This window comes from Carcharodon carcharias, chromosome 10 (genome assembly GCF_017639515.1).
Source record: "Carcharodon carcharias isolate sCarCar2 chromosome 10, sCarCar2.pri, whole genome shotgun sequence".
Classification (NCBI taxonomy): Eukaryota; Metazoa; Chordata; class Chondrichthyes; order Lamniformes; family Lamnidae; genus Carcharodon; species Carcharodon carcharias.
Genome location: NC_054476.1, coordinates 148,830,481 through 148,896,225, shown reverse-complemented (window position 1 = coordinate 148,896,225; position 65,745 = coordinate 148,830,481). Strand labels below are relative to the sequence as shown.

The window sequence follows — 65,745 nt, the reverse complement described above, 5'->3', positions numbered from 1 at the left end:
TCACAAGGCTGTTTATTGTGGCTCCTGATGCCCCGTTACAGATCGTACTCATGCCACAGGTAAGATTCCAGCTCCAAAAATATTTGTGTCCTCCAGGCTTGTCAAGACAGCGATCTCAACCTGTAACCTAGACAGTAATAAAAACAAAGAGTGATTTAAAAGTGTAAATTCAATTGACGAGCTTGAGATGAGCTAATGAGTCATGAAAATGGAACTTGATTTGTTTATAATTTAATGTTAAGGGTTAGATCAACTTAAACCACTCCTGATCTATTTAAATCTATGCTTGTTTCAGTTCCATTCAGTTTTTACGCAAGACCAGTTGTCAGTGCAGAGACTGGTTGCCTTTGTGTCCTTGATAAATTTATATTGCTTCTGATAAGTAACATAATAAATTTCAGACATTGTCATCATTAGTTGCTAAGGTTTCAAAAAAGCAATCATGTGAGTGTGTAAAGTTTGCATATTTATGTGCATTTGAGCTGTAAAATACACCCAGCCGTAGTTATCAGATGCGCTCTTCCAAACCTGTGTTTTGCCTGTAGAGAGGAATTTGAGTGAAATACAACTGTAAAGCCGTAGGGGTAGCACATCTGCTACAAGCAATGAGGGAACAATTTGAGTTGATGTTTTAGACCGCCACAAGAAATATATTAGCATAATATTAGGATATTGACTTAAGTGACATGGTTAAGGCACTATCAAACTGCCAACTGTAAGTTGATGAATATAATTGTTTTTAAATGCATATGATGTTAGAATTGGTAGAGGAATTTGAGTCACGCTGCAGAGGCAACTAGTGGCCTGAGATTACAACTGCATTGTGACAGTTGACATGACATAATTAAATGGAAATATTAAAATAGCAATTTCCAATGTTTGTGTTGGCACAAAAGCATAACCAAAAATTGTGATAACAGCAGGTTGTGCATGTACTGCATTAGATTTTTAATAACATATTGTGATGACCTGTGACCCCGAAACAGTATAGTAAGAAAAAGTTGTTATTTATTTAAAAGGGCTAAGGATTCTTTATTTTTAAAAATGTTTGGAAAGGACTTTAAAGAGCTGTAAAGGGATCAATTGTAATTTTCTTGGATAAGAAATACTGGTCCATGTGACCTGGCGGCCCTTGACCTTGAAGCAGTACCAGCAGGAAGGAAATTGAGACTAATAGTTGTGTGACCAGACACACAGGAAAGCTGCAACAGAGGAGAGAACAGAGAAGGCACATTTACAAGTGTGTGTGTAATACAGTTGAAGAGGGCAAAAAGCCGAAGATCGAGTTAGATCAGGAACTGTGAACTGGACAATTTTACTGCTGCCGAGCTTTGCCAGAGCCAACCAGACCACTTAACAGGTTTTATTAAAGGGGTTGGATAAAGGAGCTTCTGGGGAATCTGAGCCATCAAAACTGTTGTGAACCTAGCTCAAGAGGTTTTGCAGCAGTGTGTTGTTTAGGGGATGACAATCTCTGGAGACCTCTGATAGAATGTGGCTGCCAGCGAACATAACTCGAGGACCGAATCATTTGACTGGGAAGGTGAGCGATCCTACGTACTGGTGGCCAAGGTAGAGAACTTTAGAACTGTATGTGGTGCCACATGTCTGCAACGAGTAATGCAGGTTCCTGTGGGTGTGTAAGACATATCTTTGTTGTATCAACTATTTAAAGTGAAATTTACCTCTTTCGTTTGAAGTATTATTTGCCTGTTATTCATGTTTACTTTGCACTGGTCTGATTCATGTTAAGGTAAATGCTACAAAAAGTAGAATCTTGTTTGTAATTTCTACATTTGGGGGCTGTTCAGTAAATTTTGATTTTAAGATTTCCCCTTCGGGATCATCATAAAATATTTGTAAGACGTGTAAAATGCATTTGAGGTACATTATGAAGAAATATGGATGAGTGAAATTTGTAAAATATTTGGAAGTAATGGCCAGAGTTACTTTAAAATCACAGCTAGGGTTTTAATATTATAACAAGTCAGTAGAAATTAGAGCTGTGTGTATAATTGTTAATTCTTCTGCCAAAAGGGATTAATAGTTGTGAAGTAGTTGCAACTTGTTTATGGTGAAATAATCTGCGGTTGATTAAGTGAACCACATTTTAATGGAACCCTAAATTAATATTATTTGAAGCATATAAAATTCTTACAGTGCCCAGGAGGGTAAATGCAGGAAAGACATCCCTGCTGGCTTGGGGGGTGGGGGGGCATTCTCAGAATAAGAGGTAGGCCATTTGGGGGTGAGATGAGGAGGAATTTTTTCATTTAGAGTGTGGTGACTCTTTGGAATTCTCTACCGGGGTGGGGGGAGTGTGTGTGGAAGTTCCATCATTAAATGTTCAAGACAAAGATTGATAGATTTCTAGATATTAAAGGTATCAAGGAATACGCAGATAGTGTGGGAAATGGCATTGAGGTAGATGATCTAGTTGAATGGCAGAGCAGACTTGAGGGGCCAAATGGCCTACTCCTGATCATATTTCCTATATTCCTATTTGCACCTCCTGTAAAGTTGTCTGTGGAAAAACCTTACCTGAATTAGACAGTTTCCTATTTAAGGAAGCGTTTCCTTTCTTTGTTCATTCGCTATATCTTTTATAGTGTATACTAGGTTTGCTTAGAATTGCCACCTCTTTAGGCTCAGTTCTCTGTTTCTTCTCCTCTAACTCAGATAGGAGAGAGTTGTCACTGAGCTATGGGGTCAGCCGTGGTTCAGTGGTAGCACTTTCGCATCTGAGTCAGAGCGCCATGCATTCCAGGCCCACTCCCAAGACTTGAGCCCATAACCTGGGCTGATGCTCCAGTGCAGTACTGAGGGAGATCTGCATTCAGAAGTGCTGTCTTTTGGATGAGATGTTTGATCCAGAGGCCCCACCTGCCCTCTCAGGTGGCTAAAAGATCCCACAGCATTATTCGAAGGGGAGTTGTGGAGTTTTGCCAGTGTCCTGGTCCATTATTTATCCATGCAGCAATACTGATAAAGATTGTCTGGTCATTTATCTCATTGCTGGTTGTGGGACCTTGCTGTGTGCAAATTGGCTGAAGGATGAATGCTGGTCGTAATGGTGGCATCAAAGTGAAAGCTTGCAGGGGGTTGAGGAGGCTTCGACAAGATATATAATGTTGGTGGTGTCTAAGGAAACATTTTTGAATTAAAGCACATTTTTGTGATGAGCAGAGGGTGGTGGCTGACTTGGATGAAGAAAAATAAGTTTGGAGGAAAGGAAATGTCCTATGGAACGTGGTTGAGATTTCACTTAGAAAAGCTGAGGCCCCCCTCCTCCTCCCTTGCCCCGAGACCTGGAATGGGCTGCCTGAAAGGGCATTGGAAGTAGATTCAATAGCACCGCTTAAAAGGGAGCTGGATATACATACTTGATGCACTTGAAAAGTAAAAGGTTTGCAGGAGAGTGAGGAACAGGCACAGGCATGATGGGTCAAATGGCCACCTCCTCTGTTGCACAAAGCTTCTCGCGTCCACCTGAGAGGGCAGATAGGGGTCCCATGTTTATTGCCTCGTCCAAAAAACTGCAGCACTGGAACTCCCTAGGTACTGGAGTGGGAGTGTCAGTCTGAATTGTGTGCTCAAGCCTCTACAGAGGGATTTGAAATCCACCCCTTTCTGAGCGAGAAGCAAGGGTGTTTGCCCACTCAGCTGTGGGTAGCACCTTACGTTCATTGTTGCAGGAGGTCTAGAGAATCCCCATTCTAGGAAACATTTGCAATGTGTTCTTCTTTAATTTGCAAGTGTAAGAACATAGTTTTTTTTGTGTAAAAATAAATTTCTCTTTACCTTGCAGGTTCAGCCTGGACCCCCGCCCTGCCCTGTCTTTTACCCCGAGAAGCAGGAAATACCTGTACCACCGGATGGACTCTGGGTGCTTCGTTTCCCCTATGCCTATGTTACAGACCGTGGACCCTGCTTCCCCCCAAAAGAAAACCAACCACTGATGAGTTACCGGGTTCTACGGGGGGTCCTTAAGGCTATCCCACAGTGATGATGCTTTCCTAACTACGCAATGTTCTTTTTCTCTTTGAGAAGAAAAATCCTCTTTCCCCTCACCTCCATCTTTAAAGCCAGAAAGAGGTGGGAAGGATCGAATGTCAGATTGACCCAAACCAAAATTTAGGGTTGAACCGGAAGTCCTTGTGATGTGAATCGTCTCCTTGCTCTAACAGGCTAGGAGTGCCGAGAGAATCGGTTAGCAAAAAGCAGATTTACCTTTTCTGACTGAAAGGATTAAGGACTCCAACAGACTCCAAGCCCAGAGGCACTTCCCATTACAATATTCCTCATACTCTTTGACTGTGCACACCCTGGTAAAATGTGATGCAATCGATTTCATACAAACTTCCCCACAAATTGCATGAGGGAAAATCCACACTTTGCTTTTCCAGTAATGTGCTGCCTTTCTGTCATGTGATATAAAATCATGTGAACCTTCGGGAGCCCCATTGTGACAGTCAGTGGTTGGTGATGCAGCGATTGGGTTGGTGTCAAGTACAAACTCACAAGAGATACCTCAATGATTTAAAAGAAGGCTCATGGTTTTAATTAAGGGTTCAAATGCCTACACACCAGTACTACTACTGAGTAACATTATCCAAACCCTCAGCTGCATTGTAAACTCCAGTGACAGCTGCCCTTCATCTTTTAGATTCTTGGTAGCCTTTACCTGGGTAGGTAAGTCTATTGTGGTGTTGTGAGTTATGAAAAGCAGTTTTGTCAGCTCACAGCCTCCTGCAGTCTGGCCTGGTGTACTCTAACTGGATAAGTAGTGATGTGTAGGAAAGGGTTAACTGTTGTCATGGCTTTGTATTAAGTTTGGACCTGAGCCCAAGCAGATATTAGCTCAGATTGGTAAACAGCATTTAGTGGTAGCTGTTAGTTACATAGTCCAGCAGGAGTTTTGTGTATCTTCACTTTCAGCTGTTGCTGGTTGAGTCTAATGCAGTGTTGAGAGTTCTTTCTTGTAAAAATAAAGTGATTGAGCTGTCTTGATGGGCTGATAGATAATGGTGCAGTCCAGTATAGTGCCAAATTAGACAGAGCAAGAGGTCCCAGGTTTAACCATCCTGGTCTCTGCTAAGTTGATACAATTCAGCAAAATGCCCACTGCCCTCCTGAGTGAGGCAAGTGTGGGAGGGGAGGTGATAGGCAGAGTTCCTGTTTTTGACTGGTGTCTGGCAACTGTACTGGAAAATTCCCTTCTGCAGGCATTGAGAATAGGATTGGGCTTGATTGTGGTACTCCCCAGGGATGAATAGCCTCACTGTCTGGCCTGACACAAGAAGAGTGACTACTTGAGCAAGCCCCAAGAGCAATTCTGTAGGTGGAGCAGTATCCTAGCACAAGGCAGCAGGTTGGGAAAGGAAGGGATAAAATTGGGAGAGGGGAATGGAGTTGGAATTAGTCCCAGCAGGGGACTGAATACAAAATTTTAATTAAATATTGTCTTTTTCTTTCAATTGTATGTTTTCCTAAAATATAATGCTTTCTCCTCCATGAACAGTTGCTTGAAATCTGAGTATCTCAGGGCAGATTTCCTCAGGTTGACGGTTACTGCTTCAACAGCAAAGCTGAGCCCAGTAGAGCTCTGACAGGTAATAGCTGCAGAGCAACAACTCAAAATGTTTGAACTGGGATTTTTGATTTGTGAAATTAACTGGAGCCTGTGTCAGACAGGAAATGTTGAGGTGCTTGCTTCAGTCACAACCGAATCGATAACGGGTGACGCTAATTTGTTTTTACTAACGGCTGCCATGAGTCGCAGTGATGGCCTTCTCTAGGCAAGTGGATGCAAGTTGGTTGTAGAAAAAGTGTCCCTAATTTAACAAGCCCTACTTTGGTGGGCTAGCGCTTGAAATGATAAAAAATGGCCAATCTGGGATTGTAGTGATCATGATATTCCACTCACCGACGACCACCCCCCCCCCCCCCGCCCAAGGAGTGTGGAGCTAGTGTCTTACACTCAAGTTTGTCAGTGATATTTTGTGATGTGGTTCATCTTTTATCTCTCAAAGGACCTTTGCTGTCTTATATCTTGGAGTGAGTTTCACCCTTGAGATTATGGTGGGGAGTTCAGTCTAGTAATTTGCTTTTGAGGCCAAAAGAGAAGGTCTGAATTTGGAAGCAGTTACATGGAAGGAGGTTAGTCTGTTGGGGGGTGCAGGCGGTGTTGCGAGGAAGTTTGGTGTTGAGGTTGATGGGAGTGTTGAGCACTGTCTGAGATCATTTTAGATGTGCAAAGTTCTTGGTGTTAAAAATTTAATGTTAACACAACCTCCTAATGGATGTAAGGTGCACCTCATGGCTTAAGGTACCAATTCTCACTTTACAAATCCCAAATTAAAATATAATTGCAAAAACCTACAAGTACAGTGTCTTTTATTCAATTTAATACCTGTTCTTCCTCCAGATTCTTTCACTGTCGCTGGATCAAAATCCTGGGACTCCTTAACAGCACTGTGGGTGCAGCTACCACATGGACTGCGGCAGTTCAAGAAGGCAGTTCACCACCACCTTCTCGAGAGCAATTAGGGATGGGCAATAAATGCTGGCCCAGTGGGCGATGTCCAAATCCCATGAATGAATAAAAAAAATAATCTGACAAACCTGTTGCTGAGCCTCTTCAAAGGAGATCGGGTTAAGAATGTTTTATTTTTATTTGTTCATGGGATGCAGGCATCATTGGATAGGCTAGCTGTTATTGCCCATCCCCAATTGCCCTTGAGAAGGTGGTGGTGAGCCATCTTCTTGTACCACAGCAGTTCATCTGATGTAAGAGCACCCACAGTGCTGTTTGGGAGGGAGTGCCAGAATTTTGATGAAGCAACACTGAAGGAACGGCGATATAGTCCAAAGTCCAGGTGTTGTGTGACTTGGAAGGGAACTCCACAGCAGGTCACTGGTGCTCCTGTGCAGTGCAACACATAGTGATGGAACCTGGGATTGCCCCTTGAGAAATGCCCTGCAGGGTGAGGTGCTAAGTCCATAAAAATCAGAAAATCTTACATTTATTGCCCGTATTAGCTAACCCTGTGTGGGCGAGCAGTAGTGAACCTTGAAGAATACGTGAATATAATCCTAACTATGGAATGGACTGTTGAGCATTTTTTATTCAATATAGTTCATAATCAATATAGACTTTAATTAATTGGAGTAGGATTGTCTGCGCCAACCTCGGTAATATCACTCATGTCTGCCCTTCAGCCCATGTGTTGCTGAAATTTTCATTTGTGCTTTGTTTTACTTAACAGATTCATCAGTCCCATTGTTCTGCTTGCTAATCTCCCATTTTCTATTCCCCAAGAACTTCACCTCATCCACAACTGCACCACTTGTATCCTAACTAGTACCAATCAGCCCTGGCTTACGTTCGTTCTCGTTCTGGGAAGAAACCTACATTTTTAAAATTGTTATCAAAAATTGTTTTCAAATCCTTCCCTCCCTATCGCTGTAACCTACAGCCCTCCGTGAACTATGTGTTCCTCAAACTCTGGCCTCTTGTGCATTCCTGAATTCCATTGCCCCACCATTGGTTGGAGGCTGTGCCTTCAGCTGTACAGGCCCCCACCTGAGGAATTCCCTCTCTAAACCTCATCGTCCCCCCTCTAACCACTTTTTACGATGTTTCTTAAAACCTATCTCTTTGATCAGGTTTTGTCACCTGCCCTAATATCTTCTCCTTTGACTCGCTGTCAATTTTTCTGCTTGAATTTCACTCCTGTGAAACACTTTGGGGCTTTTTAAATACAAATGATTGGTGTCTTTTTTAATTGTTAATTTCAAGAGATATCTCTGCAATCCTTAACTTTCACCATCTACTTCAGTGCAGTATTCATAGTGTACTGCCCTGTTGGAAGTGCTGCCTTTAAGTTGAAGTGTTTAAACCGAGGCCCCATGTGCCTGTTGGATAGATATAAAAAATCTCATGGCACTATTTTGAAGAACAGATGAGTTATCCTTAGTGTCCTGGCCAATATTTATCTCCCAATCAATCAATGTCACAAAAAACAGATTAACTGGTTATTATCGCATTGCTGTTATGTGGGAACTTGCTGTGCACAAAGTTGGCTGCCATGATTCGTACATTACAATAGTGACTGCACTCAAAATTTCTTTTTCCCAAAATATACTTTATTCATAAAGTTTGTAGAAGTACGTTACAAAATCTTTCAACTTGAAAATTGCAAAGTGCCATAAAACTTGACTTGTCTCCATACAGTATGTTCCACTCTTAGGTGCCTTTGTGCAATTGTAATTCTTTTGATATTTTCAATATACATTTCCTGTCAGGCACAGCGCCTCAGGACAAAACACTTCAAATTGAAAAATTACGGAAAGTGCAATAGATTTCAACTTTCCCTCATATGTATTTCTCTCCAAAGTGCCTTGATACAATGTCAACACTTTTGTATTCATAGTCAATGATAGCATACAGCCCAAGGGGTTCTACAAATTTTCCTGTTCCTCAATGTACAATGCCTGAAAGGCCTCGAGGCAATGACCATTCCCCATTGTGCTTTTGGCAGCAGCCCCAAGCTTTAGCCCATCTCTCAGCACATTGTCCTGGACCTGGGAATGTGCCAGTCTGCAACACAGTCAAGGACAGCTCTTTGCACTGGAAGACCAGCAAGGTTCAGGCAGACCAAAGAGTGTCTTTCACTGAGCTGATGATCTGCCAGCAGCAGTTGATGTTTACCTGGGTGTGTGCTCCTGAGAACAGCCTGTAGAGCATAGAGTCCTGCATCACGGAGCCTGATCAGGATGGACCTCAACAAAAAAACACTGCATCTCTCTCCAGACCTGTTTTGCATAGGCACGTTCTGGAAGAAGGAGAACAACGGTCTCGTCCCCACCAGAGCCACCTTGAGAGCATCATGCAGAGGAGGTGAGGCTCAGGGTGTTTCGGAAGGATCAGATGGGGAGGGCCTTTCTCACCACCAGCCAAGCTCTGACTTGGTGTTTGTTAGAAAGTTCTGGCGATGGGAAGTTCTGCCAAATGACTGACAGTCTGCTCAGGGAACCATTCAGTAAGATTTTTTTAAAAATTCATTTATAGGATGTGGGCAGTAGTAGCCTGGCCAGCATTTATTGCCCTTGAGAAGGTGGTGGTGAGCTGCCTTCTTGAGCCGCTGCAGTCCATGTGGTGTAGGTACACTCAGTGCTGTTAGGGAGCGAGTTGCAGGACTTTGACCCAGTGACAGTGAAGGAACGGCGATATATTTCCAAGTGAGGTTGAGTGGCTTGGAGGGGAACTTCCAGCTGGTGGTGTTCCCATGTGTCTGCTGCCCTTGTCCTTCTTGATGATAGCAGTCATGGGCTTGGAAGATACTGTCTGAGGAGCTTTGGTGAGTTTCTGCTGTGCATCTTATAAATTGTACTCACTGCTGCCACTGTGTGTCAGTGGTGGAGGGAGTGAATGTTTGTGGAAGGGGTGTCAATGGGCTGCTTTGTCCTGGATGGTGTCAAGCTTCTTGAGTGTTGTGGGAGCTGCACTCATCATGGTAAATGGAGAGTATTCTATCACACTCCTGACTTGTGCCTTGTAGATGGTGAACAGGCTTTGGGGAGTCAGGAGGTGTGTTACTCATTGCAGGATTCCTAGCCTCTGACCTGCTCTTGTAGCCACAGTATTTATTTCGCTAATCCAGTTCAGTTTCTGGTTAATGGTAACCTCCAAGATGTTGATTGTGGCGGATTCAGCAATGGTAATGTCATTGAATGTCAAGGGGTGATGCCTGGATTCTCTCTTGCTGGAGATGGTCATTGCCTGGCACTTGTGTGGTACAAATGTTACTTGCCAGTTGTCAGCCCAAGCCTGGATTTTGTCCAGGTCTTGCTGCATTTGGACATGGAGTGCTTCAATACCTGAGAAGTCGTGAGTGGTGCTGAACATTGTGCAATCATCAGTGAACATCCCCACTTCTAACCTTATAATGGAAGGAAGGTCATTGATGAAGCAGCTGAAGATGGTTGGGCCTAGGACACTACCCTGAGGAACTCCTGCACTGATGTCCTGGAACTGAGATTATTGACCTCCAACGACCACAACCATCTTCCTTAGTAATAGGTATGACTCCAACCCAGTGGACAGTTTTCCCCCTACTTCCCATTGACTCCAGATTTGCTAATGCTCTTTGATGCCACACTTGGTCCAATGCGGCCTTGATGTCAAGGACAGTCACTCTGACCTCACCTCTGGAGTTCAGCTCTTTTGTCCATGTTTGAACCAAGGCTGCATTGAGGTCAGAAGCTGAGTGACCCTGGTGGAACCCAAACTGAGCATCAGTGAGCAGGTTATTGCTAACAATTTCCCTCAGGGCCTCAAGGACTTAATATGTGCAGCCTGATGGTCTTCTAATCAAAGGTGTATTTCTGCTTAAACTTTTCCATGAGGGATAGGTGGTATGGCACAATCCAACTGATTGGAGTGTTCCACGGCAATGTGATCAGGCCAATCCTTCAACACCGGAGACAGGTATAGCCTTAGCACATGGTGACCCTTGGTGTTTGTGTACCAAGGGTCTATGCGCAGCTTGATACAGCCACACACAAAGGTGGCCATCTGGATGAGGGTGATGTTGGGCATGCTTTTTCCCCCTTTAGAGGTTTATGCATTGGGTCCCTGCAAACACAGTCTATTTCCACTCCAGGTAGATTGGAGGAGAGCTTGGATGACCGCCACAGCACAGGAGTGAGGAATGGGCCAGACCTGTGACACCTACAGCAACACCGAGAGACCAGTTTGAACTGGTCGCAGATGCTTATCAGTCTGTAAGCCAACAGCGGATCAAAGCAGAAGATGGTGACATTGTCCATGTACAGGGAGATTTTTGACCTAAGTCACTCCACTGCCTGGATCGTGCCCTGGTCCCTCCGAACCATTTCTCCAGCACCTTCAGGCAGTCTGACCTGACGGTGAAGGGGTCAAAGGATCGGTCAGTCCAGTTCCCAAAGAACATGGCTTCACTGTTGCCACGATTTACATTGGCTCCTGAGGCCAGTTTGAACTGGTCGCAGATGTTGATCAGTCTGCTCACCGACAGCGGATCCGAGCGGAAGACAGCGCCATCATCCATGTACAGGGAGGCTTTAACCTGAGTGCCTCCACTGCCTGGGATCGTCACTCTTCCTATGCCCTGATCCTTCCTGATGGACTCAGTAAAGGGTTCTATGCAACACACAAACAGGACAGAGGAGAGAGGGCAGCCCTGCCTGACTCCAGATTTAATTGGAAAGCTTTCTGATTTCCCCCCATTGATTGAAACTGCACAACAGATGTTTGTGTACAGCTGTTGGATCCAGTTGCAGATTCCCTCCCCAAACCCCATTTTGGAGAGCACGTTCACCATGTAGGTGTGCAATGCCGCCTTCTGGTCCAGGCTGATTTTTTTTTTTGAAAAATATACTTTATACATAAAATATCTGAAAGAACATTCCAAACCAAACCATTTCAAAATCACCACCACATTCAACAGTGAAATGGGTCGCCAATTTCTAATTTCCCCCCTTTTCTCCCTTCCACTTGTAGATGAGGGTGATGATGCCTTTCCTCATGGATTCTGACATGCTGCCGGCCAGGAACATACTCTCATACACTTCTAGCAGGCCTGGGCTGATCCAGTCCCACAGAGCCGAATACAACTCCGCCAATACGCTATTGTTCCCGGGAGTTTTACTCTTCTCGAAGGACTCAAGGCCCTTAGCCTGTTCGTCAGGAGTTAGCGGTTTGCCCAGGCTCTCCTGTTTACTGTCTTCTAAGACGCCCGTGATAGAGGACAGGCAGGACTGGGAGGCCATGCTGTCTGTGGGCTTCACATCATGCAATCCGGCTTAAAAGGATTTGCTGATCCATAAAATGTCGGACTGCAATGACTTTACTTTTCTTCCTTCAGGCTGCTGATCACAGAGCTCTCTTTTGGAAAAAGAAATGTGAGCATGTCTTATCCTGCTCCACGGAGCGGACTCTGGACCGGAAGATGGTCTTGTTGGCTCCGAGGCAAAGAGCGAGGCTTGCTGGCTCTTCACCTCCTGGAGCTCTTCCTTGACATCGACCCCATCGACTGCAGCTAGAGCAGGTTCTGCATGTTTTTCTGGAGTCTCTGTTCCTTTCTAGCTTTCTTTACATCTTTGAGGATGAAAAACCTTTTGATGTTCTCCTTGATCGTTTCCCACCAGTGTGTCAGGGACCCGAAGAGGGGTTTCACGGTTCTCCAACCTTTGTAATCCGTCTTGAGTTTCTCAGTGTTCTCTGGGATCAGCAGTTGCACATTTAGCTTCCATATCCCCCTGCCAACCCTCTGGTCTTCCTGTAAGTGACAGTCAGCCAGTAGGAGGCAGTGGTCAGAGAAGAACACCGGCTTGGTGTCGGTGGATCTGACTGCGAACGCTCGGGACACAAACAGGAAGTCTATCCTGGAACAGCTGCACCTGTCCGACTGTGACCAGGTGTATCTACACTGTGCTCCGTCTGCAGGGTTGCTGAAGACATTGTGCAACTTGGCATCCTTTTGTGTTTCTGTCAGGAGTCTGGGCATGGTGTCCGGTCTGCTGTTGGCCTTGCCGGATTGTCCAGTTTTGTTGATGATGCAGTTGAAGTCACTGCCCAGAATGACTGGCCTGGAAGGTCGCTAGCAGCAATGGGACCTGCTGAAGGACCGCCAGCTGCTTGTTGTTTTGAGCCGGGGCATACACATTAATTAACCCAAGCAGAGCGTTCTTATCTAATATGTATGCTACGAGGAGGCGCCCGCCCACCACCTCCTTAACCTCGGAGATGGTGAAGTTGCCTCCCAGCAGCAGAATACCCAGACCAGAGGAACGTGAGGCTTTTCCTCCTGACCAGATCGATGGCCCATGGGACCACCATCGTGACCATTGCCTGTAGGAGCTGAGGTGCGGTATCGCACACTCCTGCAGAAACAACAGGTCAGCTTTGACCTGGGCAAGGTAGTCCAAGGTCGCAACACATTATGTAGTAGATTTAATGCTACGCACGTGAATGAGTACAATATTTATCCCCATTTTTAAAGCATTTTGTCACTTGCCAAACCTGTTGTCTCTGAGAGTTCCAGACCTTTGGTCTGCTCCTGCATACCCTTCGTGTTTGCAAATTGTCTCACTTTGGATGGGCTGAGGAAACTGTTCTGAACCTCCCCATTGGAGATGTTCCGCTCAAGTGGCATCTGGGGTTTCGTGCCAGGAACGAGATTTGAATTGTTCTCTGTTGTAGAAGTCCCTCTGATCCATTCCCTCTCCGGACCGTTGCTGCTCCCAGCTTCCCGGAGCTGGGGTGCGCTGAGCCCTTCACTGCTCCCAGCTTCCTGGGCTGGGGTGCACTGGCCTCTTTAAGTTGAGGGTGAAGTTGGGGTGCGCTGCTCTCCTCATTGTCTCCAATGTTCTGGAGCTCAGGTGTCTTGTCCTCCAACTCCCTAGAGCTTTGCCGCTTCTGTAGGTGCCGCCCTTGCCCTTCTTCATCCAAAGAGCAGCTGCCCTTGTCATCTGTGTTGGATGGGAGACGCCTTTTGCCACTTGTCTGGGAAGTGGCTTGATCCCTTCTTAGCCCCTTCTTCCTTTTGGTCCTCTTCATCAGCTGCCGCTCCCCCAGGTGATTGTCTGGTGGTTCCTCTTCCATTGATTCGCTCTCCTGGGGAGTGGGAGGTTCAGGGGGCAGTGCAGTTGTTTGGCCATCTGCTGCCTCAATGTTTCCCCTTGTCTTGTCTCTCTCTGTGTCCTCCTTTGTCCCATTGTGCTCACTGGAGACCTTGAGAGGTGGAGGTTTGGAAGTGTCCTTGGCAGTAGTGACACTCACCATTTCATCTGCTTGCCCCTTGTTGGTTTTGTGCATAAGTGAGGCAGCGTTTGGGGCGGGTCTTGTCAAGGTGGCCTTCCTTGCCCCACAGGTTGCAGCACCTACTCTGTTTGCAGCCCTTTGTCTGGTGCCCTTCCTGCTTGCAATTCTTGCAGAAGACGGTGCTGTAGTTGGACACCATATGACCAGATTTGCCACATGAGCGACAAACTTTGTGCTGCCCAGCGTAGATAAGGTAGCCACGGCTTCCCCCGATAGTGCAGCTGGAAGGAGGGTGGAGGACTGATCCCTTTACCATCCATCTTGAGCGTGATCTTGATCTGGCGTTTGCTGGTCCAAATCCCAAAGGCGTCTTTGACCTCGGTGCAGTTCCCAACCTTGTCTATGTACCTGGCGAGGAAGGTGCGCACATCGGCGATAGGAAGATGGTGTTTGTAGAGTTGCCACACGGTCCCGTTGCAACGGCAAAGCAAAGACTGGCTCCACCGTCAGGATCCTCAACTGCGGCTGGTCTCTCCTCCTCAAACACCTTCAGGAACTTGGACGCAGCCAGCAACAAAGACAGCAGGTTTGGCAAGTGCGTACATTCATTTTGAGCTGTACAGCCCGAGGGGCTCTCAACAGTTCCCAGCCCCTTGGTGCACTATGGCAGAAAGGTTTTAGACAGTGATCTTTCCCCATTGCGCCTTTGCGGTGGCTGCCCCAAGCTTTAGTGCGTCCCTCAGCATGTAGTCCTGGACCTTGGAATGTGCCAATCTGCAACACTCGGTTGGGGACAACTCTTTGCGCTGGAAGACCAACAAGTTTCGGGCAGACCGAAGAGCGTCTTTCACTGAGTTGATGATCCTCCAGCTGCAGTTGATGTTTGTCTTGGTGTGTGTCTCTACAGCCTGTAGAGCACAGAGTCTTGAATGACAGAACTGCTCAGGATGAACCTCGACAGAAACCACTGCATCTCTCTCCAGACCTTCTTTGCAAAGGCACAATCCACAAGGAGGTGAACAACGGTCTCATCCCCACCACAGCTACCTTGAGGGCAATGTGCCGAGGGGGTGAGACTCCTGGCGTGTTGGAAGGATCTGACAGGAAGGGCCTTTCTCACCACCAGCCAAGCTATGTCTTGATGCTTGTTGGAAAGTTCTGGCAATGAGGCATTCTGCCAAATGACTTTGACAGTCTGGTCGGGGAACCATCCCACAGGATCCACCCTCTCCTTTTCCCACAGGGCCTCTAAGATGTTACATGCCAACCACTGCCTGAAGGACTTGTGGTCAAACGTGTTTCTCAGCATAAATTTTTCCACGAGGGACAGGTCCAACTACTTGGAGCGTTCCGCAGCAGCGTGGCCAGACCCATCCTTCGCAACATCGGGGACAGGTAGAACCTCAGCACATAGTGACACTTGGTGTTTGCGTACCGAGGGTCTACGCACAGCTTGATGCAGCCATATACAAAGGTGGCCATCAGTATGAGGGCGATGTTGGGGTCATTTTTTCCCCCTTTATCTAGAGGCTTGTACATCGCGTCCCTGAGGACACGATCCATTTTTGACCTCCAGATAAACCGAAAGATGGCTCGGGTGATCGCCATCGTGCAGGAGTCTGGAATGGGCCAGACCAGCGCCACGTGCAGCAACAACGAGAGTGCCTCACACCTGATGACCAGGTTCTTACCCTCAATGGAGAGGGAGCGTCGCTCCCACATGCCCAGTTTTCTTTTCACCATAGACACTCGCTCCTTCCAGTTTCCAACACATGCCCCGGTCCCTCCGAACCATATCCCCAGCACCTTCAGGCCATTAGCCCTGACAGTGAAGGGGACAAAGGATCGGTCAGCCCAGTTCCCAAAGAACATGGCCTCGCTCTTCCCACGATTTACCTTGGCTCTGGAGGCCAGTTCGAACTGGTCGCAGATGTGGATCAGTCTGCGCACCGACAGCAGATCCGAGCAGAAGACGGCGACATCATCCATGGACAGGGAGGCTTTGACCTGAGTGCCTCCACTGTCTGGGATCGTCACTCCTCTTATGCCCTAATCCTTCCTGATGGACTCAGCAAAGGGTTCTATGCAACACACAAAAAGGACAGGGGGAGAGAGGACAGCCCTGCCTGACTCCAGATTTAATAGGAAAGCTATCTGATTCCCACCCATTGATTGAGACTGCGCTACTGATGTTAGTGTAGAGCAGTTGGATCGAATTGCGAATTCCCTCCCCAAACCCCATTTTGGAGAGCACATCCACCATGTAGGTGAGCGATATTCTGTCAAAGGCCTTCTCCTGATCTAGGCTGATGAGGCAGGTGTCCACACCCCTGCCCTGCACATTGGCAATCGTATCCCTGTGCTTGTAGATGAGGGTGATGATGCCTTTCCTCGTTCTTCCATGGCAATTTTTTTTTGAAAAATATGCTTTATTCATAAAATATCTGGAAGAACATTCCAAAACATTTCAAAATCCCCATCACAAAAGTACAATCGGATTCAATTTTTACACAAGTACCACAAGGTGCATTAATATAATAAATGAATATTACAATCATTTCAGAATGGTCAATGCAGACACCACTGGCAATGAGGCTCTTTGAGACATTTGGTGGTTGCAAAAAGCTTTATATAAATGCAAGTCTTTCTTTCTGTATCACTTTAAGGTAAGAGGTTGGATGACTTTTTACATGTCAGTGGCCAGAAAAGCCATTGATTTTTTTTTCTCCCTCCACTGTGAAGAGGAGACATTTTGCTACAGTTGCATCTCTGAGGTTTTCAGTTCAGTGACCTCCGGGTCATTGAATGTGGAAACTGCGCCTGGAAACAGTCTGGGGACAGCAAGAGTTGCCTGATTGGCTGCTAATCCTACTGGAGTATTAATAACAGGTCCGTTCACACCTGGGTATTAAATGCTCCCAATTTGCAGTAAAAACAGAAAAATGCTGGAAATGCACAGTGGGGCGAGTCAGCATCTGAAAAGGGATAATTTAATGGCAAGTGGCTTATGATGTTTTCATGGGTCCAAGGAGATTATTGCACACATATCTCGGAATATTTACTGCAGAAAATGCTGAGCAGGTCAGGCAGCATCTGTGGAGAGTTAACGTTTCAGGTCTGTGACCTTTCAGCAGAGTTCAGCTGCGTATTCCCAGCTTTTTCTGCTTTTATTTCGGACTTCCATAGCCGCAGTATTTTGCTTTTGTATTTTTACTTAAGGTGGAGTCTGAGTTCATGCCAGTCATTCACATGGGAAGAATGTTGAAGTCGTTACCTCACATTTTGTTTTTTTTTCTGGATGAGCGGGGGATCCATGGCCTGTTTTCAAAATAATTAACATACGTATGAATCTCCTTGGAATTCCTCACATTAAGGTTGGAGGAAAGGCATTTTGTAATGTTACACTATGTAATACACTGCTGCTGATCTGGAGCAATTTTTAAACCTTAGTATTTTTGTAAAGGCACAGGGTTTACTTGCTGTAAGTAATTAGAAACTTGTGATCAAACAATTTAATTCATGTTTGCAGAAGGAAATTAGTATATTGCAAAGTGCTTGCATTGTTTTGTCTCGGGGTCAGAGGAGCCCAGCATTAAATTTCTGCCTTTAGATTTTTACTAAAGATGTGCTTAAATGTTCGACTTGGTCAGTTTTTTTTGGTTATTTTCCATTGTTTAAATTTAAAGTACAATCTAATAAATTCATTATAAACATAATACAATGCACAAAATCATAGTATCAAACAAAAAAAAGTGCAAATGTTGGAAATGTGAAATAAAGGAAACAAAAATCACTGGAATACTTGGAAGATGTGCCACAGCCCGTAAATCAGCTGCCGGGCGACCTGTTTAATCTAGTTTTATACAAATTGCATTTTATTTTTGTTGCTGAGGTTGTAGGCAACACTTTTTCTTTAAACAGTACTTCTATTGAAGTATTACCACATGTAACTGGTATTTTTGATATTGCCTGCGTGGTATAAGATTATTTTCCTGCGAACAATGTGTGGTAAACTAATCTCAACTACTTTTGTCGGTGACGATTGGAAATACACTCCAGGACACTTTCTCCTCTCAAGCATTCGCTGAAAGCGGAGTCACACTTTTGTTTATTTTCCATTCTGCATAGACTATTTTGGGAATTATGTAAGATTTCCTCCCCTTCAGCTCCAGATAAATTGTCAGTTGAGACAAAAATAAGGCATCCCTCTCAACAATAACTGACAGCAGACGGATTGTGTATGAGGTTGGTGCGCACGCGTAGATTGTCCTTTTTGTTGCAACATTCGGGAGGGGGGGCGGGACCACACAGGCTGCGGGCGGGACCACACAGGCTGCGCGCGCAGATCACTGGCTGCGCAACAATCAGAGATTGTAACAAAAACAACCGACCAATGGGAACGCACTTGTGGCTTACCTGTGCGCAGGCGCGGGTGCCGGCGCTTGTCCTGACCGGCACTAGCCCGGGGAGGCAGAAACACAGAAAAGCTGAGAGGCGCAGTTAAGTGTCCTCCTCCCCTCATTCATTAAGGACTCCCACTTACAACTGTCTATCGTTTTTAGAATTATTTATATAAATCTATTTAGGGGGAGGTGAGTGGAAAGGCTGTCACTGAGGCAGAAATGTCAGCTGCGATGTATATTCTCTCCACTCTGGGTGGCTTCGTGCTCTCCTCGGTTTTGCTGCTCAAGTGCCCGAGCCTGCTGCATAGCAAGAAGAAACAGAGCTTCAGGAGTCGGCATATCTCACACCGCGGGGGTGAGTGAAGCTGCCTCTCTTTCTCTCTCACCTGAGTATTTATTGGTAAAGAAGGGAGGTTACTGTGGCGCTTTTTTTAACGGTAGATTCATTTCTGCGGGGAAGGTCTTCACTTACAAGGGTTTATTCAATCATTTGTTATTGCTCCTCAGTTTATACGGTGTGACTTTTAAATGACAAGCCTTGTTTTTTTTTGTAGTGTGAGGCTGGTGAAAGCCTTTTCCAAAAGGCTCTGGTGGCCCCTACAGCTCCCCCCCCCCCCCCCCCCCACACACACACACACACACACACGCATATAACATGTACTCTCAGACACACACACTGCTCCTACTGGGAATGAGGAGCCCCTTCTTCCCTCCCCCTGTAGGCTGCAAACTGAGACTATCAGTCACCTGGCGGCTCTCCTGAGGCTGCAGCTCTTTGCTGTCTCTCTCCCCAGCACTCAAGACTTTTAAAACAATCACCCCTCACCTCTTTATGGAAATTGGAATATTGTTTGATCGCTTTGTTTCTTTTACCCCCATTCCACTCCAGGACACAGTCAGCGGTTGACGCCGCGGTGTCTACAGAGGAGAACATGATAAGAGGCGGTAAAACCATTCAACCTGTCACCACACCGTGCGCACAGTTTGCACCGTCATGATCTGCATCCAAATATAATCCGAGGATGATGAGTCAGTCATCAGAGACAGTACTTCCCATGAGAGAGGACTTGTGAGATTTCTCTCAGGTCCCTGCATCCAGGAAAACTTCAGAATAATCTGAGATTGTAGTTTACATATTTAATGCTGCTATCCTCCTGATGGCTTCCGGTCAGATTAGCCAGGAAGCAGCGGAGCCACAGACTGCGACTGTCCCAGGTTTGTGCTCCATTAGACGCTCTCACCTGGTTTGGCTGTACTGGTGTCTTAGTTAGCCTCAGTACCCCTTGGCTAGGCTGGGGTCGTTGGTTGGGAAGAATTGGCCAGAAAAGAGCATCAAAGACTCTCCACCACCCTGCCCCAATCTCAACGGAGCACATTCAGAAAGGATAAGGCTTGACAATGATGTCCCATGTGTTTAATGCTCTGGCTGTTCTTGCTGTATGGAATGAGGGGCACTCTGGGCAGAGCAGGGAGTCAGCAACAGTAAATTGCAAACGCGTAATCAGGAATACATAGATGCCGAGTTAAAGTAAGAAATATTAAAAGGGGTAATGAAAGGCTTTGTCAAAGAAGGTCTTGCAGGCAAAGAGAGGTTTGGAAGGCATTGGGGTCCAGGCATGAAATTCCAGAGTGAGGACCTAAGCCAATGGATATGACTGCCAGGAGTTAGGGTTGGGGGGAACGCACGAAAGACCAGCAGAGAGTTTGGAAGAGTACAAACATATGAATTAGGAGCAGGAGGAGCCACTCGCCTCTCGAGCCTGCTCCGCCATTCAACAAGATCATGGCTGATCTAATTTTATGCTCTAATCCACATCCCTGCCTACCCCCAATAACCTTTCATCCCCTTATCAAGAATCTATCTACTTCTGCCTTAAAGATATTCAAAGACTCTGCCTCAACCACCTTTTGAGGAAGAGAATTCCAAAGTCTCTGGACCCTCAGAGAATTTTTCCTCATCTCTGTTATAAATGAGCGACCTCTTATTTTTAAACAGTGACTCCTGGTTCTCGATTCTCCCACAAGAGGAAATATTTTCTCCACATCCACCCTGTCAAGTCCCCTCAGGACCTTATGTTTCACTCAAGTCACCTCTTATTCTTCTACGCTCATACAAGCCTAGCCAGTCCAACCTTTCCTCATAAGATAACCCGCCCATTCCGAGTATTAATCTAGTAAACCCTCTCTGCACTTCATGGGTGAGATTTAGAGATTGTGAGGAGTGGGACAGTGAAGGGTTTTTTTGACATGAGGATTACCATTTTGATTTGGAGGTTGGCGAGCTGAGAGCCAAGGTCAGTCAGCAGGATAGAATCACAGAATAGTTATGATGCAGGAGGAGACCATTCAGCCTATCGTGTCTGCACCAGCTCTCCAAATGAGCATTATGACTTAGTACCATTCCTCCTGCCTTTTCCCTGTATCCCTGCACATTGTTTCTATTTAAATAATCATCTAATGCCCTCTTGAATGCCTCAATTGAACCTGCCTCCACCACACTTCCAAGCAGTGCATTCCAGACTCGAGCCGCTCACTGTGCAAAAAAGTTTTTTCTCAATCACATTTGCTTCTTTTGAAAATTACTTTAAATCTGTGCCCTATCATTCTTGATCCTTTTACGAGCAAGAACCATTTCTCCCTATCCACCACCTCCAGCCTCCTTGTGATTTTTAAACACCTCTATCAAATCTCCTCTTAGTCTTCTCCTCTCCAAGGAGAACAGTCCCAACCTTTCCAATCTCTCTTCATAACTGAAGTTTCTCATCCCTGGAACCATTCTTGTAAACATCGTCTGCACTCTCTCCAATGTGTTCACAGTTTTCCTATAGTGTGGCGCCCAGAATTGTGTACACTACTCCAGCTGAGGTCTAACTAGTGCCTTATATAAACTCAGCATAACCACCTTGCTTTTGTACTCTATGCCCTGATTAATAAAGCATAGGATACTGTATACTTTAACTGATCTTTCCACCTGTCCGGCCACCTTGAATGATCTATGCACATATACACCCAGGGCCCTCTGCTCCTGCACCTCCTTAAGAATTGTACCCCAAATTTTATATTGTCTCTCCGTGTTCTTCCTACCAAAGTGCAACACCTCACACTTCTCCGCATTAAACTTCATCTACCATCTATCTACCCACTCCAACTTATCTATGTCTTTTTGAAATTCTACACTGTCCTTACAGTTTACAGTGCTGTCAAGTTTCGTATCATCCGCAAACTTTGAAATTGTCCTCTGCACGCCAAGATCTAGATCATTAATATATATCCCAGAAAAGCAAGGGTCTCAATACTGACCCCTGGGGGACTCCACCATAAACCCTCCTCCAGCCTGAAAAATATCCATTGACCAGTATTTTCCTATTACTCAGCCAATTTCATATCCACATTGCTACTGTCCCTTTTATTCCATGAGCTATAACTTTTCTCACAAGTCTGTTGTGTGACACCATACTGAATACCTTTTGAAAGTCCATGTACACTACTGCATCAACAGCATTACCCATATCAACCCTCTCTTCGAAAAAACTCCAAGTTAGTTGAACACGATTTCCCTTTTAGAAATCGATGCTGGCTCTTCCTAATCAATCCTTATTTTTCCGTGTGACTACTAATTCCATCCCAAATAATTGTTTCTAGAAGCTTCCCCACCACTGAAGGGAAGTGAGCAGGACTTGGTGTGCAATAAGGTCATGAGCTGAAATTTGAGGATGGGAGACCAGCCAGGATCACATTGTCATCTCCAAGCCCAGCTGTTCCAGTGGCCTCTCCCACCTCATCTGCCAACAAGTCACTGCCCAAGTGGCTGCAGTCAAGTCAGTACTTACATTAGAAGATGAAGAATATGGGGGAGAAAATCAAGCATTGCCCTAGCTCTGGTTTAACTGCTGACGGAGTGTGTGCAATTTATCCCTTTGAAATATATCCAGTTTCTTGGGGAGAATATAGCTTTGTTCTGTTGGGAGCTTAGCTGTAATCCATATCTTGCTGAGTGGGGAGCAGTGAAGTCTCAGCCTACTAAATATCGTGGGTCAAGATGGTAGCCAGTCTTAATTATCATGAGGCCATCTTCCCTCACAAACCCATAGTGATCCCTCATCAGTTGCAGTCAAATAATGAACCTGGGACATGATTATCTGCACTCTGCTTGCAATGATAGCTCTGCTGTATAAACTTCCCTGTATAATCATCAGTATCTTGGAGGATTATTTGCTGATTCCATATTCCTGCCAGCCTCAGCTGTGAGGTGCAAGATACGATTGCAGTGGCCTAATCAGCAACTCAGCTGAATGACATGCAGTGAGTGAAGTTGTGCGTTTCTGTGTGGGTGATACCAGATGGAAGGGATAGATGTAGCAGGGACAGAAAATAATTAAAATACTAGAATTAGTAACTGGTTGATTTATACAATGAATTAGCTGGCAATAGATTGTGGTATCTTGTTTGTATCTCCAGTTGTGGGTAGCATAGTGGTTAGGTTGTTGGACTAGTCAATATGAGATTTAGATGAATAGTCCAGAGATGAGAGTTCAAATCCCACCATGGTAGTTGGTGGAATTTAAATTTAATTAATTAAATAAATCTAGAATAAAAAGCTGGTCTCCATAACCTGTTCTGGTCTGTTTGTGACTCTCGATCCGCAGAATTGTGGTTAACTCTTAACTGCCCTCTGAAATGGCCGCTCAGTGGTATGAAAACCACGGTGAACCATTGCTGTTCAACATAAAGCTAGTTAATCGCCACCCTTTCAAGGGCAATTAGGGATGGGTAATAAATACTGGCTCAGACAGTGATGCCTACACCCTGTGAATTAATACATTTTTAAAAACCTGTTAGCTTGCAAGGTGGGAAGTATCTGAACAGCTTTTCCCCATGCATACATGGATTTAATGCACAAGATGGGACAGGTGAGTTAGTTACAGATGAAGGAAGTCCATTTACTCCACCTTGTCCATTCATCCACAGAAGTCCCAGCACCCACCTTCCCCCTGCCATTGTAGCATCCATTTATCTCAAATGATTCCTTTTTTTTTGCTGCGATACTCCAATGGAGTATCTTCACACTCACACTCTTCATGTGAAGAATAATTTTTTAATCAGTCCTAATAGAACCTAGGGGTGCTGTTGGACTTGGGCAAGGTTAAAAAATCAACCATTTCACCCTTGTCGCCAGTTATGCAGCCTGTCTGATAATCAGTTCCGTGGAAGACAATGGGACTGAATATTGTGTGGGACATATCACAGGCATTGGGTCCAAGATTATTCATTTTACAGCCTCGCCAACTTCTTGTTTGAACTTGTATCCTCTTCTAATCTCAGTTTAATTAAAAGAAATATTCCGGGTCAATCCTTTTCTACAGCATTAGTAATCTTGCATCCGTCTATAACAGCATCTCTCATCGTCTCTTTTTACAGGCTGAGATGTCTAGGTTTCTCCAATCTTTCCTCAATAGTTGGACCTCTGATACCAGGGGCAGGCATGGGGCAGTTCTAGTCTGTGCTGCCACCAGCATTTAAATGTTTCTTTTTTTTTAATCCATTTGTGGGATGTGGCCAGCATTCATTGCCCAACCCTAATTGCCCTTGTTCAGAGAGCATTTAAGAATCAACCACATTGCTGTGGGCCTGGAGTCACGTGTAGGTCAGACCAGGTAAGGACAGTAGATTTCCTTCCCTAAAGGACATTAGTGAACCAGATGGGTTTTTATGACAATCGACAATGGTTTTGTGGTCATCATTTGACTTTTAATTCCAAATTTGTATTGAATTCAAAGCCCATCATCTGCTGTGGTGGGCTTCAGACCCAGGTTCCCAGAGCATTACCCCGGGTCTCTGGATTAGCAGTCCAGTGACAATTCCATTACACCACCGCCTCCCCATATGTACTCTCCTCTTGGACATGAGAACTGGGTGCAATATCGTATGGTACAATCTGACTAGAACACAATGCGATTTGATCATGATCTCCGCTAGCTTGTATTTCATGCTTCTGGCCAAGTCCTTCCCTACAATATATATGTCATTGTATTGCAGCCATCTGCCCTATTTCCTGCCTTGTTCCCAAAACTGCTGCTTTCTGGCTCTGTGGACTTGAGTGTCCCTTATGATAAAATTCTAACAAAAGCATTTTGAGAAACCTGCTTCATAGTCTGCACTGCGGGGGGAATCTTTGACTGCTAAAAGCTCCAGTGTTCAGTTAGATCCATGCCCCTGCCCCTCTCTCCCACTCCCTGGTAGAAAAGACAGGCAGAGGATCTGCTTTCCGCCCCCTTCCAAAAATCCCCAAGAAATCAGCAGCTCTGAATCATTTCCTTCCTGATTTCACTTTTTCCCTCCTCTGCTAGGAGAGCCCTGTTGAAATCAGGAGTATGTGTTGTTGCTTGTTTGACTCTCATCCAAGAGGAGTTTCTTTTCTTGCACCCAGCTCTCTTTCTCTCTCTCTCCCCCTGGAGGTCACTGACTTTTAAAGTGGGATAAGGAGGCCACTCCCCAGCACATCAAACAAGTGCCCTTTACTAATGGGTGACCTTAGGTAGTGAGTATGGGTAGGTTTTGCAACATTCAGCAGGGGGAGGTGGTGGCCTAGTGGTAATGTCACTGGACTAGTGAGCTACAGAGGCCTAGGCTAATGCTCTAGGGACATGGGTTCAGATCCCACCATAGTAGCTGATGGAATTAAAATTCAATGGATTTTTAAAAAAAGTTGAAGTAGTTCACTAATGCCTTTACCTGGCCTATATGTGATGCAGTTGACTCTCAACTATCCTCTGAAGTGGCCGAGTAAGCCACTCAGTTCAAGGCAATTAGGGATGAGCAATGTCAACATCCCAGGAAAGAATAAATTGAGGGTGTCACATCTGGTCAATCGGGAGCAGGAACTGGGATTCATTCCTGTTCTCCCTCTTTTCTCCAACCCCCCCCCAACGTTCCCTCGGCTCCTGGAATGGCAAGGTTGCTTTATGATTACAGGTTGGATAGAATGTGTCTGTATTTTGTGACGTTTAGAAGCATGAGAGGTAGTCTCATTGAAACATTTGAATCTGAGAAGGCTTGTCAGGATGGATGCTGAGAGGCCCCATTTTCCCCTATCTGGAGGGCCTATGAGACAAGAAATTTCTTCATTTAGGGTGGTGAATCTTTGGAATTCTCTACCCCTGTGGAGGCCCAGTCATTGAATGTATTCAAGACTGAGATTGATACATTTTAGGATGCTAAAGAAATCCAGGGATGTGGGGATAGGGTGAGAAAGTGGAGTTGAAGTGAAAAATCAGTCATGACTTTATTGAATGACGGAGCAGGTTCGGGCAGTGTGTGACAGACTCTTTCTCTTACTCCTTACGTGGTCTGTCTTCCACTTCTTGCTAACTCGGGTTATTTGAAGTCATTTGTGACATCTGGGTGCTCTCTGATGAGGCTCCGTGTGTACTCAGTATTAGGCATTTGGTGTCTGGTAAGGGTAGTTGTTCTTTCCTTATTGTGGTGCAATTTCACAGCATTTGATAGTAGTAATTGCAGACACTGGAGACGGAAGGATCAGTCAGAAGTTGTGATTGTAGTGTGTCCTTGATCTATCTACTCAATCAGTAGAATGTGGTCAGGGGGAGGTCATCTGGGAAAATTGCACAAGCAAAACAACTTGTATTTATAAACCACCTTTTTAATGTCAAACAAAATGCCCCAATGTGGATTTGCTGGTGGTGTGTTACAGTTCAGAGCCTGAGTTGCTGTGGCAACTTGCTCTTTTTACATGCATGTTGTAGTCTGGAGCTATGGATAGTGATGGTAGAGGCCATCGCATGGCCGACCAGAAATCTGTCCCACTGTTAATACCTGCCATTAGCGTATTTTGGAAGGATTTGCAGGTTGATGCACAACCTGTTTGGCCATGTTATAAACGCATCTTCCTTGGCCATCAAGTGCTGGGGTGGGACCCAAACCCGTTCTGAAGCAGAATGTTACCCACTGCTCCCCGATACCTCCTGTTCCCGTGGCTAATTTTCCCTGGAACTGGTCACCAGCCTTTCACCAGATTGTATATCTTGAGAGAGGGGGGGGTGCGCGCGTTCCCTCAAGCACCTTCCTTGGTATCAAGTCCAGGAGTGGGACTTGAACCTGGAGCTTCTGTCTCGGAGGCAGGGATACTAACCCACCGCCACAAAACCTCCCCTGTAGATCAATGAGGACAGGGTAAATGAAGCATTTAAAAGAGATGAGGTCAATGTCACTTCATAGCATCTTAGTTTTCTTTCAATGTATATTTTTCCTCCCATTTTCTCTGGCCTGTTGATTTATACTGACTCTGGCTGGCTTTCCAATACTTTGGAACGTATGAAAAGTGAAGCTGTACAGTTGAGCTTTCCACCTATGGCCAACACAAGCTAGGCAGCGTTCCAGTAAGATGCCGGGAAACAGCAGAGAAAATTGGAGACAGGGCTCAGGAGCACAATTCTCTGTAAACAACTCCCTCAGCACCAGATGGCTGTCCCTTCCCATTTCTCCACGCAGATCATAAAGCTTATCAATCATCAAGCCAAGGTGCAGCCTCGTATGTAGAAACCACAACAACCATCACTGCAGTCCATGTGTTGTTAGGGAGGGAGTGCCAGGATTTTGACCCAGCAATATAGTTCCAAGTCAAGATGGTGAGTGGCTTGGAGGGGAACTTGCAGATGGTGCACTTCCCATGCATCTGCTGCCCTTGTCCTTCTAGATGGTAGAGGCCACAGGTTTATGAATCCAAGCCTACTCTAAGCAACCTGTCTGTATAACTTAACCCTTTTAGGTTCTGGTGTCATGCGCCACTGACTTCTGCCCCCTTGATTGTTTTTTCTAATCCTGATCTCTGCTGGGGACTGGGTGGGTGGGAACCCAGGCTGATTTTTACTCTCCCCTTGCTTTCTTCCCAAAACCTGCCCCCTTCTGCAGGTGGTTTTTGCTCTGCAGTGGGAGTGTCACTAACCCTGACACTGGGTCAATTATCCCGGTCAATTGTAGCATCCCCATACTTCAACAGACGTAACAGGCTCTGCTAACTCAGCACCTGACCAGCGACCAGTCATTGTGAATGTGATGGGTGGGAAAGAGGATTTGATTCCATAAAAATTGCACAATGATCTGTGATAATTGTGACTGTGGGTTCTGATCACACGGACCAGTCAGCAGTTCCAGGTCTACCACAGGGGTGGATGTTTAAGCCTCTATAGATCAGCAGAGCTTGGTTGGAGTTGATCTCCTGGGAAAGTTGCACCAGTAAAATTATTTAACATTTCAAACCAAGCCAGAGCTGTATCAATCAGTTGCCCTTTAAAATAAAATTCACCCCTGGTCTGCTCCCCCAACTCCCGAAGGCACTGAGGTACAATCAAAAAGCTCTGTTAACCTGGTCTAAGTGACCATTCTCCAACTGGGAGACTGACCAGTGACCATCGGTTTATTTAACTGGGGAGGGGAGGAATGTCCAACAACAGCAACCTACGTTCATATAGTGCGGCAACATGTCTCGAGGTGCCTCACAGGAGCATACAAAGCAAAATTTGACAGCAAGCCATATCAAGCGATATTTGTGCAAATGGCCAAAAGTTTGGTTAAAGAGAGACTTTTTTAAGAGCATCTTTAAAGGAGGAGAGAGAGGTGGAAAGGTTTTTGAGGGAATTCCAGAGCTTGGAGTCTGGGCAGCTAAGACACTGCCACCGTTGCTGGAGCGATGAAAATCGGGGATTGGAAGAAGCCAGAATTGGAAGAGCACAGAGATCTGAGGGTTGTGGGGCTGGCGGTCATTACAGATTATTGGGAGGAGGTGAGGCCGGTGAAGGGATTTGAAAAGAAAAATGTGAATCCTTGTAGGAAAGCCAATGCTGAGGTATAGTCATGAGCCCAAGAAAGGTGAGTGAAGATGTCCATTCAGAATGCCCATCAAGGAAAGCCCCAGAATCCCTCCCTCATCATACAGCCCCAGTCATAGCATTAGGCAGTGTTCAGCAGCAAGAACCCAGTTTGTCTTACTTCTCTCTTCCCCCCCCCCCCCCCCCCCCCCCCCCCCCCCCACTCTCTCTCTCTCTCTCGAGTTACCCTTGAGGGCAGCTGTAACTCCCAACTCTGACTGTGGCTGAGTTCAGCTAGCAGATTGCGTCCAGTTGTGGGAAGGTGGGGGGAAGTAGGAATAGAATGTGTGTGCACGCGTGTGCACAATAGCTGTGACTTCTGATCATAAGAACGGGTCAGGAGTTCAAGGTTCACCACAGCACTTGAATCCTTACTCTTGAGGGAAATCAGCAGGATGTGCGATGTGAAGCCTCCTAGCAAAACTCCACTGAGATGCAAAAAAAAACATTTGGTCGATGGCATTTTATTATAACTTTCCTAAAAAGAAAAAGTCTCTCAAATGCTTAAATAAAATCTGCAAACGGTGAATGTCCCCAACTTCATAATTAATTACCTTAGCTTGGGAGAAGCAGTGGGAGCTCCAGGGAGAAAAGAGAGAATTTGCATTTATATAGGCTCTTTGCTGAGCTCTTGAAGCTCTTTACAGCCAATGAAGCACTTTTTGAAGTGTAGTCACTGTTGTAATGCAGGAAATGTGGCAGTCAATTTGCGCACAGCCAGATAATCTGTTTTGATGCTGTCAGTTGAGGGATAAATATTGTCCAGGACACCAGAATGGTGGTGGGTGTGTGTGAGGTGGAAGAAACTCTCCCATGCGATTAAAAAGTTTAAATTCACCATTATTGCTTTGAGGTTTGGAAGAGTCTTTAACCAGTTGCCACCCCTCCAAAGCTCACAGGAATAAGTCTGCAGGAGATACAAAAATAAACTGGTAAGAGAAGGAAAACTAGAGACAAGGGCAGAGAGGAAAAGTGTGAATATGCTGCAAGCACCAGCTGAATTTTTTTCTCCCCTTGTGCAGGGCACAGTAGCAGAATAGCAATGTTGCTGGGCTAATAACCCAGAGGTCTGGACGAATGCTCTGGACACAAGTTCAAATCCCAAGGCAGCTGAGGGGAATTTAATTTTTTTAATTCATGGGATGTGGGTGGAGCTGGCTGGGCCAGCATTTATGGTCCATCCCTAGTTGCCCTTGAGAAGGTGGTGGTGAGCTGCCTTCTTGAACCACTGCAGTCCATGTGGTGTAGGTACACCCACAGTGCTGTTAGGGAGGGAGTTCCAGGATTTTGACCCAGCGACAGTGAAGAGACGGTGATATATTTCCAAGTCAGGAAGGTGAGTAGCTTGGAGGGGAACATACAGGTGGTGGTGTCCCCATGTATCTGTTGCCCTTGTCAATAAATAAATCTGGACTAAGTGCTGGTATCATTAAATAACGATCATGAAACTACTGGATTGTCGTAAAAACCTACCCAATGTCTTGCAGGCACTCCAGATCCACAGCAACATAACTGCCCTCTGAAATGGCCAAGCAAACCACTCAGTTGTATCAAACTACCATCTAGAAGGACAGGGTCAGCAGATAGATGGGAACACCACCACCTGGAAGTTCCCCTCCAAGCCACTCAACATCCTGACTTGGAAATATATCGCCGTTCCTTCACTGTCGCTGGGCCAAAATCCTGGAACTCCCTCCCTAACAGCACTGTGGGTGCACTTACACCACATGGACTGCAGTGGTTCAAGAAGGCAGCTCACCGCTGCATTCTCAAGGGCAATTAGGGATGGGCAATAAATGCTGGCTCAGCCAGTGACACCCACAAAAAACCTGCTGCAGATAAAGGACTGCAGCAGTTCAGGAATGTGACTCACTAAGACTTTCTCAAAGGCAATAAGGGATGGACATATCCCAAGAATGAATTTTTTAAAAAATACTTTGCAGCTTCCAGATTCCCCAATTAGCCCGAACACAATAGTAAAGAGTGGCTACTGGTCAGAATCAGCTAGAAAATTGGGTCTGCAGAGCCACGGCGAGTGCTTTGAAACATCCAGGTGATTTCTTAATTCTTCAGATGCTGATCTTTGCATCTCTGCCCACCTTCTTGGAACTTTTTACAGCTTTAGTTTTTGTTTGCTGTTGCCCATCCCCTACACAGCCAGTGAACATGTAACTGCTTGTTTTGTGGTTTGGGCACTGTAACCGTGCGTATCTTTATAGTGAAGTGGTTTCTGTTCAAGGACCAAACACTTTGCACTTTGTTAGAAATATGACACTCTGGTATGAATCCGAGTGTTTATGACCAGTGAGCAGAATTGCAAACTGTTTGTAACCTTTTCAATCATGTTGCAAGGGAGTTGTTTTTAGTATGTTCCCAAGATTGCAGGGTGGGATTTTTTTCTAGCTCCATTGTACCTGGGCCCATAACCCGGGTGCAGAGGAACCCGTGTACATACAATCTTCAATTTCTTTCATTGTTTTTCAGCTCCCTTCCCTGAAAGAGCTGAATAGAGGTGCGCACACGCTCTCAGAGCTTCATCCCTTCTCCTTACCCCTCAAAAATTTGTTTAGACAGTACCCTTACCCTCCACCCCCAGCCCCCAAAGAAAAACTGGCAAGAAATCCACAATACAAGCTGCATTACTAATTTTGACAGGTCGAACCCCATAGGTAAATCTCAAAGAAGCTGAATCCCAAAGTTCTAGATTCTTCAGCTACATCTATACTGATACCTGTGCAAGAAATAAAGATAGAAAGAAAGAATTTGCATTTGTGTAGCAACTTTCATAGCATCAGGATATTCCAAAATGTTTTACAGGCAACAAAATACTTTTGAAGTGTGGTCATTGTTATAATGTAGGAGACAACAGCAACCAATTTACCCACAGCAAGCTCCCCTGAACAGCCATGAGATAAATGATCTTGTGATATTGATTTGAGGGATAAGTATTGGCCAGGGCACCAGGGATAACTCCCCTGCTCTTCAAAACAGTGGCTTGGGATCTTTTAAGTTCACCTGAGAAGGCAGACAGGGGCCTTGATTTTTACATTTGCCCTGAAAAGCATCATCTCTAATAGTGCAGCACTCCCTTAGTACTGCACTGGATGTCGGAGACTAGATTGTATGCTCAAGTCTCTGGACTGCGGATTAAATCTGACTCTGGGCGAGAGTGCAATAATTTCAGTTAAAACTCTTTATTTTTATATATACATATATATATATATATATATATATTCCAGTTTTGAAGGGTAGCAGCATGTTGGGTGGAGTTGACCTGGCCATGTGATATTGAAGAGCTGTACCACATCAGTGTACCCACACTAGTTGGCAAAACTATCTTCAGCAATGAAAACTATTCGGAATGTTGAAGTCTCTCTGTTTTCCCTTTTAACAGGTGCGGGAGAGAACCTGGAAAACACGATGACAGCTTTCAGGCAGTAAGCAGCACCAGCTCCACGCTGGGACTTTCATTCTGTAACTTGAATAGCGTGTGTAATGGGACACTGAAGTGACTTCCGCCCAACATCTGGTGCTGGGTAGTTGGGGGGTGGGGGTGTTTAGTTACAGGCTTTCACCAGCGTGAGAAGTGTAGAGGGAGGCCAGGGTTGGAGTTGTAAAGAACGTTCGAGTGGGGTTGATGGGTCTGGAGCTGGTTGCTGGGTGGGTTGAGGCGGTGAAGGGATTCTGGAGCGAAGGGTTCATCTTTGATATGCTTGGGGGCTCGGGGCCAGTGACCGTGGGAAAGATATTGGTGTCAGGTCAGGAATTAGTACCGTACAGGTGCATGCTAGATAACTGCAGCCTGGTAAGATCGGGTGTTTGAGAAGTTGAGCCTAGAGGTGACAAACTAACAAGCGTTTTGACGATCCCTCAACCCCAATGTGTTGCTACTCTTTTGACCACTTGACTGTTTTATTTTAAAATAACTTTTTTTTAAAAAAAAACCTTCTCTTTCCTCCCTGTCCACCCAACCTCTCCATCCATTTCCTTCCTCTGCTCCTACTCCTAATTCATCCAGATTCACCATAGAGAATAGGAGCAGGAGTAGATCATTCAGCCCTTCGAGCCTACTCTACCATCCAATATAATCATGGCTGATCCTCTTATCTCAACGCCGTACTCACTTTCTCCCCATACCCTTTGATGCTTTCTCGCCATACCCCTTGATGCCTTTAGAGTCTAGAAATCTATCTGTTTCTTCCTCAAATATATTCAGTGACTTAGTCTCCACTGCCTTCTGTGGTAGAAAATCCGACAACTTCACTACCCTCCTGAGTGAAGAAGTTTCTCCTCATCTCAGTCCTAAATGGTCTACCCTGAATCCTGAGACTGTGACCTCTTGTTCTAGACCTGCCCACCCGCCCCCAGCCAGAGGAAATATCATCCCTGCATCCAGTCTGACCCACCCTGTCAGAATTTTATACATTTCAATGGGATCCCTCTCATTCTTTTAAACTCCAGTGAATAAAGGCCTAGTCGACCTAATCTCTCCTCATGCGACAATCCTGCCATCCCAGGGATCAGTCTGGTGAACTTTCGCTGCACTCCCTCTATGGCAAGTATACCCTTTTTTAGGGTGAGACACCAAAACTGCACATAATACTCCAGGTGTGGTCTCACCAAGGCCCTGTACAGCTGCAGTAAGACATCCTTGCTCCTGTCCTCAAATCCTCTCGCAATGAAGGCCAACATACTATTTGCCTTCCTAACTGCATGTTTGCTTTCAGTGATTGGTGTACAAGGACACCCAGGTCCCTTTGTACATCAACATTTCCCAATCTATCACCGTTTAAATAATACTTTGCCATTCTGTTTTTCCTATCGAAGTGGATAACTTCACATTTATCCACATTATACTGCACCTGCCATGTGTTTGCTCACCCACTCAATTTGTCTAAATCACCTTGAAGCCTCTTTACATCCTCCTCACCACTCACATTCCCACCTAACTCTGTGCTGCCAGCAAATTTTGGTTCTCTCATCCAACTCCATGATATATATTGTGAATAGCTGGGGCCCAAGCACTGACCCCTGCGGTACCCCACTACTGTGCCAATCTGAAAAAGACTAACCCTTAAATTACTCCCTTCACTTTTACTTCCTCTAGTTTAACAAATATTAAATATATGCTAGGGACCTTACTTATACTCTAAACACTACTTAATCTAAACTAAAGACCAACTTTTACTTTAAAGACTATAGTGGATATACTCACCAGGTCCTACTTACCAAGGCCACTGCTCCTATGCGCTGGCTCCTGACCCCGCTCTGGTCTTGGGCCTGGTTCTCCTCGCTCTTTTAATGCCGCTGCTCCTCTCGAGTTATCAAATGCGCAAAGTAAAGGAGCACCTCTTTCCCTTCTTCCTCTAACTCCCTTATTCACCCAACTTCCAACATTCTATTCTAAGTTGCACTAAGTTGGTTGGTTTTATATGCTCTTAAGACAAAGGCTAGCTGACCCAGTCACAGAGGAATCAGTTTCAACTGCTTTAATTAACTGAGCCCAACTGCTCATCCAGTGAAGACCCTTGTTAAAACCCAGCTTAAGGCTGGGAGCTTGAGAATTCAAACTGTAGATTTCAGTTAAATGCTAACCACAAACAAAATTAAATTTTTACAAAAAGATTTTTTAAAAATTAAGCCCCTTTCTCACCATTCACCAGCATCTAGTCTGAGTCCCATCATTGGTGGGGACTGACCAAATTCAATTCTTGAATTCTCTACTCAACTCTCTCCATCCTTTCAAGCAGATCCTCCTGGTGGGAGAGGAGATGCTGGGCACTGATCGGGGCCTCTTGAAGTCAGCAGCCGCAAGTGAATGAGTTAACACATCAGTGTACTGTGGCGCTGGCTGGCTTTGTAATGTGTCCCAATAAAAGCGCATGAAATCTTAGTCTAGGGTTGTCCTGTCTCTGAATACCCTGCCCTCACAAAACTGCGAGATTCTAATCTTTAGAATGAAACATAAATTGGGTCCATCATTGAAAGCAAGTGAAATTAGAGTCTGAGAACATTCTGACTTTAGATGCCCTGAATTGTGTGGATTGATGCTTCTCTCTCGCCCCTCGGGATTAACTTGAAGAGCAGAATAGTTTGATGCAGGGTTCAGTTGATGGATTTGTTCAGTCATAACATTTGCTTACAGCGAGAGAGAGAGAGCACCAGTCCCCTTGAGCAGCATTGTTCTGTGTTTCATTACTACTGGCTGTTTGAGTTGTAATATTTGTCAGTCTTATGTTGATGCTGTACAAAGGGCTTCAAGCTATAAGTGCTCTTTATCAGAAAATTTTGTTCAGAATTAGAAAGCATAGGGAAAGGAGACCATTCAGCCCATCAGACCTGTGCTGGTTCTTTGAAAGAGCTATCCAATTAGTCACACTCCCCCACCCTCCCCGCTCTTTCCCCATAACTCTGCAAATTCTTTTTCTTTTCAAATATTTATTCAATTAAAAGCTGTAATTAAATTTGCTTCCACCCCCTTTGCAGGCTGTTCATTCCACATCATAACTCGCTGTGTTTACAAAAAGAAATTCTCCCCTTCTTCACCTGATTCTTTTACCAATCATCTTATTTGTGCCCACGGGTTACTGACCCTCCTACCGGTGACAACAGTTCCTCACTCTCTCCTCTATCAAAACCCCTCATTATTTTGAAAACCCATGTCCTTCAATCAGACGAGGCTAAGAGGAGATTTTATAGAGGCTTTTAAAAGGCTTGGATTAATTAAATAGGCAAGGCTGTTTCCAATAGCTGATGGGACGATAATCAGAGATCGCCAGAGATAAGGTGACTAAAAGAGCCAGAGGCGACATAAGAAAAAACCTTTTCACACAATAGTAGTTAGGATTTGGAATGCGTTGCCGGATAGGGTGGTGATTAGGAATTCAGTGGCAGCATTCAATAAGAATTGCATAAATATTAGAAGGAGCAAAAATTGTCGGAATGTGGGGTAAGTGCAGGGGGGAGTGGGATTAATTGGATTGCTCTTCAAAAGAGCTGGTGCATACCTGATGGGCTGAATGGCCTCCTTTTGTGCTGTACTATTATATGACTCTATTAAATCTCCCTTAACCTTCTCTGCTTCAAGGAGAACAATCTCCGCTTCTGTAGTCACGCCACAAAACTGAAATCCCCCATCTCTGACACCATTCTGGTAAAATTCTTCTGTAAGGCCTCTGGACTATTTAACACTACACCGCCGTATCCCCAACTATCGGCTGAGATCATGCTTTGGAGTGAGACTTGAACCCACAGCCTTCTGTCTCAGAGGTGAAAGAGCTACCAACTGAGCCAAGCTGACTAGTCTATAATTGTCTCTCTTTCAATAATTACTTTGTGGATAAGCAGTTGTATCATAATTGGGCAAATTAATAGAGTTGAAATTGAAAGCTAGACTCAGTAATGGTGACCATGAAATTATCATGGATTGTCATTCACTAATGTCCTTTAGGGAAGGAAATATCGAAGGCCTTGATATCCTTTCTAAAGAGCGGTGCTCAGAATTGGACACTTGAACTCCAACTAAGGCCTAGCCAGTAATTTTATAAAGATTTAACATAATTTCCCTCCTTTTGCACTCTCTCTGCCTTTATTGTTGAAGCAAAATTTTCCCAATGCTTTTCTACAGCTTTATTAACTTATCCTGCCACCTTTAAAAGAATTGCCTGTGTGAATAGGGGTGCCCCAGAAACTAAATTCAGAATCTCATGGGAGCTTTTGCCCAACTTTGAGCTCCTGCTTCCTTATTCTACAGGAAAACTTCATCTCCCACTGATCCAACAATAAAAGCTGGACGCTTTAGGTTATTTACTTTTAACAAAGATCCCCCACAAGGTAGCACTTCCAAGAAGGAAAACTGTAGGTGGAGACGGGACTGTCAAATTGGTCACATGACATCTTGTGAACTCTTGACATCTGCTACCAAAAGCAGCAGGGTCTTGAACAAATGTATGTGGTACCTTGGAGATTTGGCAGTTCCTTTGCTTTTCTATGCACCCCTCCCCTCACTCCCCAAACTGCAAACCCTCGCCCGTCTTTAACAAAATCTTTCAACTACAAATGTGAATGAGATTCTAAGGCAGGCCTTCCACATTTCCATGGCAACACTGTGCTCCCTTCTTTTTCATGCTAAGGATTGACTTCAAAGTCCTACATTGTTTCTGGAGACGCGGTTAATGGTGTTTGAATCTTGAGTAATTCCAGTTTAGCCCCTTGTGATATTAAAAACTTCTTTTGTTCATTCATCTACATCCACAGTCGATTATAATGCTCTTTTTTTTTCGCTGTCAAACCTTTGGAGACTTCATCAAAAATCCAAAAGCCCCACTTATTAAAAATAGAACTTGCACTTTTATAATTTTTTTTCCACATCCTCTGAATATCCCAAAGTGCTTCACAGCCAATGACATTCTTTAGAAGTGTTCGCAGCAACCAACTTATGCATGGCAAGATCCCAGAAACCCTAGTGAGACGTGATCAGAGATAACCTGGTTTTAAAGATGTAATGATGCCAAGCTAATAGAATCTCCTGCTCCTCTTCAATAAAAAAAGGGTGCCACGAGATATTTTGCATCCCTCTGAGAAGGAAGACACAGCCTCAGTTTAAAGTCTCATCTGAAAGATGAAAAATTGTTCAGAACAGCCCTGAGACTTTGTTTATGTTCTTTATTCTTTCATAGGATGTGGGCTTTGCTGGCAAGGCCAGCATTTGTTTGCCATCCCTAATTGCCCTTGATCTGAGTGGGTTGCTGGGAGACCATTTCAGAGGTCAGCTAAGAGTTTTGTGGACCTGGAGTGCATGTAGACCAGACTGGGTAAGGATGACAGGTTTCCTTCCCTCAAGTCTGCATCAGTGTGCCAGATGGGTTTTTACAACAGCTGACGATAGCTTCATGGTCACCATTACTGCGATTAGGTTTCGATTCCAGGTATTATTTATTATTAATTGATTGAATTTAAACCCCACCAGCTGCTATGTTGCAATTTGAATCCACGTCCCCAGACCACTAGCCTGGGCCTCTGGATTACTTACCATTACGCCACCTGTCTCCCTGACTATCAGCTGAGACCATGCACTGGAGTGGGACTTGAACCCACAAACTTCTGTCTTAGAAGAGAAAGAGCTACCAACTGAGCCAAGCTGACTGGTCTATAATTGTCTCTCTTTTGATCATTGCTTTGCGGATAAATAGTTGTATCATCATTAGGGGAAATTTAATAGAGCTGGAATTGAAAGCTAGTCACAGTAATAGTGATCATGAAACAATCATGGATTGTCATAAAAACCCATCTGGTTCTCTAATGTCCTTTCGGTAAGGGAATCTGTCATCCTGCCTGTGACTCCAGACCCATGGCAATGTGGTTGACTCTTAGCTGCCCTCTGAAATGGCCTAGAAAGCTACTCAAACAAAAACAGAAAATATTGGAAAAATGCAGCAGGCCTAACAGCATCTGTGGGGAAAAGAACAGAGTTAACGTTTCAAGCCCTTATGACTCTTAATGTTTTGAGTCCTTATGACTTAAAAGTCATAAGGGCTTGAAACGTTAACTCTGTTCTTTTCCTCACGGATGCTGTTAGGCCTGCTGCGTTTTTCCAGTATTTTCTGTTTTTGTTCAGATTTCCAGCATCCGCAGTACTTTGCTTTAATAGAAATCTACTCCAGTTGTGCCAAATCACTACAGAAAAGTCAAACCAGATGGACTGCAGCGGTTCAAGAAGGTGGTTCACCACCGCCTTCAAAGGCAATTGGTGATGGGCAACAAATATTGGACTTACCCATGATGCCAATGTTCCAGGAAAGAATAAAAATATCATTGATTTTGCAAATTTCATTTTCAAATTTCCCTTGACAGAAATGGACCTCCAGTACCCCTCAGGTGGTAATTGGTCAGGGTATGTCTGGCTAAAGGGACAGCGATGAAGAGAATTAAAGAAGGAAAATATATTATTTTCTGCGTCCCCTGTCTTGAAGGGTGTTTTTGAAAATATTTAAGGCAGAGCCAATTTCAGAATAAATCCATCTGTTTGGCTATGCTAGGATGAGAATTTGTGTTAAACACACTGCATGTTGCTGGGGCTAACTGTGAGTTTCATGCCTGAACATTGTCACACCTATCTGGGTGATAAAAAAGATCTGGCCCACAAGTTTTATGAGATAAAAAGAGAACTCTGACCCAAAGAAGTAATCCATTTATCTAATATATAATAAAATAATAATATAATCTAGGGCAGATTCTCTCTCATTTGAAGCCGTGTGATCTGTTATCAGTGGACCATTTTGTGTATCCACCACGGCTGCACAAACCAGGTGTCTCTCCTGTAATTGGCTTGGAACAGAAGACTGGGAGCGCAGGACTGTACAAAGGTTGTGGGAAGGACCACTGTTGTCTGTTTGGTATTGCTGTTCCAAAATCTGCCTTTAAACATAAAGCACCGTCGCAGAGGTTACTGAAACACTTTCAGTTAAGTGCCTTAAACCTGGAGGAATGTGTGGCATGGGATAAAGGGCCCACATGATGGGATTAGACACAGAATAAAATCAGCACAGCAATTATTTACAATGGTGGGTTTCTTAGGAACTAATTGTGTGTCTTGTTTAATAAATGTTCTTTCCCTTCCCCCACACCCCACCCCCTTCTAATTTGGCCCTGTAGAGCTGACTCATGCTGGGTTATGATTTAACCCTGAATTTCCTTGTTCTATGTGAGTTGGAAACTTTGTCAACTCGCTGGGCCTCGGTGGGATTAGATTTTTAGGGTGAGGTACTGGACCTTGCAGCCGCTCCTTGTTCCTGTTCTCACCAGAGTCTTGAAGAGTTGTTTCCTGACCATCGGCTTAAATACATATCAGGGGAAATCCTATTATCAGTTTGTCGCCAGTTGTGTGAGATCCATGCTTTGGGAAGCTAGTCGTTGGCTCAGGCCTTAGCGCAATATGTGGGCGCCATGGTTTCAGCTGTGGCTCATTGGATTCTGGGTTCAAGTGCCATCCCAGAGGCTTGAGCACACGATCTAGGCTGACACTTCAGTGCAGTTCTGAGGGAATGCTGCACAGTCTGACATGCTGTCTTTGTGACAAGAGGTTAAACTGAGATCCTATCTGCCCCCTCTGGTGGATGTAAAAGATCCCGTGGTACTATTTCGAAGAACAGGACCGTTTTCTCCATGCCCAGGAGGAAAAACTAGTAAAACTTGGGAAATGACTGGCACTGGTCTGAATTGGTCTTGTATAGCTTAAAATGGAACTCCAGTTCAGACCAGTACCAATCATTTCCCAAGTTTTACCGGTTTTTCCTCCTGGGTGGTCCTGAAAATATACGATGTGATGCTATATGTGACCCTTGTGATTGGGTCTGAAACCTGCTTACATAGAACATACAGCGCAGAAAAGAAGCCATTGGGCCCATGGAGGTTATTCACCACACAAACCTTCTCCCAACCTATCTACGTATCCCTCTGTTCCTTGCTCCCTGATGTGCTTGTCTAACTTCCCCTTAAACACATCTGTGCTACATATCGTGCATGGCTCAGTTGATAGCATTATTGCCTCTGAGTGACAAGGTTGTGGGTTCAAGTTCCATTCCAGGGCTTGAGCACAAATATCTAGGCTGACATTTCAGTGCAGTACTGAGGGAGTGCTGCATTGTCAGAGGTGCTGTTTTCCAGATGAGACATTATGCCCAGGTTCTGTCTACCACTCAAGTGGATATAAAAGATCCCACTGCATTATTTTGAAGAAGAGCAAGGGCATTCTCCCAGGTGCCCCAGATAACATTTATGCCTCGGTCAACATTACGAAAACAGATTATCTTTTTTTATTCATTTGTGGGATGTGGGCTGCGCTGGCTGGGCCAACATTTATTGCCCATCCCTAATTGCCCTTGAGAAGGCGGATGGGAGCTGTCTTCTTGAACCGCTACAGTCCAGGTAGTGTAGGTACACCCACAGTGCTGTTAAGGGAGGGAGTTGCAGGATTTTGACCCAGCGATAGTGAAGGAATGGCCATATCTTTCCAAGTCAGGATGGAGTGTCCTGGAGGGGAACTTCCAGGTGGTAGTGTTCCCATGAATCTGCTGCCCTTGCCCTTCTAGGTGGAAGTAATCATGAGTTTGGAAGGTGCTGTGGAAGGAGACTTGGTGAATTCCTGCAGTGCATCTTGTAGATGGTACACCCCGCTGTTAATGTGCGTCAGTGGTGGGGGGGAGTGAATGTCTGTGGATGTGGTGCCAATCAAGCGGGCTGCTTTGTCCTGGATGGTGTCAAGCTTCTTGAGTGTCGAGGGAGCTGTACTCATCCAGGCAAGTGGGGAGTATTCCGTCATGCTCCTGACTTGTGCCTTGTAGATGGTGGACAGGCTTTGGGGAGTCAGGAGGTGAGTTACTCATCACACAATTCCTAGCCTCTGACCTCTTGTGGCCATAGTCCAGTTCAGTTTCTGGTCAATGGTAACCGCCAGGATATTGATAGTGGGGGATTCAGTGATGGTAATGCCATTGAACATGAAGGGGTGATGGTTGGATTCTCTCTTGTTATATTGGAGATGGTCATTGCCTGACACTTATCTGGCGCGAATGTTACTTGCCACTTGTCAGCCCAAGCCTGGATATTGTCCAGGTCTTGCTGCATTTGGGCATGGACTGCTTCAGTATCTGAGTTGTGAGTGGTGCCGAACATTGTGCAATCATCAGCAAACATCCCCCTTCTGACCTTATGATGGAAGGGAGATCATTGATGAAGCAGCTCAAGATGGTTGGGCCTAGGACAGTGCCCTGAGGAACTCCTGTAGTGATGTCCTGGAGCTGAGGTGACTGACCACCAACAACTACAACCATCTTCCTTTGTGCTAGGTATGACTGCAACCAGTGGACAGTTTTCCCCCTGATTCCCATTGACTCCAGTTTTGCTAGGGCTCCTTGATGCCACACTCTGTCAAGTACTACCTTGACGTCACTCCCACCTCACCTCAGGAGTTCAGCCCTTTTGTCCATGTCTGAACCAAGGCTGTAATGAGGTCAGGAGCTGAGTGACCCTGGCAGAACCCAAACTGGGCGTCAATGCGCAGGTTATTGCCCAGCAAGTGCAGCTTGATAGCACTGTTGATGACCCCTTCCATTACTTTATTGATGATAAGAACTAGGAGCAGGCAATTCAGCCCCTCCATTCAATATGATCATGGCTGATCTCATTTTGGCCTCAGCCCAATACTAATTAAAAATCTGTCTATCTCCTCCTCAACTTTATTTGGACAGTAGACTGGGCGGCAATTGGCCATGTTAGATTTGTCCTGTTTTTGTGGACAGGACATACCAGGGCAATTTTCCACATAACCGGGTAGATGCCAGTGTTGTAACTGTACTGGAATAGCTTGGCTAGGGGCACGGCAAATCCTGGAGCACAAGTCTTCAGTACTATTACTGGAATATTGTCAGGGCCCATAGCCTTTGCAGTTTCCAGTGCCTTCACCCGTTTCTTGATATCACATGGAGTGAATCGAATTGGCTGAAGACTGGCATCTGTGATGCTGGGGACCTCGGGAGGAGGCCAAGATGGATCATCCACTTGGCACTTCTGGCTGAAGATTGTAGCAAATGCTTCAGCCTTATCTGATCATTATAGCATTGGTGTTTGTGGGAGCTTGCTGTGTGTAAATTGGTTGCCACATTTCCTACATTACATTTCAAGAAGTACTTAATTGGCTGTAAAGCGCTTTGGGACATCTGGTGTTTGTGAAAAGTGTATCAATGCAAACCCGTGGTCTCGAAGACCTCTGCCAGGTCACCCTTAACTGTTGAGAAGAGCACACCAGCCTGTTCAATCTTTCCTGATGACTACAAGTGTTCAGGAGCTGGAACCCAGCCATTTAGTGAATCATTAATCTGGCTGCAAGCCAGCTATTTGGACAGCAGCACTCTGTACCTCCAATAAACAGCTCTATCTCTTTTCTTAATCTCTTCCTGGGATGCGAACAATGCAGTCAAGGCCATATTTAATTTTTGCCTCACGAAAATGACAGGCCAGCTTGTTTTTTTATATGTTTGTTCATGGGGCTCATCCCTAATTGCTCTGAGAACTGAGTGGCTTGCTAGGCAATTTCAGAGGGCAGTTAAGAGTCACGTAGGCCAGACCAGGTAAGGACGGCAGATTTCCTTCCCTAAGGGAGGCACTATAGGGAATTAGTGAACCAGGCGGGTTTTTATGACAATGGTTTCATGCTTATCATTAGACTTTTAGATTCAGATTAAGTTCAAATGTCACCATCTGCTGTGGTGGGATTTGAATCTGGGTCTCTGGATTACTTGCCCAGTGAAAATACCACTACACCACCGATCAGTTGATTCCAGGAATTTGAAGATGAAAGAATGGTCAGTGTACATCTACTTCAGGGTGGTGTCCGTGAAATTCCCACTCTCGATTAAGGATGCAGGTTGGGATTTGCTGCTGATGTCGTATTAGCGCCTCCTTCTTCCTGTTTCATAAGTGTTTGCAGAGGGCATGACAAAATGATTAGATTCTGGATGTCCCCTTGCTGTTCCTCAAAAACCTATTGAACAACAACTTGCATTCATAAAGCACCTTTTATGGTAACAAAACGCCCCAAAGTGACAGGAGCAATTATCAAACAAACTTTGACCCTGAGTCGTATAAGGCAATTTTAGGACCAAAGAGTGTCCTAATGGAGGAGAGCGGGACAGACAGATTTGGGGAGGGACTCGGAGAGTTTAGGGCCTAGGCAGTTGAAAGTACAGCCCCGTTGGGGTGATTAAAATCAGGAATATTTAAGAGGCCAGAATTAGAGGAGCACAAAGATCGTTATGGTTGTGAGGCTGCAGGAGATTGCAACAATAGAATGGGGTGGGGCCTTGGAGGGACACAAGGATGAGAATTTTAAAATCGGGACATTGTTTAACCAGGAATCAATCCATGTCAGTGAGCGTGGGGGTGATAGGGGAACAGGACTGGGTGCAAGGTAAGACATGGGCAGCAGAGCTTTGGATGACCTCAAGTTAACATAGGGTAGAATGTAGGGGACCAGTCAGGAATGTATTGAAATAGTCAAGTCTGGAGGTTAACAAATTTTTAACACCTTTTTATTTGTGTTTTGGTAAGAAATAAAACTTATGTGAATGCACTTGACATTAAAACCCAACACTTAAACATGCAGCTTTTCTTCATCACCCTCTCTTCTCTTTGATTGGGGGGGTGGAGAAAATGGTCGCACAATCCCAATAAGTGTCAGTTTCTAATTGATTGCATTCCAGTGATGCTCCACCCCCTACCCCATCTTTAAAGGAAGTGCTCACAGATTGACTTCAAGCCCTTTGTGACTGTCCCCAATACCACACTGTGGGCAATTAACTTGCTGCCTAGTTGAAGTCCCTCTCATGAAGTACAGGAGGAATGGGAAGATGTGCTGCTGGATGAGTCACCGCTGTCAGGAGAGGACGACGAGGGAGGAATTTGGCCAGGAATATAGGAACAAATAACTAGTGAAATGAGCTGTATAATTAACATAATGTCCTAATCATCACTTTGGCTTCTAAAAGTGAGAAGCACAGACTGTTTCCATCAACAAGAGGGAGTGAAATGAAGAAACTCAAATAAAACTTGATGCTCAAGAGGAGCAGATTAATGTTTAATGTAGATTGCATCAAAGAACAATGGGATGCACGCTCCCTTTTCTTTTGTTCACCCCTTCACACCAGATCTAAGAGCTAAAACACAGCAAGGCAATCCTGCTCAACCTTTCTAAATCGGGACAGACACAAGAATATCAAATTTCAAACAATCACAACAATTTATACTGCAGGAGAAAAGGGTTGGCAAGTAAACTCTGATTCATGTTCAAGCCTTGCACCTTTTTTGAATTATCCGGGGGCGTGGGGAGCCTATAGTTCCCCGTTGCTTTCTTCATGGCAAACCCTCGGCCAATCAGAGTTGACATACCAACCAGTCGGTAGTCCCTTCACCTGTAGTATAATTTCTTGTGATCGTTTGAAATTTGGCATTCTTGGGTTTGTCGCAAGCCAAAAGGCCTTGAGAACGCACCTGTCTTTCCAGTTCTATACTGGCAAGCAACTTCAAATCACTGGTCAGGCCTCAGCTGGGGAATTGTGTTCAGTTCTGGGCATCGCACTTTAGGAATTAGGATGTCAAGACTTTTGGAGAGGGTGCAGAGGAGGTTTACTAGAATGGTACCATGGATTAGTGACTTTTCAATGAAGAAACAAGAGATGCTTAGGCCGTTGCCCCAAGAACAGGGATGGTTAAGTGGGAATTTAATGGAGGTGAAATTGATTTTTGTGAGCTCTCTTTCTTTCTTCCCCGTTTCCTCCTAGTTATAATGAGGCAGTCATGGCTGTAACATAGAGAAGTGTGGCAGCTAAGTTATGGACAGCAAGATCCCACAAAACAGATAAACAACTAGGTCATCAGTTGGTTGAGATATTAAATATTAGCCAGGACTTTGGGAATAATGCCCCTCTTTGGAAACAATGACCGGGGGATCTTTTACATCCATCTGAAATTTGTTGCCTCCAACAGTACAGCACTCTCTCATTGCTTCACTGGAGATGTTAGCCTTGATTTTTGTGCTCAAGTCCTAGAGTGGGACTTGAACCACAACAGCCTGACTCAGAGGCAAGAGTGCTATGCATTGAGCCACGGATGATACTTACAAAGCACTGTAATTGGGAGCTTATTATTTTTTACACCAAAGGTGCTCCAGTGATGCAGACTGATGATGATGCTGTGATTGATGACAGCATGAAGCAGGCTCGAGCAGGCACTTGTTGACCGCAGTTTAAAAATAACAATGAGCCAAATAGAAACCACATAAATAATTAATGACATGGAACAGTTACTTGAAGGCTGTAATGTGAGCTTAGGATTCAGATAACAGAATTCTAAGTTGTTGATGGCGTTTCCATCCTTCATGTTAGATAACTGTAACAACTTGTATTTACATAGCACCTTTAACGTAGTATAATGTCCCAAGGCATTCCACAGGAACGCTTTTCGACAAAAATTGACACTGACCCGCTCAAGGCCCATGGCAGCCGGGTTCAGTGTGTTATAAATCGTTGGGGTTACCTGCACTCCAACCACCAGAGTAACAGGAGACTGTGTAGGAAATGAACCTGGGAACAGTTAGTGGTTGATGAATATGATCTCACGGACTTTTTTTTAAAAAGCAAACTAGCTGGCCTGGAACTGGGATCAGTTTGTGCGGTTCCCAGGATGCTGGCCTGATTGGCACCTTTTCACCTGACTGACCAGGTAAACCATTTAGGGAGATCTCCCGGAAAATCTTGTGTTTCAACGAGGTCACTTTTCATTCATCTAACCTCCAGAGATCACTAACCCATTCTATCCGATTGCTTCTCATGTAACAACCCTCGCTTCCCAGGGATCATGTGAACCTTTGTTGCATCTTCTCTCATGCAAATATATCCTTCCTTAAATACGGAGACCAAAACTGCACACAGTGATCCCAGGTGTAGTTTCCCCAAAGCCCTATACAATTAAGCAAGATTTCTTTCATCTTAGACTCTTTGCTGTGGATGAAGGGATCCACTTTCCTGGGGACAGAGGAGGCTGAAGAAGTTTAGCAGAGATTTTTTTTAAATTATAAAGAGTTTTGATAGACACCAGGCACACTGAATGGCCTCCTCCTTTACCATTATGAACCTATAACATATTCCTTCTGTTGGGGAACCTGGTACAAAAGACTATCAAGTCAAAAAAAGACATGACACCACATGAATATGGAGAGAGATTAGGAGAAATTTGAGGGTTGCTGGAGCCTGAAAAATGCTTTGCCCACAGAGTAGGTAAGACACCTTTTAAGGGAAAAATGGATAAATATTTCGGGTAGAGCCAGATTAGGGGCTTTGGGGGAAGTGTAGGACAGTGGGCTAGCAGAGAATGGGTGCCCTCAGTGGGCCGAATGACACCTGTTGTGTTGCAAACTGTTCAGTTCTCTCCTGTCAATAGGAATTTGTATGAGATGTTGCAAGGTGAAGTTTAAGTTTTTCTTTTAACTTTGTCTCCAGTTCTTGTACGTTTGACGTTTAACATTCTGGATTTTATCAGGGTGAAAGCAATTGACTGAAACTGTGTAGGAAGCTAGGATTGCAAAAGCTGCCTTTTTAAACAACACTGACATTTTAATTTCTATTAAAGTCAAAACTTAACAATTGGAACTGGTTCTTTGGTATTTGTAAGAGAAACACTGTTTACCGTTTAACTGTTTCAGTGCTGTGCAGTTGGGAACGGAGATGCTGGAGCTGGACTGTCACCTGACCAAAGATGAACAGGTGGTTGTGTCACATGACAGCAACTTAAAAAGAACCACGGGGGTGAATGTGGATATAGCCAACCTCGCGTTCGCAGTAAGTGGTAAACTTCTTCTGAAAGCTATTTTAAGCAGCTGTTGTGTTTTCCCTGAAACAGCCTTCCCATTGTACGACCTGACAGAATACAGCTTCACGAGTCATTGTGTCTCAAACATGCAATGAATTGTTATGTTGGCAAACATGACAGCCATTTTGTGTACAACAAGATCCCAGGAATGACAAATGAGAGGAAAGACCTGCATTGGTTGAGGAAGGAATGTGACACTAGGTGAACTTTCTGTTCCTGTCTGAACAATGGCACAGGGCCAGTCAGATCAACATGAATAATTGGCACAGGCAGCCATTATTCAATATCTTACATAAAGGGCAGCACCTCCATCAATGCAGCACTCCCACAGCACTGCTCCTCCAACAGTGCAGTTGTCCCTCAATACTGCTCCTCCAACAGTGTAGTGCTCTCCCTCAGTACTGCTCCTCCGACAGTGTAGTGCTCTCCCACAGTACTGCTCCTCCGACAGTTCAGCGCTCCCTTGGCGCTGCTCCTCCAACAGTGCTGTGCGCTCCCTCAGCACTGCTGCTTCATCAGTGCTGTGCACTCCCTCGGCACCATTCCTCCAACAGCACGGCGCTCCCTTGGCGGTGCATTGTATTTGACTGCCTGGATTACTTGTTCATGTTCTGGAGTGAGTCTCAAACCCATCATCCTCAATTACTAGACTGAAGCAGGGACTCTGCTGCTTGTGATGTTTGCCCAGTTCTATGAAATCCTCACGCAGCAAAGAAAACCGAAGAAGGTGCCAAATGTCTCCAGATAGATTCCACCTTGAACAATGGGCTGACCTACATTATAACAATAACTGTGTTTCTAAAGTAATTAATGGGCTGTGGAATGCTTTGGAACATTGTGAAAGGCACTATAGAAATGCAAGTCTTGTTTTCCTTTCTTGACTTGTCCTAATGCAGAATGAATAATAACCAGAACAGGAATGTGTCTAGCAGCTATTTTGAAACTGGATACTTAAGGAATGCCTTTCTAAAATGCAGCAATGCAGATGCTGCTCAAAATGTTTCTGTTTTGGACTATTGTATAATATTTAATGATCAAATAGCATATCATTGAGTGAAGGCTTGGATTAAGAGTTCAACATCTGGATAACTTGGGTGCAACAGGGAGCTAAAGGCCACTGGTTCAAAAGTGCAAAGGGCAAATTTATTACAGATATAGAGACGGAGATTGTTGGCTGGGATTGTTCCATGCGTGCCAGAATGGAATGGTTGAGGCGAGGTGACCGGATTCGTTTAAGGAGTGTGGTGCTCAAGCAGGAACCAGCCGCATCAGTGATGAGGTCAGATCAGATAGGCTGAAGGGCTTGTCCTGTCAAAATGATTCCTGGCACAGTCAAACGGCAGCTGAAATTCTTGTGACGACATTCACTTTGGGTTGGATAATGTCCAAATCATTCTTGTCCGCTATCAGCAGCCAAGTCTCAGTATGTCTCAGTTGGTAGCAGACCACCTCTGAGTCAGAAAGTTCACGCTCTGCTCCAGGACTTGAACTCATAATCCAAAGCTGGCACTATTAGCAGTACAGTATTGGGGGAGTGCTACATTGTTAGGTGACTTCAGGAGAGAAGTTGCAGTGAGGTCCCCTCTGCATTTGGAGGCAAGAAGCACCTGCATCTCTATAAGAACTTTCACAATCTCAGAACATCCCAAAATGCTTAAAGCCAATGAAGTACAAGCTGCAATAGGGAAGCTGTCATGTTACCAACTCTGGTTGGATTGTATTCTGGAAGGTTTTATCACATGACCTATGACCCCACTCCTGATATTGTTTCCCTGATGCATCATCCCTTGTGGCAATTAGTAATTGCAGCTACAATCCCCAGAATCCTCTCTGCCCTGGGAACTGCTCTATCTGTTGGATGGCTTTATTGGTTAGATGCGCCAGGACTAGATTGTACCCTAGGGTGTATTTTGCCTCCCAGGTTGCTTTGGAGACCCCAGGACAATCCGTGGGGTTTGCAATCCTGCAGAGAAACACCTTTGACCACAAGTCTATCAGGCAGCGGTTGGCACATAACGTCTTAGACGCCCTGCAGGAAAAGGAGATGGTGGATCCTGTCAGATGGTTCCCCGAGCAGACTGTCAGTCACCTGGTAGAATGCCTCATTGCCAGAACTTTCCAACAAGCACCAAGATGTAGCTTGGCTGGTGGTAAGAAAGGCCCTTCCGTCAGACCCTTCCTACACGCTAGCGGTCTCATCCCCTCTGCACATTGCCTTCAAGGAGTCTGTGGGGAAGAGATTGTGTTGTTCACCTCCTTGTGGAATGTACCTTTGCAAAGAAGGTCTGGAGAGAGATGCAGTGGTTTTTTTCGAGGTTCATCCCAAGCAGTTCTGTGACACAGGACTCTGTGCTTTACGGGCTGTTCCCAAGGACGTACATCATGACAAACATCAACTGCAGCCGGAGGATCATCAACTCGGTGAAAGACGCTCTTTGGTCTGCCCGAAACTTGGTGGTCTTCCAGTGCAAAGAGTTGTCCTTGACCGTGTGTTGTAGACTGGCACATTCCAAGGTCCAGGACTGCGTGCTGAGGGACGCATTAAAGCTTGGGGCTGCCACCGCAAAGGCCCAATGGGGAAAGGTTACTGCCTAAGACCTTTCTGCCACAGTGCACCGAGGGACTGGGAACCGTTTACACCTCTTGAGCTGTGTGACTCACATTGAATATATGCAGTGAATGTTACATGTATCACAGCTGAATTGAAGCACCTCAGGGTGCAACGTGATCAATGTGGAAAACATAAATATTATTTCACCTTTTGTGACGGCCATTTTGAAATATTTTGTGGAGAGAAAGACAGAGTTAACGTTTTGAGTCCATATGGCTCTTCTTCAGTGCGAACTCTTCTTCATACAGACTCGAAACATTAACTATTGTCTTTCTCTCCACAGATGCTGTTATATGTACTGACTTTTTCCAGCGTTTTCTGTTTTAATTTCAGATTTTCAGCACCTGCTGTATTTTGCTTTTATTACATTGAAATGTTTTGTAATGTTCTTTCAGATATTTTACGAATAAAGAATATTTTTGCAAAAAAAGACACTAGGTTTTCAAAGGATGAGATCAAATGGGTTAGTGAGGCACCATTGTCTGAACCTGCCATGGGTGTAATAATGATATAAAGGCACCAATCGCTCATGAGGGATTGTGCAAACATGTGGTGGATTCATTTATCAATTCTACGCACAAGTGAACAGATATGCATGGGCAGAAAACCGAAGGAATGTGTGTGCTGTGTCCTGCTTCAGGCCGAAGTGAAACTGAGGCTGGATCACATGACACACTTCTCTTAAATTGATGGCATGCCGCTATCCCTTAAAGGCACATTACAACAGAACCAATCCATCTAATTTGTGATCTTAATTGAAGCTGGCCAAGGTCACGTAAAAGGCTTTAAAATATATCAACAGCTGTGATTATAAGTTGCAGAACAAAAGTGCAACAGAAGGGATGATGGCTGTTTGTCCAAAGAGGTTCTCTTGGAACTTTCCTCCATTCTGCCAACCCTTCCTCTGTTGAATGAACTGTGGCTTTATTGAGTGAGTCACCCTGTGTTTGCAGATTGGACGTTTGCCTCTATTGCACAGTTGTGATTTCTGTAACTGTTTCTTCTATTTTAGGAACAAGCATTGCTGAGGTATGAGGTGGCTACTCTACATCAATTTTTTTTGTGAAAAATATACTTCATTCATAAAGTGTCTGAAAGAACATTACAAAACATTTCAAAATGGCCATCACAAAAAGTGCAACCCTATTCAAGCTTTCCACATAGATCATGAGGTGCATCATTACACTCAATGAACATTACAGACATTTCAACATGGTCATTACAGTCAGACAGTGCAATGGATGCACTATTTACACAGATCGTGTTGCACTCTGAGGTGCTTCAATACAATTGGGATACGTGTAGTACTCACTGCATGCATTCAATGTCAGTCATTGTATAAACTCCTTGGGTCTATACAATGCCGAGCACCTGGGTGTACTATATCTGAAAAGTCTTAGACAACGACATAACCCCATTATGCCTTTGTGCAGTATGAGAAATGGGCCAGACCATCTGCCAAGAGCGTCTCACATCTGACGACCAGGTTCTTACCCACAATGGAGAGGGACTGTAGCTCCCACATGCCCAGTTTTCTTTTCACCAGAGCCACTTGCTCCTTCCAGTTTCTAATGCATGTCGTGGTCCCTCCGAACCATATCCCCAGCACCTTCAGGCAGTCTGACCTGATGGAGAAGGGGGTAAAGGATCAGACAGCCCAGTTCCTAAAGAACATGGCCTCGCTCTTGCCATGATTTATCTCAGCTCCTGAGGCCAGTTTGAACTGGTTGCAGATGTTGATCAGTCTGCGCAACAACAGCAGATCCGAGCAGAAGACGGTGCCATCATCCATGTACCATCAATACATGGGTAATCAGTGTATGAATGTAATCTGTCTCTTGTTTCCTTTCCTTCCCTGCCTTACCTCTCTCAGGAGCTCCCGCCTTACCATTGTACACTACACGTCTCTTTCAAGAAAGGTAAGATCTGAAAATCACTTGAGGCACTGAAGCAACGTAATGTTGCAATGTGTCCCATTGCAAAGTAATGAGGTTTTTTTAAAGAGGATAATTGTGGTATAAATGCACCATTTCACCGACTGCTGGAGTCATTCAGGCTAGGAATCTCTGTTGTAACATTCTACAGTAATGTTAGCTGGTCTCGGCAGGGGTGCTTAAGGGGTGGTTGGGGGGGTGGGGGGTGGCGGAGGGCACTGTAGTTGGAGTCTTGTGTAACACGGGAGAAAAAATGTAACCCAGGATTCTTCATACCAACTCTTGTTGGATTATATTCCAAGTGGTTTAATCATGTGAACTTCCAATCCAAATGATTCTGCTCCACCATTGGTTTCCTGACACGGAGTTCCTTACCGTAACTAATCAGTCATGGTGGCTACAATACCCACAACTCTCTGTGCTCCAGAAAATTGTCTATTATGTGGCTTTAAGCCAAGTATATGTACGCAATGGAAATGGAGTGTAGAACAGGGCATTAGGAGGTTATTAATTGTGGAGTTTAGCTGCTCTAGTGTTCACCCATTTATACAAATTAAGAGTAGGCATAGGCCACTCAGCCCCTTGAGCCTGCCCGGCCTTTCAATAAGATCATTTCTTTTCTGATTGTAACCTCAACTGCATATTCCTTCCTACCTCCAATAACCTTTCACCCCCTTGCTTACCACACATCTACCCAGCTCTGCCTTCAAGGACTTTGCTTCCAATGCCTTTTGAGGAAGAGTTCCAAAGACTCACGACCCTCTGAGCGAAAAGATGTCTCATCTCTGCCTTAAGTGGGCGACCCCTTTTTAAACAGTGACCCCTAGTTCTAGATTCTCCCCCAAGAAGAAACATTGTTTCCACATCCACCTTGTCAAGACCCCTCAGGATCTTATATTTCAATCAAGTCACCTCTTACTCTTCTAAACTCCAGAGGATACAAACCTAGCCTGTCCAACCTTTCCTCATAAGACAACCCACTCATTCCACGTATTAGTCTAGTAAACCTTGTCTGAACTGCTCACAATGCATTTACATCCTTCCTTAACTAAGGAGACCAATACTGTACACATCCTACTCCAGATGTAGTCTCACCAGTGCCCTGTATAACTGAAGCATAACCTCTCTACTTTTATATTCAATTTCCCTTGAAATAAACAAGAACATTCTATTAGCTTTGCTGCACCTGCATACTGACCTTTTGGGATTCATGCATTAGGACACCCAGATCCCTCTGCATCTCAGGACTCTGCAATCTCTCACTATTTAGATAATATGCTTCTTTTTCCTTCCTGCCAAAATGGATAATTTCTCATTTTCCCCTATTATACTCCATTTAACAGATCTTTGCCCACTCACTTAACCTATCTATATCTCTTTGTAACCTCCTTATGTCCTCTTCACTTTCCCACCTATCTTTGTATCATCAGCAAATTTAGCAACCGTACCTTCATTCCCTTCATCCAAGTCATTTATATAAAATTATAAAAACTGAGGCCCCAGCCCTGATCCCTGTGGTACACCACTTGTTACATCTTGCCAACCAGAAAATGATCCATTTATGCCTACTGGTTCCTGTTAGCTAGCCAATCTTCTATTCATGCCAATGTATTACCTGCCCCCAAGCCATGAGTGTTTGTTTTATGCAGTAACCTTTGATGTGGCACCTTATCAAATGCTTTCTGAAGATCTAAGTGCAGCACATCCACTGGTTCCTCTTTCCACAGCACGTTACTGCTTCAAAGAACTCCAATAAATTGGTTAAACATGATTTCCTTCTCCCAAAACGATGTTGACCCTGCCTGATTACCTTGAATTTATCTAAGTGCCCTGCTATAATGTGTTTAATAATAGCTTCTAACATTTTGCCCAAGACACATGTTAAGCTAACTGGCCTGTAGTTTTGAAACTTTTGAAATCATAGATGGTCTCTGCTTCCACCACCGTGGTGGGCTGCATGTTCCAGGTCGTTACCACTGGCTGTTCTTCCTCACATCCCTCCTTCATCTCTTGCCCAAAATCATAATTCTGTGCGCGCTATCTCTCTCTCTCTCTCTCTCTCTCTCTCTCTCTCTCTCTCTCTCTCTCTCTCTCTCTCTCTCTCTCTCTCTCTCTCTCTCTCTCTCTCTCTCTCTTCCCCCCCCCCCCCCCCCCCCCCCCCCCCCCCCCCCCCCCGCCGTCCTTGCACCATCAGCTAATGGGAGCACATTTTCCTAGTGTAGCTTACTAAACCACCACCTTCAACATTCACTCCCTCCATCACCAACACACAGTGGCAGCAGTGTGTACCAAGTACGAGATGCACCACAGTGTCTCACCAAGTCTCCTTGGGCAGCACCTTCCAAACCCACAACCTCTACTACCTAGAAGGACAAGGGCAGCAAGTGCATGGGAGCACCACCACCTGGAAGTTCCCCTCCAAGCCACTCACCATCCTGACTTGGAACTATATCGCCATTGCTTCATCGTCACTGGATCAGAATCCTGAAACTCCGTTCCTAACAGCACTGTGGGTGTTTCTACAATACATGGGCTGCAGCAGTTCCAGAAGGCAGCTCACCACCACCTTCTCAAGGGCAATTAGGGACAGGCAATAAATGCTGGCCTAGCCAGCGACGCAGGCCAGAAACAGGCCATTCAACCCACCAGGTCCATGCTGGCATTTATGCTCCACGCAAGCCATCTCTCACCTTATCAACGTATCCCTCTCTTCCTTTCTCCCTCATGTTTATCCAGTTTCCCCTGAAATGCATTTTATGTTATTTGCCTCAAGTACTCTGTGTGCTGCGATTACCCAGAGACAGGTGAGAATTTGAAAAACGAATTTCTCCTGAATTCCCTGTTGAATTTATTAGTGACTATCCTAGATTTATGATCCCTGATTTTAGACTTCTTCATGAGTGGAAAACCTTTTGTCTACGTCCACCCTAGCATATCACTTTGTGATTTTAAAAACCTCCATCAGTTCACCAGAACCTGCCCCCACACAGCCTTCACTTTACCAGAGGAAAGAAGCCACACAGCTTGTTCAGTATTGCTTGGCACAAAATAACAAAATAATTTTAGATGCCTGAGTCCTATCATGCTGCTTCATAGTGATCGTTCGTGCAACTGGAGAGATTGCTGCTCCACTCTAGAAGCAAGCCAGATGCGAGAAGCATCAAATAAGCAGTTGAGTTTTAATGATGGCTCGGAACTTACTCAATTTACTGAGTTCACTTTTGTCATGCTGGCTTTCAGCACTCATCCTCTGGGATTTTAGCCCAGTACTATAAAATATTGCTACTCCCAAATGAGGGGCGGGGGGTGGTGTGGGGAAAATTAAGCCTGTACAGCGAGTTTGGATCTTTTAGTCCCAGTTTTATCGCTTCTGCACCATTTTCCCATGAGCATGCTGACTCAACAATAACTTGTATATGTAAAGCACCATGGTCATATTAAAACATCCCATGGTGCTTCACCGAGGTGATTATCAGACAAAGTCCTACACCGAGTCACATATTATGGCAGGTGCCCAAAAGCTTGGTCAAAGAGGTAGGTTTAAGGAGAGACTTAACGGTGGTGAGAGGAGTTTAGGGTGGGAATTCCATAGCTTAGGGCCCAGACAGCTGAAGGCACAGCCACCAACGGTGGAGCGAAAGGAATCGGGGGATGCACAAGAGAAGGGTGGCCAACTGTGGGGGAGGAAACTGCTATGGGGAAGCGCTGGCGAGAACTGGGCTGCGGGGGAGGGAAGTGTTCTTGAGACCTTGGGAACAGGTGTAAGGGGCTCAGGGGTGGTGGTGGTGGTGGTTTGGGGGGGGTGGTGGAGAATGCAGGTGGGTGTTCAGACTCGGGCTCAAGACTACCACTGCCGCCCACACCTACTTTGCACACGCAGCAGCGGGCACTCTACACTCCGGGCAGGCGCAAAAGATGAAGACACAGGAGAAATCCAGGGCAAATGGTGTCCCGGGAAACCCCGATGCAGAACAGATTCTGGGACAGTCCCGAAGGTGGTCACCCATTGGATGACATCCCTTAAGTAATCATTTGATCTGTGAGCGCTTTGGTATGTCTTTGTGCATTGCTGGTCCATCAGTTCAATCTGCGGCTGATTGCTTGTTCCTTTTGCTTTAGACTGCTTCTGTGTGGGAGGAGAAGATAGAAAGATTCCATTGCTGAGGGAAGTATTTGAAACCTTTCCAGGCACACCCATCAACATTGACATCAAGGTCAACAATGACATCCTCATTCAAAAGGTACCAATAGGGGAAAATAAATTTTTTTTCTATTAAAGTAGAAAGAGATCGAGAAACACTCAGCAGCTCAGGCTGCATTTGGAGGGAGAGAAATAGAGCCTGCATTTCAGGTTGATTATCTTTTATCAGACTTGCTCCTGATGCTTTGGTGAAAGATCATCGACCTGCATTGTTTACTCTCTTTTCTCTTTCTCCACAGCTACTGCCTGACCTTCTGAGTGTTTCCAGCACAGAATCTTAGAGCACACGAGTAGCCATTCAGCCCATCTTTGGGAGTACAGTCCAGTTTACTCCCACGATCCCAATTTCTAGCCTGGAAACCTGCTTCTCATGTTAAGTTACTAATACCCAGGCGCCACAGTAGGGGAGACAGTGACATTGTGGTAATGTCACTGGACTGGCATCCAGTGGCTCTGGGGACAGAGGTTCGAATCCCACCATGCAGCTGGTGGAACTTAAATTCAGTTAATAAGCATCAAACTAATCTCAGTAATCAACTATCATCGATTGCTGGTTCACTAATGTCCTTTAGGGAAGGAAATCTGCCGTCCTTACCCAGTCTAGCCTATATGTGACTCCAGACCCACAGCAATGTGGTTGACTCCTAACTGCCCTCTGAAATAGCCTAGCAAGCCACTCAGTTCAAGGGCATTTAGGGATGGGCAACAAATGTTGCTCTACCATCTTAAAGATAATGAGAAAAAGATGAGGGGGGTGGGGGGCCAGAGATAACATCTGTTTCATGCAGCGAGTTGTGATGACCTTGAATGCACTACCGAAAAATGGTGGTGGAATTTGATTCACTGAAGAGAGCAGGCATGACCAGGCATCACTTGTCTCATGTCCACTGCTTGGAGAGCCAGGGAAAATATTATAACAATAACAAGGTGTATTTATATAGCGTCTTTATCAAATGTCATAAAGCACTTCACAGAAGCGTTATGAAGCAAAATTTCACACCAAGCCACATAAGGAAATTTGGTCAAAGAAGTCAGATCCAAGGAGCATTGTAAAGGAGGGGGATGAGTTGGAGAGTCGGAGAGGCTTGGGAAGGGAATTCCACAGCTTAGGGCCTAGCCAGCTGAAGGCACGGCCACCAGTGGTGGAGCAATTAAAATCGGGGATGCACAAGAGGCCGGAGTTAGAGGAATGCGGGCATCTCAGAGGGTCGTGAGGCTGGAGGAGATTGCAGAGGTAGGGAGGAGTGAGGTCATGGAGGGATTTGAAAACAAGGATGTGAATTTTAAAATCGAGGTGTTCCTCAACCGGGAGCTGGCGCAACTCAGCAAGCACAGGGTGAATGGGACTTAGTGCGAGTTAGAACACAGGCAGCAGAGTTTTGGATGAGCTCAAGTTTACGGAGGGCAGAATGTCGGAGACCAGCCAGGAGCGTGTTAAATTAGTCAAGTCAAAGGCATGAATCAGCACCAAATGAGATGGGGCTGAGCCATCTGTTGGAGATGGGAATAGGCAATCTTGGTGGTAACATGGATATGTAATTGGAAGCTCACTTCAAAGTGGCAAAGAGCCTGGTTCCGCTTTGTGTAACAAAGTAGAAAGCTGGTATAATGAGACTAGCTAATCTGTCTGGCTATTCTAAATATCTCACCTTCACCTGGTTCAGTGTGTCTGTTGTCTGGCAGGTATCGGATTTGGTGCAGGAGTTTAATCGACAGGACATCACTGTCTGGGGCAACGCCAGTGATCACATCGTGAAGAAATGTTACAGTGCGGTAAGCCTTGCTACATCAATCTAAGATGCAGCATCAATATAAGACAGTTACCAAAAAATCCAGTAGGGAATTCAGAAAAAACTTCTTTACCCAAAGAATAGTGAGGAAAGTGGAACTGGTTGAAGTGAATAGTATAGATATATTTAAGGGAAAGCTTGACAAACATTTGAGAGAGAAGGGGAGAGATGGTTACAATGGTAGATTTAGATTAGAAAAAAATGGGAGGAGGCTCAAGTGGAGCATAAACACCAGCATGGACTGGTTGGGCTGAATGGCCTATTTCTGTGCCGTATATCCTATGTAATCCCCACTTGTGTCCCAAGGGTTTGGGCACGTTTTTATTTGGGAAGCTTGGATTGGGATGTCTGCAGGACTTTTCCCCAATCTCCTTGAAGACGACTCTGCCCTCGGTCACGTGGTATCCTTTGAGTGGCAATGGAAGGGACATGAGCATAATGTTTGTTGTCAGTGCCACAGACACTAAATCGAGTTCCACCTTCACAGAACGGAGGGCAGATGCTCTAGGGAAAGTGTTCCGCAAGAGTTGCACTGTATGAGAGATACTGCAGAGTGCAAACATATCTGACCTGAACAAAGTAGACGCTGAAATATTATTGGAAAGCGGTAGGAGTAGGCCATCCAGCCCCTGTAGTTTGGTCCACCGTTCAATTCAATCATGCCTGATCTGTACCCCAACATTTTACCTGCTTTGGCCCCATATCCCTTGATAGTGTTACCTGTCAAATCTAATCTCATTCTGAATGAGATTGGGAAAACCCAATCTCATTCTTAACCATTGCAGTTGACTCACAGCATCCACAGCCTTTAAGGGAGTGAGTTCCACATTCTTGCTGCTTTTACAGCTGTAATTGAGAGTGCTATCCTTTTCAGATGTCTCTCCAGGTGCTGTCGTCTTGGCAAAATCAGGTCTTTAAGGGTACAGGGATTTTTGAACCAGGCAGGAAGGGTATTTGATGACCAGATCTTTCTTGATGCAATCTGCTCTCAAAGAATTTTGACTCAAGTGAAGAGTGTCATGAGCAATGAGAATCACCCCTTGTCTCAGTGTAATTGTTGAATGTGTTTGGGGAAAAGGATACAATCCCTCAGACGGTGGACAAATCAGTTCCTGAACTCATTTGTGTGCCATTCTCAATAAGAACATTTAACAAGCGTTTGATGTACGGCCAAGGATAAGCACTCAGGGTGGGATTCACTGAATATTTTAATGCGTTGGAATAGTTTTCAATACACACTTTAATTAAAGTTAGACCTCTGTGATGGGGTAATTTTCTTTCCTTTTATTGTTATTATTCATGTAATTTTTTTAATGAACAAATGGATGAATTTCCATGTAGTTAATAAAATGAAATTGGAATTGAATCATGTACACCAGTGCTCCCCGATTCACTCCTGAATGAATCAGTTCTAATTTTAAGTCATATCGGACTCGAAACGTTAACTCTCTTTCTCTCTCCACAGATGCTGCCAGACCTGCTGAGCTTTTCCAGTACTTTTTGCTCTCATTTTGTATTAGATCCAATTTACTCCTGAATGGACCAGCTCCAATTTTAAGTCATACTGGGCTCAAAACGTTAATTCTGTTCCTCTCTCCACAGTTGCTGCCATACCTGTTGAGTTTTTCCAGCATTTTTATTTTATATTAGTCCCGATTTAAAGTTTTGTCAAAATTTATGTTCGGGATTCCCACCAGAGGAAATAGGTCACTGGTTTTCACTCGCTCTACTGTGCAGCCACCACAGTGAGTGCTCAGATGAGTCTTGTCTGTTCGGCAGGAACACATGTTCCTTTCTGCTCCTTCATTGCTCTCTGTGTGAGCATCTTTGTTTTCACATGCCAATTTAAGAAAATCACAATCCTACAATCTCGCTGGAGGGTTACTAGAGGCAGATGCTTTTTATTTGCCCACTGGATGTGGGTGTCACTGGCTAGGCCAGCATTTATTGCCCATCCCTAATTGCCCTTGAGAAGGTGTTGGTCAGCCACCGCCTTGAAACGCTGCAGTCCATGTGGTGTAGGTACACCCACAGTGCTGTTAGGGAGGGATTTCCAGGATTTTGATCCAGCGACAGTGATGGATTGGTGATATATATTACCAAGTCAGGAGTGAGTGGCTTGGAGGGGAACATGAATGATACAAAACACTCAGTTACTGACACGTTCACCTCTGAGTCAAGGGGGATTAAGTCCTACTCCAAGGTTAGAAAACTTTAGCAAGGCCATTCTCCAGTGCCATTCTGAAGGGGTGCAGCTCAGTTGGAGGTGCTGTACTTTGATGAAACATTGAACCAAGGCTCTGGATGGACTTTGAGGACTCTCAACACAATTGGGAGAACGGGAAGTCCTCCTGGTGTCCTGGTCAATATGTCCACCCTTAAACACTGCCACCGAATACTAATTAACTGTTCATTTTAGGTCATTGCTATTTCTGTGCAAAATGGCAGGTGGTTTTTGGTTTCATGACAGTGACAACACAGCCAAGTAAGTAATGGATGTGCTATTTACACACAGGCTTCTTGTCGACAAGTTCCTGGCCCTCGTGTGAAGTGCTTTGTTTTCTTTTGTTGTTGACAGAACCCAAGAATTCCGATCCTGTTCAGTAAGCAGCGAGTGCTTCTGCTGATAGGGCTGTTTTACTCCGGGCTTCTGCCATTCTATCCTTTACGGGAACAGTTCCTGGAGATCCCTATGCCTTCCATTAACCTAAAGTAAGTGAACTCTGAATGGGAGTCTTGAATCAACCCTTAACCAGAGGCCGTGTGCAGTGTCATTGGGTAGATTGCTGTTGCCATAGCAATCCCATTGGGGTGGATTGGCATTGTCAAGTGTGGGGCAGAGGGATGGAGGTGGATTTACTCTGTCCAGTACCGTTAAGCTGCATTTGCCGCAAGGAGCACCTTTGGCATTGCCACGGCAAACCCATTAGGAGGATTGGCATTGCCATGAAGGGAGAGGTCATACCTTTTCATTAGCAGTGTGGCTGATTCCTGTAACCTCCTCTGTTATCTTCTCTCCGGCTGCCGGCATTCACCCCTCTCATTGGGTTACAGTTTCTCTCACACACTGGAGCTCTCCACGCCTGGTACCATCCTGAGCTTTGATGGGGGTGACACGTCAGGGACTCTGTGTAGCCAATCTCCACCTGGGGCCTCAATACAAACTCCTTATGCACTGGTGGAGAGATACAAACAGTGCTGCACGTTACTGAGTAGTGAGCCCTCTACATACTTAAGTGACGGACTAATCACCTTAAATTCAGCAAATGAGACGGCAATCAGCCGGCTCCAGGGATTCACGTTCACTAAATAAAAATAATGGGGTTGTATCGGCTGCCTGTTCAGCTACCAGGAGTTGGGTATTATGGTCATGTCTGACCCTGCCTACATGTGAGCTTCCAGCAGGGCTTGATAGCGCTATGGACTGGGATCCTGCCTGAATATCACCATCTTGAAGTAGTTTTGGGCCAGTGCTCGTGCCTCCCCCACAGCCGCTCTGGTTTCATCTGACTTTGATAGCGGACTTGCTGATTTTTCTATGGAGCTGTTGGTCAGCTATCACAAAATCCTTTGGTCCCATTTCTCTCTTTCCCATCTCCAGCAGCTCAGCTTTGTAGTGGGTGGGACAGTAACCAGAATTTAAGAGAATTGGTTAAAGAACCGGGGTTGGGGGGGGAACGGTTACACCTTGCTTTGGAGAAAGAGCGGGGGAGTGGGACTAATTGGAAAGCTCCTTCAAAGAGCTATCAGAGGCACAATGGGCCAAATGGTCTGAAGGGAAAAGAATAGAATGAGGAGTGTTGCCCTCAGTTTCTTTAGCTCATCAGTACCATTACCCTAATGGCAGAATCACGCCATTGACAGTATGCTTGATGCATAATGCTCTTAAACCATAGGAACAAAGCCATAGGAATTTAGAAATGGGGCCAGACCATTCAGCCCGTCCTTTGGGCAAGAGTTCCAGATTGTTAGTAACCTCTGTATGAAGTAGCACTCCCTGATTTCACACCTAACTTAATGCAACCTAAAATTTAGCCTTTACTTTTTTAAAGGTCACTATGTCTTTCCTGCGGATTTATTTCTTACACAGCAAGTTGTAATGACCTGGAAGGCACTGTCTGAAAGAACAGAAGCAGGAACGGTTACACCTTGCTTTGGAGAAAGAGCGGGGGAGTGGGACTAATTGGAAAGCTCCTTCAAAGAGCTATCAGAGGCACAATGGGCCAAATGGTCTGAAGGGAAAAGAATAGAATGAGGAGTGTTGCCCTCAGTTTCTTTAGCTCATCAGTACCATTACCCTAATGGCAGAATCACGCCATTGACAGTATGCTTGATGCATAATGCTCTTAAACCATAGGAACAAAGCCATAGGAATTTAGAAATGGGGCCAGACCATTCAGCCCGTCCAACCTATTCTGTAGTTTTATTTTCCCTGTCATTGTTGCATCTCCCTCGATACCATTACCCAACGAAAGTCTATTAATTTCAGTCATGAAAATTTTGATTGACTCCTAGCTCCCACAGTCCTTTGGGCAAGAGTTCCAGATTGTTAGTAACCTCTGTATGAAGTAGCACTCCCTGATTTCACACCTAACTTAATGCAACCTAAAATTTAGCCTTTACTTTTTTAAAGGTCACTATGTCTTTCCTGAGCTTGAGTGCCATCAGCTCTAATTTCCACCCCGACCCCACCTTTGTGACAGATTATACTCACCAGTACTTTACTGAGCGTTGTACACCCCGGAGTACACGGTCTATAATTATGACACTGGCTCTTTTCAGTTAATGTGGACATGGTATTGGAAATATCAGAGTCCATCTGTTACTGACGACACTGGCAAACATTGACAGGAATTTGATGCCATATCCTCTTTCCAAGAGTGTGTTTTTGTTTCATGTCCAGATTAAGAGACCCGAGTAAGATATCCAGAACGCAACGGTTTATGATCTGGCTTACTGACACGTGAGTAGTTGCAATTATCTTGAAACTGCATTGCTTGTTCCTCTGTCTATGTCTTCCTCATCTCTATATCTCCCTATCTGTATTTATCTGTGTCTCTGTCGCGTACTCTTTTTGTTAAATTTTCTTTTCAACTCCGCTGTGACAGCAGGTTAAGATTAGGGGAGCTCACCTTTAGGGAAATTGCGGGTTACATGCATCGCACAGGGGGTGCAGTGTGCTCATGGGCTCTGTGGGGATTGCCATTGATCACTAACGGAGGTGGAGGGATGAGCCGCCCATGGTTTACACGACCTGGGGAGTACGTGCGTCCGCACTGTGGGCGGGGTAAGATGATGTAGCTCCTTTAGTGAGTCAGTGTGAGGAGAAGCTGTGCGTAGCTGAGTGGGACTGGCCTTTTCAAACTGTGAAATCTGTCAAACTGCACAAGTTAACTCGACCCCACTGGGATTGCACACTTCAGCTGAAGAACTCTCAAAGTTAATTGTGGTGTTTCTCATTTCTACCCATCCAGTTTACTGATGAGGAAATCTCTGTTCGAGCACCTCAAAGCACGAGGAATTCAGGTGAAACATGCACTTTTATCCTGTGATGCCTTTGTAACTTCAGGTCTGACATCTGCAGAATGAGACCAGATTTTTTTTGTTTTGCATTTTGTACCTGATCACCGATCAGAATCTAGCAACGGTTCCTCAACTTGCGTCTGAGTTAATTTGGACTCTGAAATCCAGGCTGACATCCCAATGCAGTATGGAGGGAGTGTTGCACTGTCAGAGATTCCGTACTTCGGGTGAGAATGTTAAACTGAGGACCCGTTTGGCTGGATGTAACAGATCTCAACACTAAAAGATCAAAGGCAAAATTTCATTGGTCAGTCACTGCCAATCAGTTGTCTTGCTTTATGTAGGATCTTTCTGTGCTGAAAATGGCTGCCTTGCTTATAAGCCATTAGCCACTAAGCTTTATAATGCAGCTGCTTTAAGTACTCCTATGCAAGGTGACATATAAATTCAGTCTTTTCTTTGATAACAGGCGTCTCACTTCCCAGCGCTGACCCAATGTTGACAGTGCAGGGTACTCACTCTGATTTCTGAATCCTGTGTATACAATCACGCTGTGAATTTTTGTGAGATATACCCCACTATCAAGACCCTGGGGATTACGTTGGCCAGAAACTAAACTGGACTGGACTAGCCAAATAAATACTGTGGCTACAAGAGTAGGTCAGAAGCTGGGAAGTCTGTTGAGACTAACTCACCTCCTGATTTCCCAAAGCCTGTCCACCATCTACAAGGCACAAGTCAGGAATGTGATGGAATACTCCCCACTTGCCTGGGTGAGTGCAGCTCCCACAACACTCAAGCTCGACACCGTCCAGGACAAAGCAGCCCGCTTGATTGGCACCACAGCCACAAACATTCAATCCCTTCACCACTGACACACAGTAGCAGCAGTGTGTACCATCTACAAGATGCACTGCAGCAACTCATCAAGGCTCCTGAGGCAGCACCTTCCAAACCCCCGACTGCTACCATCTAGAAGGACAAGGGCAGCAGATAGATGGGAACACAACCACCTGGAAGTTCCCCTCCAAGTCACTCACCACCCTAACTTGGAAATATATCACCGTTCCTTCACTGTCGCTGGGACAAAATCCTGGAACTCCCTTCCTAACAGCACTGTGTGTGTACCTACACTACATGGACTGCAGCGTTTCAAGAAGGCAGCTCACCACCACCTTCTCAAGGGTAATTGGGGATGGGCAACAAATGCTGGCCTAGCCTGCGATGTCCACATCCTACAAATGAATATTTTTTAAAAAACAGTGTAGAAGGGAGGCTGCTCAGCCCATTAAGCCTGTGCTGGCTCTTTGAAGGAGCTATTCAATCAGCCCCACCCACCCTGCTCTTTCCCCATACCCCTGCAAATTTCTCCATTATATCCAGTTCTCTTTTGAAAGTTATGATTGAATCTGCTTCCACTGCTCTTTTGGGAAGTCCACCCCAGATCACAACTCAGTCTGTATAAAAAATAAATAAATAAATTCTCCTCAACACTTCCTTGGTTCTTTTGCCAATTCTCTTCAATTTGGGTTCCCTGGTCACTGACCTTCCTACCAGTGGATTCAGCTCCTCCTTATTTACACTGTCACAACAGCTCATGATTTTGAACATATGGAACCATTGACAGTATAGGACAGAAGGAGGCCATTTAGCCCATTGAGTCTGTTCTGCCTCTTTCGAAGAGCAATCCAGTTAGCCCTTCTCACCCGCCCTTCCCCTCGCTGCTCCTACACCCCCCCCCCCCCCCCCCCCCCCCCCCCCACACCCCCGGGCAGTTTATTTCTTCTTTAAGTATTTATTCAATCAAAGCTCCACTTAACATTCTCTGCTCCAAGGAAAACAATCCCGGCCTTTGAGTTGTCACCCGGCCTCCTTTCAGCAGGGCTGCCTGTTTGTTTGCATTGTTGGGGGCCCCCAGAGGAAACGAGGGGCGGGGATTACGATTGGCTGTCTGTGGCCTGCTCCTTGTCGCCTGTAATCAGCTGCCTTGTTCTTATCCTCTGTAGGTTTACATATGGGTCTTAAATGACGAGGAAGACTTCGAGAGAGCCTTTGATCTGGGAGCGACCGGGGTCATGACAGACTACCCAGTTCAGCTGAAGGAGTTTCTGGAACACTATCCCTGCAAAGAGCAGTAGGAACAGAGATTGTGGGGGGTGGGGTGGGGGGAGGGGGGGGTGCTGAAAGTGGGTGGGGAGAGGGGAAAGAGGCCAAAAACACCCTTTGACTCCTGGCACGAGCTTTGGCCGGTCAATTCAGTATTTTTGTACCACAAGCACCCACCACGTTTACTGCAGTAGGAAAAGAATGGTTCAGGATCATTCAGGCTTATTCACTGTCAGTTAACTGTATAATTTATGGTCACAGAAAATGTTCTCTTTTAAAGTTAATAACTTTGTTTGAAGCATCTTTGAGGATTTTATGTCTAGTTGTTTGAGGCCAAGGTTCTCTTCCTTGGCCAGATGGTTTATTGGAAACCTTGTCCTCGTGTGACTGACTCGGTGCAGGTTTATATATAAAAACAAATTGGATTTTTGTTAAACTGCAATTGTTGAAACCATTGAATCACAGAATCTTACAGCACAGAAGGAGGCCATTCAGTCCATCATGCTTGGACTGGCTCTTTGAAAGAGTAATCCAATGAGTCCCTTGCTCTTTCCCCAATGCCTTGCAAACTTTTTGCCTTCATTTTCGAGTATTTATCCAGTTCCCTTTTTGAACGTTACCACTGAATCAGCTCCTACCACCCTTTCAAACAGTGCCTTCCAGATCACAATGTTTAAAAACAAAATCTGGAGTATGAACAAGAACACTCTGGAAATGACTAGTCCAGCAACAAGTGGAAAGTCAGCAGTTTGTGTTGTCAGAGGGTAACTTTGCATGTGGTCTCTTTAAGGGAGGATAAGGAGGAGAAGCTTTTAGGGCAGAGAAGGTTTATTGAGCTGCTGCTTCAACAGGATCTGAAATGTTAACTGTGTCCAACGATGGAGCCTGCGCTGCCATGATTTGCTGCTTCCTTAGATGTAGTAAGCAGTAAAAGGAAGTTAGTTGTTTGTTTTACAGCATTGGAAAAGAAGGGGATTTTTTTTTAGTGAGGGAGGGCGATAGGGATTTGCTGCGGCTCAGTATTGAAATGTAAGAATTAGGACTTAGCACTAAGAAAAACACCAGC

At 45.1% G+C, this 65,745-nt stretch overlaps 2 protein-coding genes across 2 annotated transcripts in view; both read left to right on the top strand.

Moving 5' to 3' along the window:
- Positions 1–6,377, top strand: part of smg8 (SMG8 nonsense mediated mRNA decay factor) — a 14,322-nt gene extending 7,945 nt beyond the window's left edge. Inside the window, exons 3-4 of the mRNA XM_041198242.1 lie at positions 1–59; positions 3,809–6,377. The exon at positions 1–59 is cut by the window's left edge and continues 826 nt beyond it. Of these exons, the coding sequence (XP_041054176.1) occupies positions 1–59; positions 3,809–4,006 (257 nt within the window). The 3' untranslated portion in view covers positions 4,007–6,377. The remainder of the gene's footprint in view (positions 60–3,808) is intronic.
- An 11,922-nt stretch (positions 6,378–18,299) lies between these two features.
- Positions 18,300–64,711, top strand: gdpd1 (glycerophosphodiester phosphodiesterase domain containing 1). Its single transcript, XM_041198070.1, has 10 exons — positions 18,300–18,565; positions 31,489–31,531; positions 46,348–46,483; positions 50,999–51,044; positions 55,179–55,300; positions 56,944–57,033; positions 59,629–59,762; positions 61,954–62,013; positions 62,525–62,576; positions 64,580–64,711. Exons 1-10 carry the CDS (start codon positions 18,430–18,432, stop codon positions 64,709–64,711), a joined length of 951 nt encoding a protein of 316 aa, XP_041054004.1. The 5' UTR covers positions 18,300–18,429.
- The last annotated feature ends 1,034 nt before the right edge of the window (positions 64,712–65,745 follow it).

Bases quoted from the DNA above. Each gene is read 5' to 3' on its own strand.
- gdpd1 (XM_041198070.1), top strand. From the start codon at position 18,430: ATGTCAGCTGCGATGTATATTCTCTCCACTCTGGGTGGCTTCGTGCTC. The intron at 57,034-59,628 runs GTAAGCCTTGCT...TGTTGTTGACAG, and splicing joins TGAAGAAATGTTACAGTGCG to AACCCAAGAATTCCGATCCT. The intron at 62,577-64,579 runs GTGAAACATGCA...TATCCTCTGTAG, and splicing joins TCAAAGCACGAGGAATTCAG to GTTTACATATGGGTCTTAAA.